Raw genomic sequence first — 72089 nt, forward strand, 5'->3', positions numbered from 1 at the left:
TAGTATGGTATATAGAGCTCGATGATGCGTCATCATGAACCAATTCATAAATTCCATTTGAAGGCAAAGCCTTGAAATAGAATACATTATCTTTAGAAACATGAATATCATCATCAATAAAATTAACAATGTAACCACATTGTTTTAAGCGAGAAATAGAAATAATGTTTCTACACAAATCCGGAGCATACAAAACATTTTCTAAAATAAGTTCCAATCCGCTTGGAAGCTTCAAAATAAAATCTTCTTAAGCTTTAACATGCACCTTTGCACCATTGCCCATATAGAGACTTGATGTTCCCGCCTTATGATCACTTCTTTTGAACCCCTGCAAAGAATTGCAAATATGAGTTCCACATCCAGTGTCTAATACCCATGTATTAGAAGAAGTAATACTACGCTCTATATATACCATATATATATTACCTGAGGTTTGCCCTGCATCCCTCTTGTCCTTCAACTCCTTAAGATAGACCGGACAGTTTCGTTTCCAATGACCCATCTCACCGCAACCGAAACATGGGTCTTCCTTGGGGTTTGTCTTCTCGGCTACCTTTTGCTTCTTAGCCTTGTTGATGGTTGGGGTAACCATCTTCCCCTTCCCTTTGCCTTGATAGGTGGGTCCTTTTCTCTTAGCCACCTTTGGCTTAGAGGTGTTACCTTTAGATCCACCTTGATCGATTGCTAACACGGGTAAAGCCCTTTTACCCATGCTAGTTTCCGCCGTTCTAAGCATACCGTGAAGCTCACCTATGCTCTTATCCATCCCATTCATATTGTAATTAATTACAAATTGATCGAACCTTTTTGATAGGGAGTTAAGGATAAGATCGGTGGCTAACTCATTTGATATGTTTAGGTTAAGGCGGTTAGCACGATCAATAAGGCTCTTCATCTTAAGCACATAAGATGAAACCGATTGGGTATCGTCCATACGACAAGCATGTAGCGCCCGAACGGTCTCGAAACGCTCGACACGCTCGACACGCGCTTGTTGAAGGAACATCTCCTTCAATTGCGTTATCATGTCGTATGCACTATGATGCTCGAAATCCTTTTGGAGTTCGGGAATCATAGTCCCAAGCATTAGGCATGAGACTTGAAGGGAGTCGTGGCAATACTTATCGTAAGAGGCCATTGCCTCCACATCATTCTCATCCGGTTGATCGGGAATGGGGTCCTCAAGTACATACACTTTATCCTCTTGTTTGAGGACAATCCGAAGATTGCGAAACCAATCCATAAAGTTTGTATGGTTGAGTTTGTCTTTCTCTAAGAGAGACCTTAATGATAGGTTGTTCATGTTAAGTGGTGCGTTTTGCATGTTGTTGTTGTTGTTATTAGCGGCCATCTACAAAATTCAACAAAGTCCTTTTAAGTATCGATTTTAAATTCAATAAACAATACCCTTTTAATTTGTTTTATTAAATATTAGAATCCAACGGTAAATCAAATTTCGGTTAGGTGACCTTTATCCCGTCATTTGATTTAGCTAGGTAGTCATAATGACAATTGCAATCCTTTTGCAACTTCTAAGTTATGGGATCATGCAATCCTTTTGCATGGCATATTAATCCCATCAACGCTTATTTGTTCCTCATGCTTCGGTGACCCTAAGTTCATGATTCCCAAATCAAGTCGTCCTACTTGTGTAGACATGTAAATTTAACAAACAAGTGGTTATGTGACCTTTATCCCACTAGTGTGCGAAATTTACCTTATTCATATTAGTCCGCTCATGACGGTTAGGTGACCTTTATCCCGTCAAGAGTTTCTTAATATGTCTAAGTGTTTTCACAAAAGGATGGCGTTTAACTTGTTTACCTTGTTTTAGTTAAAGGGATTTAAGTCTTCTACATTCTAGTTTTAGAAAACAAAATGCTATACACCAACATGCATTTGGTGTGTAGTAAATTTTGAAAAACCCATTTTCATGTCCTTTTAGTAAAACCAATTACTAGTTATGAACCAATTTAATACTTTTTAAATAAACCATTTTATTTAGGTCTAATAACCAATTATTACTGTCGTTATGTTATGTTTTATTATAACCATTTATAATGTATTAAGCAAGTTGTTAACATGTGATAATCTTGTAGCAACCAATCATACAAACATACACAAACATGCATAACAAAATATGTTCACAATCGGGAGCCATTTTGGTGGGCATTTGTTTAGCCAAAAAACAAATGTCACCGGTAAGGGTTAACAAAAGAAAGCAAGAGATTTTTAAACAAAATCTCCCACTTAATCTTGTAATCTTCAAAGCTCCATCTTGTAATCTTCATTTTCTTTTTACAAAATTATATCCTAATACAATTTTTCTAGAAAATGAAGTAACAACCTATTCTATTTTTACAAACAAATAGAATAAATTACATGAAAAATTACAAGATTACTTACAACTTATTACACACCAAAATTACAAAATTATTACAAATTAATACAAACCAAATGAATGAATATTACAACCATGAATAATAACCAAATCATTCAAACATTCAACCACACGGTCTAGGCTCGATTGTGAACAATAACATAACATCAAATCTTGGCCAAACTTGAAGTCCCAAACCCACTTTTGGGGTCCAAAAATTCGGCCAAACCAACAAACCCACCAAAACTCATGATTTTTACATTCTACTTTCATGCATGTTGGTAGATTGTAAAATAAATGAGTTTACTAGCCAAAAACAAGAAGCATATTAACAAGACTTTGGCTCTAGATACCATTGATGGAATACCACATGTAAACAAGTCACAAGACCCATTTATGTATGTATATGAATTCGTGTATATGTATATAGCAAGCGGAAGCAATTTTCATCTTAAGAACATGTGTATTTTAACCTTTTAAAATGTATTCCATTTCATAAATCTAGTCTTGTGCAATATACTAAAATGTAAATAGAAGCTAGTTAGGGTTTATACCTTCTCCAAAGGGAGGTAGAAGTAACAAGATGAAGATGATGAAGTGAAGCTAGTTTCTAACTTGAAACCTCAAGAGATAATACCCAAAAACCTTAGTATCAACACCCTTATTCTTGGTTAGGATTTAGGACACTTAGAACACTTGCAAGATCAACCAAAAACCCTTTGGAACCTCCCAAAATTTCGGCCAAGGTAGAGAGAAAAGAAGAGAGATTTTTGCAAGTTTGAAAAATGCTAGAATGAATGTGTGTATTGGGTGAACCAAATGCATGCATCAAGTAATAATAACAAGGAGTGAACCAAGGTAAAATGGCTCCTTGGATACCCCAAAAGAGGCCGCCATTTTTACCCCCTTTTTCCTTTTTTTTTTTTTTTTTATTACTTCCTTAAACATGCATATATCTTCCACCCATTTTTTTATACATGTGCATATAATTTATAAGCCCATTATAAAATAATATGTCACAAGTGTTAGTTTAATAAAATAATTAAACTTATATAAATAATTATCCATATAATTATTTCTAGCATTTCACTTTAGAAAACCAATTTCAAAGTCTAAGTATTTAGTATTAGTTTTAAAGATCCTATCGTTAAAACAAATACATAAAAGTGTTGATAGTTTGTTATTGGGTATGACCCGACTTGGATCATAACATATTGGCCACATTAATTAATTATGTCTCTTGGGCATATGAAATACCTTCAAGTCCCACTTTTAAAATCTAATATTTTTGGGATGAGAATACATGCAGGTTTTATAAATGATTTACAAAATAGACACAAGTACGTGAAACTACATTCTATGGTTGAATTATCGAAATCGAATATGCCCCTTTTTATTAAGTCTGGTAATCTAAGAATTAGGGAACAGACACCCTAATTCACGCGAATCCTAAAGATAGATCTATCGGGCCCAACAAGCCCCATCCAAAGTACCGGATGCTTTAGTACTTCGAAATTTATATCATATCCGAAGGGTGTCCCGGAATGATGGAGATATTCTTATATATGCATCTTGTTAATGTCGGTTACCAGGTGTTCACCATATGAATGATTTTTATCTCTATGTATGGGATGTGTATTGAAATATGAAATCTTGTGGTCTATTATTATGATTTGATATATATAGGTTAAACCTATAACTCACCAACATTTTTGTTGACGTTTTAAGCATGTTTATTCTCAGGTGATTATTAAGAGCTTCCGCTGTCGCATACTTAAATAAGGACGAGATTTGGAGTCCATGCTTGTATGATATTGTGTAAAAACTGCATTCAAGAAACTTATTTTGTTGTAACATATTTGTATTGTAAACCATTATGTAATGGTCGTGTGTAAACAGGATATTTTAGATTATCATTATTTGATAATCTACGTAAAGCTTTTTAAACCTTTATTGATGAAATAAAGGTTATGGTTTGTTTTAAAATGAATGCAGTCTTTGAAAAACGTCTCATATAGAGGTCAAAACCTCGCAACGAAATCAATTAATATGGAACATTTTTAATCAATAAGAACGGGACATTTCATAATACCACTTCTTGTGGTAATGACTTTAGCTGTTTCATTCCGGGGGTTAGCATTTGTATCACTAGGTAGACTTCCCGGTTTTCTTTCACCAATCAACCTTGCTAGGTTGCTCACTTCTTGTTCTAGATTTTGAATAGAAGCTTGTTGATTTCTAAATGCTTGAGCATTTTGTTCATTGGTTTGTTTCCAAGATGTGAAAAATTGAGTTTGAGATTCAACTAGCTTCGACATCATATCTTCTAAATTTGACTTTTTATCATCGGTTTGTGGTGGTTTAATTGGAAAAATAGGTCTTTTCTGATTGTAAGTATTGTTGGATACTTGTTGATTGCTAGGACCTTGTTGATTGTTATATGGAACATTTCGGTTATAATTCTGATTTTGATTGTAGTTTGGTCTTGGCGGTTGATAATTATTTCCAGGCCTTTGGTTCATGTATGAAACATTCTCTCTTTGTTCCATTGTTTGTTCAATACTGAGACAATCTTTTATCAAATGTGGTCCTCCACACTGCTCACAACTAATTCGTATTGCGTGAATATCTTTAGTCATCTTTTCCATTCGTCTCTCGACAGCATCTATCTTTGCGGAAATGGAATCAAAGTTATGGCTAGAATCGGCTCTAGCTGCTTTAGATGATCTAACGATATCTTTTTCTTAGTGACACTCATGTGAGTGGGAAGCAGTGTTATCAATAATTTTGTAAGCTTTAGTTGCGGTTTTCTTCATAATGGAACCACCAGCTGCTATATCGATGTCTTTGCGTGTAGTGATGTCGCATCCTTGGTAGAATATTTGTACTATTTGATAAGTGTCTAAACCATGTTGCGGACATCCTCTCAATAACTTTTCAAATCTTGTCCATGCCTCATATATAGTTTCATTTGGCTTTTGTGTGAACGTAACAATTTCTCCTTGAAGTCTCACGGCTTTAGATGCCGGAAAGAATTGTTTAAGAAAATTTTCAACTAAGACATCACATGTATTAATCGCCCCTTCAGGTAACGATTCTAACCAATCTTTGGATTCTCCCTTTAAAGTCCAGGGAAATAACATGAGATATATCTGTTCATCCTCCACTTCTCGGATTTTAAATAGAGTACAAATCCTATTAAAGGTACGAACATGTTCGTTTGGATCTTCCTTCGGCGCACCACTAAATTGGCATTGATTGGTTACCATGTGTAGGATTTGTCCTTTGATTTCATAATCTGGCGCATTAATGTCTGGTTGAGTAATTGCATGACCTTGGCTAGTGCGTTTAGCTCTCATTCGGTCTTCCATACTTAGAGGTTCTAGATTTTCCATGATTGAGTTTGTTGAATCTGAACCACTATATGATTCTGACTTAATGGTTTCTTCCTCGACAATCTCTGGATGAGTGATTTATGGTTCAGGATCTCTGAATTGTCCCTGAATATCCTCCGGATTCTCAATTGTGAGGTCGGGTTCAAAAAATGGATTATCGGAAATTTGAATTGGAGTACTTGGTCGACTAGATGACGATTCTAAAGAAAAATCAACGGCGACAATATTGGCTAGATGTCTTGATCGAGTTACAGGTGGTGAACGTATGAAAGGTGATGAACGTTTTGCTCGGTGCATTCACTGAATATCCTATTAGATATAAAAATAAAAATTATATAAGTTATCAAATTAATAGACTTTTCTGATTTTGCCCACGTTTCGAATAGCCAATAGATGCAGCAGGTAGCCAGGACCCTTTAAATTGGAAGCCCACAACTCGCCACTAACAAATCCAACTATTACTACGAACCAGAAAATTTTGGATGTCTATCAATTTAACCGCTTAAAATAATTTTTCGTTTTGAAATTTTAGAGAAGAAATAAAAAATTCTATGTCCTAAAAACTAGAGCGTCGAGAAATGAGAAAGAAAAAGAGTGCGTCGTAAAATGTCGAAAAATAAAAGGTCGAAAAATAAGCGTCGAAAAACAAATATCGAAAAACAAACAGTCGAAAAATAATAAAATGCAGCGTCGAAACTTAAAAGTCTAAAAACTAAAAATTAAAACTTATGTCTAAAGGTATTAAAGCTTAAAAGGAATTCTATATCCAAAACGGCGATAACTTAATAAGTACTAAAATCTTAAAACGGCGTCGTAAAATTCTAAAGCACCTAAATCTTAGTCTAAAGAAAAAGTACTTAAGGGATTTTACGGCAAAGCCTAAAAATTTAGAAATAAAAATAACTACGGCAAAATACTAAATTTAAACTAATTACGAACGAAAAAATACAAATTACGATTAAACGATTAAAAATATACAAAATATAAAAATAGGCTTAAAGTTATAAAAATACAATTTTACAAAAATATTATTTTTGTATTATAATTTTATAAAAGTATTAAGTTTAAAACTAATTAAAACTTAAAATACAAATTAATTAATAAAACTAAAACTAATTAATAAAAATTAATTAAATAATTAAACCCTAATTAGGGTTAATAAATTAATAATAATTATTATTAAAACCCTACTGCGTAATAATTACTGGGATCAGACCTGTCAGACAGACTCATGCGATCGCATGAGTTTTATATGGCTGGGACATGCGATCGCATGGTTTCGGATACCAGGCCAGGTCTTGGGCTGCTACAATACCAGGTCCGATTCTTTTATATATATATATATATATATATATATATATATATATATATATATATATATATATATATATATATATATATATATATATATATATATATATATTCTGTTTTATAAATTATTTTTCTGTTTTTAATTTATTTATATAAAATAAATAAAAACTTAATTTTTTAAAAACTAAAATAGAAATAGGAAAACTTTATAATTTTATATATTTTAAACAAACTCTTAAAAATATATATATTTTATTTTTCTTTTTATATTTTTGAATTTATAATTTTTAAAACGTATTTTTACAAAAAAATTAAAACTTAATAAAATTTTTTTTATATATATAGCGTTTCGCTTTCGGGTCCCCGGCAGCGGCGCAAAAAATACTTGATGTGCGCAGAGGTGTATACGAAATAGTTATATTTTTATGGCGAAATACTATTAAATACGATACAATTTTACACAAGTTATTTATTTATTTATTGAATGGAATATACCTAAACCTTGCTACAACACTTATAGGCAGTGTACCTAATCGTACAGTAGTGTAGTTTTTAGTAAGTCCGGTTCGTTCCACAGGGAGCTAGCCAAGTTTAACGCTATAGTTTTAAAGCTATATATATATATATATATATATATATATATATATATATATATATATATAAGTAATATTATTATTATTATTATTATAAAAAGGGGATTTTACCGTTTAATGACCGGTTTGTCGATTTTATGTCTTAAGTCGCAGTTAAAACCTAATGCAAAATATTAAAAATAAATTTAACTTTAATTTAAAGCGTAAAGTAAATGACGATAATAAAATTGCGATAATTAAAAGTGCGATAAATAAAATGACAGTAAATAAAAGTTGCGATAATTAAAAAGTACGATAATTAAAAGTGCGATAAATAAAATGACAGTAAATAAAAGTGCGATGAGATATAAAATAAAGGAATTATACTTATTTAAACTTCCATAATCATGATGTTCGACGTGTTGATTTTAGTTTATTACCATGGGTTTTGTCCTTTTTCCTGGATTACTCGATATGTCTATCTGGTTTTTGTCCATAACAATCCATCAGTCATAAATATAAAGTGCGAGTGTCCTCGTCAAATTATCCTTATATCCGAAGTCAAATATTCCAACTAATTGGGGACTTAAACTATAACAAGGTCTTAATACTTTGTTTAATAATAACACCAGGATATCGACTGCGTGTAACCCAAAGTTTTAATACTTTGTTAACAATTACGCCAAGTGTCCTTGTACATAATTCACCCCTGTTTTAATGAGTCTATTGACTATTAATCCATTCCCGTGTCCGGTTAAATGAACGATTATTAGTACTTATAAATATCCCGCCCATCGTGTCCGATCGAGTGTATGTGGTTATTTATAGGTACGTCCAATTGTAAATCTCCATATTAAATTAACGAATTATCATTCAGTTAAACAAATATAAAGCCCATTAATAGTCCATAGTCTAATTTCCACAAGTGTCGTTCTTTTGTTCAAACCCCAATTATGGTACAAAGCCCAATAACCCCGTCTTTAATATTTAGTCTAACATCACGATTACTTCGATTTAAATAAGCATAATAATAACTTAGCTACGAGACATTAATTTAAAAAGGTTGAACATAACTTACAATGAGTATTAATAGCGTAGCGTTACACGGACAGAATCTCGACTTACACACTTACAACATTCGCCACTATAACCTTATTATTATTAATTTAAAATTAAAATTAAAATTATAAATATAAATATATATATATATATTTGAGAGTAAGAGAGATTGATGAAAAGGTGTAAAAAATTCGGCCAAAACACGCGAACTTTATAGGACCTCAACTGCTACAGTGATCCATGCGACCGCATGGATTTTGTGCTTCCATGCGACCGCATGGATTTTGTGCTTCCTGGCCATGCGGTCGCATGGCCGCCTTTTCCTGGTGACATATGCTTCCAAAAACGTGGGCTGCTCGAGTTTTATAATATATATATAATATAATATATATAATTTTATATAATTAATTATATATTATATTATATTCTTGTACTCCGTTGACTTGTAATTTTAGCTCCATTGCGTCGCGCGTTGAGAGTCGACTCTGGTCCCGGTTCCGGATTTTCGAACGTCCTTGCGTACTATTTAATATCTTGTACTTTGCGTTTCGCGGCTCGTACTCTTGTAATTTTTAGACGTTTCTTATCAATAAATTGATCCACTTGGATTGTACTTTTTAGCTTTTTGGTCGTTTACGTCTTCAAATCGTCGAATCTGTCTTTTGTCTTCACGTTTTATTATTTAAACGAATATCACTTGTAAATAGAACAATTGCAACTAAAAGCTTGTTTTTCTTGAGGGATAATACTATGAAATATATGTTCGTTTTTAGCATTATCACTTATTATTTTTTATAAATGTTTGGTAAACTAGCTGGAGCTTTATTTTTCAGTTCATAAGCTCTACTTTTTTTCATAAGCTACTACAAGTAGCTTTTTTTTTCAAAGCTTATGATTTTCATAAGCTATACTTTTTTTTGTCTACCAAACGAAGCTTATGACTTGGAGCTTATTAAAATCATAAGCTCAAGCTCCCATAAGCTTCAATAAGTTACGCGCCAAACACACTCGTAGGGTGTGTTTGGTGCGTAGCTTATTGGAGATTATGAAAGCTTATAGGAGCTTGAGCTTATGATTTTAATAAGCTCCAAGTCATAAGCTTCGTTTGGCAGACAAAAAAAGTAGAGCTTATGAAAATCATAAGCTCTAAAAAAATAAGCTACTTGTAGTAGCTTATGAAAAAAAAGTAGAGCTTATGAACTGAAAAAAAGCTCCAGCTAGTTTATCAAACATTTATAAAAAGTAATAAGCTCCAGCTACCAGCTTTAAAAATAAGCTCCAGCTCCAGCTCCAGCTACTTTCGTCCAAACACACCCGATGATCTCTTTCCATTACCAATTTAAACGAAAGTTTCTTTAAAGTTACGTCTAAAAATACACTTTGTAGAACTCAAACCAACTCAAAATTTAAAAATAGAAGCAAACTCAAGCGGTCAAAGCTTGCCAGTTGTCAATTAAAATTCGCTTTTTGTCCCTCTAGCTATGGTGTCCTCACCTCAGGCGATCACCCAATCTATCCTACTCTAGAGTCGGTCCTCCGACTAAATAATTTTAAGTAAAACACTTTATGATATCTATCTATAAAAAAGTGATTAATTTATTGCATTGTCGGGTATAATGATACTGATTATGTACTTATGATTTATTGGTAATTGGTTTTTTCATTTTGAAGGTACTTTTATTGAACTTTTAAGATGATTTGTTTCTGCATTTTGAAGGTACATTTATTAAATTTTTAGGTAGATAAAAAGATCAATTGAAATAGTGACCATAGTTCTACCAAATATAGTGTGACGACCCGAAAATTTTCGATCAAATTTAAACTTTAACTTTAATATGATTTAGACACGATAAGCAAAGTCTGTAAAGTTGAGTCTCAAAATTTTGAACCGTTTTAATGTATTCGTTTAACCTTTGACTATTCCCGACGATTTACGAACATTGGTTGTAAATAAATAAATAAATAAATATATATATATATATATATATATATATATATATATGTATATATATATATATATGTATATATATATATATATATATATATATGTATATATATATGTATATATATATATATATATATATATATATATATATATATATATATATATATATATAAATATATATATATATATAAATATATGTATGGATATAATATTTTGAATTAATAAAGTATACTTTAATCATTAGAAATTAAATATGTAAAATAATAAATAGAATAAATAAATTACTATTATACATATATATTATTAGGCTATCGCAGGACGAGTAGGTACAGCCCAACTATGAAGTACATCAGCCATATATATTATTATGAGTCTATATATGAATTCTATTAATAATTATTAATATATTGTGATATATAATATTTAATAAATATTATTATATAATATAGTGTAAAGTTAATATATTATTATAAATTAAAATATAAATGATATATCAATATTATTATTACTTTCATTATTATTACTAATGTTAATATTGATATTAATATTTGTATTATTAATATTATTAACTCTAATATGAGATATAAATATATGTATAAAAACTTGATATGTATAAGTTGTTATATTTTTAATATTAATATTATTATCATTAATAATATTAATATTATTATAACTAGTAATATTATTAGTATCATTAATAATATTATTATTATCATTGAAATTATCATTATTGTTATTACTAATATCATTATATTTTTATTATATTTACTTTTATTATTATTATAAGTATTTCTATATTTATTATTATTATTAGTAATTCTATTTCTATAATTAATAATAAGTATTATAAATACAGTTTTATTAATTAGAATTGTTATTATTACTTATATATATATATATATATATATATATATTTATTATTAATATTGATTATAAACTTTATAAACACAGATATAAATATATACAGACATATTAACATATATAGAAAAATTAGATATATATAAAATACATACAGTTATATATTTATATATAATTAAGTATACAGTTAAATATATAAAAATATGGTTATATACAATAATATACACAAATAAATACGTATTCTGTTTCAAATCATTATCAATCTATAGGTGATTTTGGATTCTGTCTTTAAAATCTGTACCAGAACGATTTCGATTTCAGAAATATCCAAAATCAGTTTGCAATCACTTTCAACTTTTTTTTTATTATTATTTCTGTACTGATTGATTCCAAACCTGTCGACACAATTGGATATATAACAAACGATTACTCTGTTTTTTGGGAAAACTCATTCAACCTTCCACTACCATTATCAATTACACAATCCATTTGACAGCTTATATTTGATTTAAATTAAACAGAAGAATTGAAATACAGCACGAACCTCTGTTATGAACACTTTTTACTCAAAACATGATTTTGTATCGAAATTCAAAATCCTTAAATGCAATATTGTTAGAAATCTTTCATTCAAAGTATCTGGAAAGTTTCAATCTCCAATTTTTCATATTGATCACGAATTCGTGAGTCAAAGTTTCAAATTCAAAAAGTCAAACAATGTTCTTCGATTAAATTCAAGTTCTCTGTTGTAATTCAAGTCTAATTGATGATTTATAAAGTTTATAAGAATGATTTTGAACCTATTTCAAGTTGTAAATACATCATATAAATGTTTAGATTTTAAAAACGCGAATTTGAGTTCATGTTTGGTTCGTGAACTGTTGCAGCTGCTCAATTATTTTCCTGTTGTTTGATTGAATCAAATATTACATAAGTACGTTTCTGTTTCAGTTACAAACCTAAACCAAACAAATTATTTGATGTTACAATGGGTCTTTGGTCGATTACTATCGAGCAGAAGAATGAGAAATAGGAACAAAAGAATTACGGGTTAAGTATTTATAAACTGAATAAAATGTTAGAAAAATAGAACAGGCGGGAAGGTTGGGCATGTTGTGTGTTAATCAGGAGGTCGCGGGTTCGAGCCCGATTCGGGGCATTTTTTTTAGAAAGGCTTTTGGAGGTAGTTTTCTAAACCAAAAATTATTATTATTATTATTATTATTATTATTATTATTATTATTATTAGAATTAAAATTATTATCATTATTATTATTATGATTTTAATAATAATTATTATTAGTATTATAACTATTATAATTATTATACCATGTATTATTATTAACATAATTAAAATTTTAATTTTGATTACTATTATTATTATTATTATTGTTACCACTAAAATTATTACTATTACTAGTATTATTAGTAAATTTTTTTTATATTATCATTAGTATTATTATAAATATTACTAATATTATTATTATGAATTTTACCATTTTAGTATTATTATCATTATTACGAGTATGATTAATATTATTATTATTATGAAAATAATACAATTTTCATAAATATTAGTATTACTATTATTTTATAAGTATTAGAGTTATTATCATTAACATAAGTATTATTAATAGGATTATCATTATTGGTATTATTAATATTAAAAATTATTAACATTATAATTAAATACAACTTTTATTTACTATTATTAATATTATACATTATCATGTATATAATAATATACCTAAAAGTAATATTACATTTAAGTATGAATTAATTATATTAACAATCTTTATATAAATATTCATATATAACAAATTAGGTATTTTTAATATATATATATATATATATATATATATATATATATATATATATATATATATATATATATATAACTATATAAATAATAATCATTTTCAAATATATATAAAAATTAAATAAATAATATATATAAGGTTATAAAATATGAAATTGTTCGATTACGAGTATATGTTTTAATATATATATATATATATATATATATATATATATATATATATATATATATATATATATATATATATATATATATATATATATATATATATATATATATATATATATATATATATATATATATATATGAATAATATAGGTTCGTGAATCCGAGGCCAACCCTGCATTGTTCAGTTTCGTCATATGTATTTTTACTATAAAATATAGTATTGTGAGTTCATTTGATTCCCTTTTACTCTTTATATTTTTGAGACTGAGAATACATGCGCTGTTTTTACAACTGTTTTATTAAATGCCTTTGAAATCTATATTTTTGGACTGAGAATACATGAGATGCTTTTATAAATGTTTGACGAGATAGACACAAGCAAAACATTCCTCGAATGAATTATTATACAGACAGAAGTTCTGTTGATTATGGTTGAATTAGTTGGACGTTATAATTGCCACTAATTGATGTGAATATTTTCCCTTGATTATTATAGTTTGGTAACCTAAGAATTAGGAAAAGGGTATGGCCCCTAATTCACGCGAATCCTAATGGTAGCTACCGGGTTTAACACCCCCACCCAGAATGTTCACTAGACGGAAAAGCTAGTGAGCGTGGTGTTTAGTACTTCGAGGTTTATATATTATTACAAACTGAAAGTTCTGTTTATTTTAGGGATATTTATGATGCGCATTAAATGTTAAGGTCGGTTACCAATTCTAGCAAAGCAAAGAGAATGTTATATATCGAGAGAATGATTTTTATACACAGGTTATGTGTATGATATTTTGTACACGAGATATGTGTACGGTTATAAAGAATTGTTGAAAAGTGATTTTGTACACGAGATATGTGTACTGTATTTAAAAGAAATCGCATGTACATTACAGGTGGGTATAGAATTCGGGCTCATTTGTATCATGCAGTATTTAAATCTTGTAGTCTATCAAAATTCCAGAATTTTTATTATTTTATGATAAATTTATGAACTCACCAACCTTTTGGTTGGTACTTTTAAGCATGTTTATTCTCAGGTATTAAAGAAACCTTCCGCTGTGCATTTGCTCATTTTAGAGATATTACTTGGAGTCATTCATGACATATTTCAAAAGACATTGCATTCGAGTCATTGAGTTCAACAAGATTATTATTAAGTCATTTTTGGATATATTATGAAATGCTATGCATGCCGTCAACTTTCGATGTAATGAAAGTTTGTCTTTTAAAAACGAATGCAATGTTTGTAAAATGTATCATGTAGAGGTCAAATACCTCGCAATAGAACCATATGTTAATGTATTCGTCCTTATGGATTTGGACGGTTCGTTATACATAGTTTGTGAAGTAAGTATTTAACTCATGAAAAAATGTTTGTAATGTAATCGTTTAACTTACCATAACAAATTGACAATAAGTCTACCACACCTTACAAGTAATAGGAAACATGAAGAGGATTTCGAGGTTTTTTCAACTTAAAGATTATAATTTGTTTGATATCGGGTTGGGCTAGAAGATTAGTGGTTCTTTGTTGAGTTTTTTCGACTCTATTATGGTGCATTTCATGATCGCTCGTTTTGAAGGAAAGATCATTAAGTCTAGGTCGAAAGTCAAATCTTCTAAGTCAAAGGCCATGAAGAAAGAGAGGATTCAGGGTGCCGAATTAAAAATGTATGGTGATTTCAATGAAGGCGTCGAGAGTGAGGATGAAGATCTATTCATGTAGTTCTGGGGTATATATTTGTGTGGGTCGGCTACGAGTGATTTTGTTCAGTGTTGGAGGATATCTGTTTGTAGGCCGCATTTCACTTAAGGGTCAAGTTTGGAGATATTTCAACTTTCGGTAGCTTTGTGTCTTTAGGTAGTTTCTTTTTTTTAGATCTTTTTTTTTTTAATCTCTGCATTACTTCAGTTCGTTTACGTTTGTAAGTTGTGAGTCGTTGTAGGTCAGTTTCTTCGCTTCTTGTTTCGTCGTAGAGGTTTGTCTCATGATCGCAATTTGTACGCTTGTTTTCTTTGAGGAATTCATCATTTTGATGAATGTCCCCCCTTTTTTTTTTCTTTCTAAGTTCCACGTTTTCAAAATAATAATAAAAGACATAAAAATTTAGAACCCATTTATTATTAATTTTTTGAAATAATTCTATTGTTTTAAAAGTAATACGGAGACTTTAGTAAGTTTGTTATTTAAAATATATACTAATAATAGGTTAAAGTAAATTTAAATTTTATACTCAATAAAAGAGTGATTCAATTATTTAAATTGAAAGTAACAAATAATCATGAAAATCTAATAATTTGTAATAGTTATTTGTTTAAAGTAAAAAATAATAGTAACGTGAACAACTAAAATACTATGTACAATTTTTTTTATTTATATTTTATTTGACAATATACATACTTGATTATTATTTATTAGACCACTTATAAGAGTCCGTCAGTCTGAGGCTTTAGATGAGGTGTGACTAACATGGCAAAAGTGACGAAAACTGATGGAGTCTAACGGGGGCACGGGGCGTCAATCAAAGGCGTCAGTTGGACTTTCCGGCGAAAAAAATTGTCATTTCCTCCTTCAACCAAACACTGATTTTTATGATTTAATAAATATATATTTTTATAATTAAATTAGTTTTTCTACTCAATTTTCAATCAGATTTTACCACATCACCCTATCCAATATTTGACACAAAAAACTAACACAACGGTTAAAAATGTCGAAAACTGACATTGCTTAGTCACAGGTAGGTTGCTTTATTTGACAAACTGCCCGTAATATCACAGACACTATTAGAAATGATATTATAAAAATTAAAAGAACTTCAACCAAATAAAGAGTTGGCAAGGCTCAATTACAAGACATGGTACCCGCTAGCCCTTATAAATTTAAAGTGATAGGGCATAAAAGAATTTTTAAGTGATAGGGCATAAAAGATTTTTTTTCTCCATTCGTTCCTTGATTATACACACTATATTACACTCCCTCAGTTATATTTTGCATTTAGAAACCTTTTATTTTTTAAAAAGTGCAATCATATCTGATTGCACTGAAACGTGTATTTGTATTGAGAAAAACTTTAGAGCAGATATGATACATGATTAAAAAGGATATGATTGGGCACGTGAACATAAAGATCAATTTTTTCTAAGTTTAATTCGAAAGTTTACTAGATTTTTTTTAAAGAAGGATCTAATTTTCTTTATTTATTTGATGTATCCGATTGGGATTGAATTTGAGTTAATTTAAAGGTTTGTTCTTGTTTGTGATGCCAATGAAAATGTTGAGATGGTGATGGTTGGAATATAGATTTAATTGTTCGGGTGTTGTTCAAATCGAAAACCCACACATGCTTGGCATGTGATTTGATTTAATTGGACTTTTTATTGTCTGTTAGTATCAAGAAGTACACATGTAAAATGAGCGAACTACTGGCAGTGGCGATTTCAGGATTATAATTTAATGGGGTTCAGAAAATTTTTTCATCACTAATTATATTTGAATATTATTTTCATGGTAGTTTACTTTAAAAAAAATACAAATTCGAAAAATATATGGGGTTCGAGTAGTTAAATTTACTAGTGTCCTATACAATTTAAAAGAAAAACTATAAATTTAAAAAATATATGAGGTCCTCCAATTAAATTTAGTGGTGTCCTATACAATTTAACGGATTTTTTTACTAAAAATTTTCGAACTAGTGGTGTGCCGTGATCCCACGGGGTCACACCTAGATTCGCCCCTGACTACGGGGACTGTTTGTGTAATCTTTTTTTAATTAAAAAAACTACAGTATCATATAATTAATTTTACAGGTTTACTTGATAACCGATCACATTTTGTTTATATTAATACACATTTTTAAAGTCTACGATCTAAAATAGTATTTTTTTAAAGTATATAGCTGCGTTGGAATAAACTGAAAAAAAAATATGACGTATTTTGTAATTTGAACTCACAAAATTACTTTCAAATATTTGTAGTCTACAAACAAAAAAGATAAATTTAGATAGCTTGTAAAATCATCTTCAAATGTACATGGTCTACGAATACAAACAAACTTTAGTGACCTCAAAATTGTTCGAGTGTTTTTAATTTAGAAGTGTTTAGTGTTTGTATTTGGATCAACTAGTTCTTTCACCCACAACATTTCATAAACCAGAATGTTTTTATAAATCTCTCAATTCTTTTCAATCTTTGCTCTCTTCAACATGCGTAGGGAAATACACCTTTTCGCCGGTTTTTCAAGAAACATATTATATTCACTCTCATTCCAAATAACCCAACGATTTGCATCTTCATCTTCTACTATTTCACCAACAAATTTAGAAACTTTATGCTCCAACGGCCACCTCACCTATGCACTGGCAGATATGGCAAAAATTGGTCTTCAAATGGACTTACAAGCCTATGACACCGTATTAAACGAGTGTATAAAACAGAAATCTGTGAGAGGAGGTCAGAGGGTTCAGGCCCACATGATTAAAACTCAATATAAACAGCCATTGTATCTTGGAACAAGGTTTCTTGTACTTTATAGTAAATGTGATTGTTTACGGGAAGCACGCCAAGTGTTCGATGAAATGCCTGATAAAAATGTGGTTTCTTGGACGGCTATGATGTCAGCTTATTCGAAGAGATCGTATGGTTCTGAAGCGTTGGATCTCCTTTTGCAGATGTTAAGATCAGGTATTCATGTACATAATGCTGACACTATATGTTATGTTGTGTGTCTATTGAGCCATGTATGCTTTTTCAGGTAGCAAGCCAAACGAGTACACATTTGCAACCGTGCTCACTTGTTGCACTGGAATTTGTGGACTTGAGTATGGTAGGCAAGTTCACAGTCTTATTATCAAAAGTAATTATGAGTCTCAATTATATGTCGGGTGCTCTTTGCTTGATATGTATGCTAAATCCGGTGCAATCCATGAAGCTCGTTTTGTTTTTGAAGACCTACCGGAAAGGGATGTTGTATCTTGGACCGCCATTATCTCTGGCTATGCCCAATTAGGTCTTGATGAAGATGCATTGGAACTTTTTCGTAGGTTGTTAAGGGAAGGAATGACTCTTAATTATGTTACTTATGCTAGCGTACTAACTGCAGTATCTGGACTTGCAGCATATGAAATGGGAAAGCAAATTCATAGCCATGTGATTCGGTCTGAAGTTCCGTTTTATGTTGTACTTCAAAACTCTTTAATTGATACGTACACAAAATGTGGCCAACTAACTTATGCTCGGAAGGTGTTTGATAAAATGCCTGAGAGAACCGTTATTTCATGGAATGCAATGCTTGTGGGATATAGTAAACATGGTATGGCTAAAGAGTTGACTGAGCTTTTTGAAGTGATGAAAAAAGATAAAAAAGTCAAACCCGATAAAGTAACTTACTTGGCTATATTGTCTGGTTGCAGTCATGGTGAGATGGAAAATAAAGGATTGGAATTTTTCGATGAGATGAATGAAAAGGATGGTGTTGTACCAGATATTGAACACTATGGATGTGTAGTCGATTTGTTAGGTCGTGCAGGTCAGGTTGAAAAAGCATTTGACTTTATTAAAAAGATGCCGATTGAGCCAAATGCTGCTATTTGGGGTTCTTTATTAGGGGCTTGTTTAGTACACTCAAATGTTGAAATTGGGGAAATTGCGGGTCAAAGGATTTTAGAGATAGAACCGGAAAATCCCGGAAATTATGTTATTCTTTCTAATTTATTTGCCTCTAGAGGAAGATGGGATGATGTGAGAAATATAAGAAATTTAATGGAAGAAAAGGCTGTTGCAAAGGATCCTGGAAAAAGTTGGATTGAAATTGATCAAACGCTTCATACTTTTCACGCAGGTGATCACTTGCATCCAGATATAAATAAAGTGTATGATAAAATGAACGAACTGTTAGTAAAGCTTAAGGAATATGGATACTCTCCTGATGTGAGCCGTGTTTTGTATGATGTGGACGATGAGCAGAAGGAGAAGATATTATTAGGTCATAGTGAAAAATTGGCATTAGCGTATGGATTGATATGTAGTCCTGAAGGAAAGACTATTAGGATAATGAAAAACTTACGAGTGTGTGTTGATTGTCATAGTTTTGCTAAAGTTGTGTCTCAAGTTTGTGGAAGAGAAGTTTTTATGAGAGATAAGAACCGATTCCATCATATTGTTGATGGTATTTGTTCATGTGGAGATTATTGGTGATGCACGTTTAAGTGGGGTTATTGTAATGATTACATTGCTACAAGGTTGTAAAAGTTGCTAGTCGGGTTGCAGGGACTAATCTGCAAAGTTGGAGACTAGGCGGGGACTAGTCGGACGTTGACCAAGTCATCAGCAGCTACTATATACATTCCGTTTGAATGATAACGTTAGCCCGTTCAACAAAATCCATTTCCACATTACTAAAGATAATCTAGTCATGCTCTTTGCTGCATTTTTGTCAAACAAACAGGTAAGATTAGTGTAATCAGTAGAGTTCGATGTATATAAATTTGTGAGCTTTTATCCAGATATGTTATTCTGTTATTAAACATCTACTCCGTATTTGTTAATGGTAAACTGGCTAAATTATATTCGTAAAGTACCTGTCATAGCATTTCATGGTATTTTGAAGCTGAAAAATATAACATCTGTAATTAAAGGGTCACTTAATATAATTGACAAGTAGTGTATCCCCTTGATATTTTCCAATAATTTTAAATATACCATGACTATAAAACAATTATTTGACACAGCTAATATAATTAATCATCTCTGATTATTACAATACTTTGTCTAATTTGCATAATGATTTCTTATTTGTTTCCTTTCCGATAGTGCACCCTATGAACTTGCATATAATTTACCAATGTTTAAGTTGTGGCCTTGGGGGTGTCATTGGGAGAAACTTTCATTTGTAACTATTAATTTATAAACGTATATCTGTACTCACTAAGCAATTAACTTATGTTTTAATTGTTTACTTCTTTTGTAGGACCAGGTGGATCTCAAGGAAAAAGGTAAACTCGCTGATTGAAGAGTAGCAATTACTTGTGGAATAGTAGCTAGAAAGCTTAGAGGCTGATGTACTTATTGGTTAGATTGTCCCTTAACCGTGTTCTTGGTATTTGTCATTTTGTGTGTAAAGGTCTTGGTCGGCTAATGGTCAAAACTTGGTGTTTATAAGGTAAGTAGTTTGATTGTAGTATTTGAATGAATTGAGCATAATTTAACATGTGGTGGTTGTGTAGATAAAATTGTTAACTGGAAATTTCAAAGGTAATTTGGTCACGTTTATGATTGTGTCATTGCTGAGTCGGATTATGGTATTATGCTTGTTTTATTTTCTAATTTTTTTTGGGTATGTGTTGTTTGAGAAACTGTACATTTTGGCTTCCTTTGTCATGTTTCAAGTCAGTTTCAGTTGTGGTTTCGATTAGTATCAAAATGGGCAAAAAAAAATTGATTAATGCAGGGTTTAAGACCCACTTACTCTGTATGAAAGCGCCTCTTTCTGCTTGAAAGCTAGAGAAGGCGTTACATTTCTTAAGGAATGCGTCGTGCTTGTGAGCAGTCCAAGTTTTCTGTTTCATTTCAAATGCACCACATTTGGTCTTTCCGCCGCATTTTGGTCGAGTTCTCTTTGAATAAATAAAAATTTGCTGATTTTCATTGTTGGTTAAAGGGTGTTCACTTTTTCATATGAAGCTAAAATGTCGGATCATTTGACCCAGGTCATTTTTGACCATTCTCTCCGCAACCTAAAAAAACGAGATCAAAGCTCGTCAATAGAGTTTATAACTTTTTCCGGGCATTTGAAAATCGTTAAGTAATATATAACGGGACTGTTGAGGACTGATTTCAATAACGAAAGTCTTCCTTCAGCCGAGAGCAACTGAGCCTTCCATGTAGAAAGCTTATTCCTGAACCGAGAGATCACCGATTCCTAGGTCGCAACATTGTTCATGTTAATACCAATCAGGAGACTAAGTTACTTGAACATAAGGGGAACCTCAACACCAGTCTCACGAGCTACATCAATTATGTCTCGATCAAAAATTCCTACCAAGAAACACTCGATTTAACGATATTAATCTTCAAACAAATTCTAAGTGAAAAATCCTGAAAAACGTGGAGGATGTTGACTGTGTCAGCCTTGTCCCTGTTCGTAATTTATCACGACATTATCTGCATAAAAATGTGGAAATAATTAGATTTGAAGTTTCGACTCTAGACCCATGCAATATACGTGTTAAACGCCTTTAGAAGGGCAAGTTGGAGCCCTTCCATGACAATAATAAATAGAAAAGGGCTTAACGAGTCACTTTGCCTTAATCCGAGTTTTACAGGAAAATTTCGTAGTAGGGTTGTTGTATAATATAAATAAACACCTGTCAGAATATAAACATATCTGGATCTATTCTTGCAATTCGAACCTGAACGCAAGAGTCGAGAGCATGTGACCTAAAAATTTCTTGTCGATCGAATCAAAAGTTTTATTTTGAAATTAACTTTAAACGAAATAGGCATATGATTCGTACTTGTATCACGAGACGATTTCACTAAGAATGAGTGGGTTGTCTAAATTTTGGCGACTTGGGATAAACGACGATTGCTCGATGTTAATCATAATATTGATAACTTTTTTTATTGGTTCGCAGAGTAAACCTCTTTAGCAACAATCATATTGATCATATTGAGTCCCATGAAAGAAATAGGTTTGCAATCTTTAACGAGAGTAAAATTTTGATTGCCTTTAGAGTTACTGTTAACGTACATAAGATAAAGTGTACAATTAAATAATCATAACCACACAACTGATAACCAACCACTATATAGAATAAATTTAAATGTGTTATTGATAAAGTTTAAGTGTGTGAACTTGTCATCGTTAGTAAAATCCTTAATTCAATCTTTATACATGTTATCAAGGTTGCAAAATTCGCTATTTGGGGATTAATCGGTCGGGACTTTAGAAGGATTAATCGGAGATTAATCGGATTGTACTGTATACATTTAAATATTAAATTTTAAAAATTATATGTGTAACTAAAGAAAAAAAACCATAAATATAAAGATAATTTTTAACATAATTGTCTAAAATTGTTCATTTTGCTTCAAAACTATAAAATTCTAGTTTAAATTCATGTAAAATGTTAACTATTTTTGACTTTGATTACCAAATTCAATTTTGATCTATCAATTGACGTTAACCGTTTATTTAAACGGATTTTTAGAAATCGGAACGGATTACTTTTAAAAATGATTAATCGGAGATTAATCGGTGAGTAATCGGGTTTTTTAGCATGTTATATACAATAAATTTAATTGTGTTTTTTGATAAAGTTTAATGTGTTAACTTGTGGTCGTTAGTAAAATTCTTAATTCAACCGTTATACGTGTTAGAAGTACTAATTTATTTTTATTGAAAAAACAAAAGAAAAGAGTTCCGGTTAACTCGTTTGAAGCCCTAACTGTTCGGGTCCACATTAGTAAAGATCCAACAAGAACCCCCTCTTCCGCTCAGAATCACCAGACAAATGCCGGCAATCAAACCCTTCGCCGCCGCCGGAGACATGTTAAAATCAAGGCTAACCTCCACACTCCGCCGACGTAGCAGTGAGGGTCCTAGCCGTTGGACCACACCCGGTCACCAAGAACGACCCAACGGTTACTTCTTAAATCGAACCCCTCCACCACCTGGTCAATCAAGAAAATGGGAAGATTGGGAACTTCCATGTTACGTCACCAGTTTTCTAACTATCGTCATCCTCGGCGTTGGACTCAACGCTAAACCTGACCTAACCCTAGAGACATGGGCCCACCAAAAAGCTCTTGAACGCCTTGAATCACAGAAACAATTAGCAGCATCAGCAGCAGTAGCTGTAAATGAATCGGATTAATGATCTGCAGGTAATTTTGCTTACGTGGTTTTGGATGATGGCGAAGTTTTTATATTAATGACAATAATAAAGATGATCAAATTTTGGCTCTGAATTAGTTTCGATTTAGGGCTTTGTGTTGTGTACCCGTTATACGATAATTACGCTTTATGATATGTTGTTTGTATTAAATTGGTCAGAATTGTGTTTTTGTTAATAAATGTGCTGATTATGATGAGATGTAAATTTCTGACGTACAAGGGGATCGAACCATCACCCATTTTTGGCAACGGCTTTCAGACATGGGGCCCTAACTTCTTAGGTGACGGGTACCACTGAGCTTTTAACTCGTTGGTGCACTAGTTGAGCTTTGTAACATGTAAAATCTGGTATGTTGCTTAAGCACCTATTCTAAGATATGTGACATTTTGACCTCAAGGTAGGCTGAAAATTGATAACAGTTTTGGTTTCTACTTGGTGAATTGTGTCCAACTTTTTGGATTGTGTGATGCACTGTTCATTCTAGCTTCGTATTCAGTGGTGTAGGTTTTTTAGTATATTAAGCTGATTTTATGCCTCTGTCGTCATCATACGAGAGTAGACACTCTTTTAGATATGCTAACTCCAAGTCTTATGTGCCGACATTATTGTTGGTTACTTATTTTCAAATGTCAACATAAGAATAGTCGACTATGAAAAGTCTAATCCTTCTATTAGATGCACATTTAGTTCTTCTTCAGAAGCAGAATCTGTCATATAGTTTTAGGGCGCTTACGATCGTGTTTCCAAATGATTTTTACGAGGATACAATATAGTTACCCATTTGTTAATTGCTCTATTAGGGATTAAGGACACTTGAGTGAACGCATAAGAATTTCATTGAAATGGTTTTTAAGAATATAATAAAGTATAGTTTATTATGTTTAAGTCTCTCTAACATATAAGCATCATAATTTCTGTACTGCACTTTGTTAATATAGTTACTTTCATTTTCATTGTAATGTTGATATGATGAATATGATGAGTTGGAAAGGATTGGTAAGATAGGCTCCAAGTGGAGAAAATCGGCTGTTAACACGAGTTTAGAACTGCCAGTTGTCTGCTGTTCAACTTGTGAAATGTTTAATTTTCATTGTAATTGTAATGTTTATTATGTTTAAGTCTGTCTAACGTTTAAGCTACCTTAACCAATCGAGGGTAGTGGGAAAAAGTTTAATATGTAGGTGGATGCTTCTAGGGATTTTTAGAACACAAGTAGTAACTAGATTTGATGATTAGCAATTGAAGAATAGCTGAATAGGGAACTTGATTGTAGTTCATATGGCATTTGTATTTTAGAACCACTAGTAACTAGTAATATGTTGGGAAAATCTTCCTACTAACCCAAAATAATACAATTTTAAGCCACTAACTAGAAGTGGCAAATTGGGTGGGTCAGGTTGGATTGGGTCGTGTGCCTAAACTGATTCGGTCAAAATGCATGTTGAAATGATCAAATTAGTTATACAACAGAAATTATGTCAAAATAAAGTGATCTATTTTTTTATTTTTATTTTGTTTTCAATTGAATTCACTTATATACAAGTATAAATTTATTTATTGATTATTTAACTTTGAATAAGAAGAAACAAAATCACTACAATTATTACAAGACCCAAATTTAATAAGTTAGAAAACAAATAAATTATTTATAGATATATAATGAGTCAGTATTAGGGAGTAAAATAAATTCTATCAATACATATATCTGAAATTTTGAACTAGCCTAGAAATAGCAAAAATTTACTTCAGAAAATAGTGAATTGATTATTTAACTTTGAATAGTTCATATATTCTGAAAATAGATAGATGCATATGATCTCAGAATAGCAAACCTTTTAAAAAAAAGAAGAAAATCATCGTTTTTCTTCTAAAAGTTTTATTTACTTCCTATAAGTAGTGCATTTGATCATCCATCTCGCCGTTATTCTGGATTTCGCCCATTTTGCCGATTGTCCTGCATTTTGCCCATTTGAACCTTCAACTAGATAATGTGCTGCCCAAAATAACCCAATACATGAGAATTGAATTTGCTGCCGAACTAATGCTCAAGTGTTTTCCAAATTGAAGGTTAGTGGCATAATTATTTGGTTGATAGGGTGATTTTCCTCGGTCTTGTAAATTTTCGTTTACTTATTGGTGATCGCGACACATCAATTTTCTGGATACCATAATCAGATTTTGATCTTTTTACAAAAACATTATATGTACCTCAAATTTCACGGAACATCTTTAGTGGTAGAAGCTTTGCTAATGAAGGATTTCACTTCAAAGGAAACGCTCTTTAAAAGTATTCTTCGGTGATTTTCTGAGACATGTGTTCAACGTAATTGACTTTACCTGTGATTAACCAACCTTTTGTTTTCTTTTTTAACCTTCAGTATAAATTTAATCACACTCAGGTAGTAGCATTTGCTATAACTACCATTTGTATTTAGATTTCACACGCTTTCTAAATTCTTGTTTTGGCACTAACATCTTTGAATTGTCTATAACAGTCTATCTAGTTATCTTGATTTCACCTTTGTGTTGGACATTCATGTCATGTACCAAACAAATTAGATAGATTGATCTATTATAATTTAAATTTTTGTTTTTCGGCAAAAAAAAAAAAAAAAAGCTGTTACTCTTGATGAAAGTTTGATTTGAAAAAATGGATATTTTCTTGGTAAATCTCTATACATTGGTTTGGTACAAAACTACAAATGTTGCCAACCTGCAGTTGTAATGTGGTTAACCGATTTTGGGTGGAATCATCAAGTTGATTCTTTATTTGTTTCATTTAAGACCTAGAGTTTGGCAAAAATGGTATACAGTGTAACATCTACACAAACACATAATTGTATTCATATACTGTATTTGTTATGTTATGAAGTAGTTTTTAGTCATATAAAAATAGGATTCTTATTTTTATAATTCTTATTCTTATAATTATTAAAATCAAGTTTGTGTGTTGTTCTGCTCTAAAGTTTTTCTTAGTAGTATATACTCCGTTAACAAATATCCACAATTGTCTGCTGGTCATGAGCCTCAACCAAAAGTTAGTTGTACCAGAATTTTCATAGCATAAGACCATTTGTAACGCAGGGGTTTCAACCCCGTTGTTGCCGACGTGGATGGCTGAAAACGCCACCCATCTGCCGTATCGTGGCGTTGGGAGCCGGCGTTTGGCCGGCGTTGGTGGAGGTTCAACGGAGGCTGCAACGGACGTTGGATCGACGTGTACATATTTGATTGGTGCTGAGATTTGAGCAAAACTTCATAGTTGTAGATATATTTTGTGATTTCAGGAAATTTGGGGAATAAGAAATTTTTACAGATATGAAATTTTTAGTTGAGAATAATTTGGGTAAGAAGAAAACAATTTATCAATTTTTAAGTTAAGTCCCTCAACTAATATTTAGATTCTATTGTAACCCTTTCAAAAATAATACTATGTATTATATGTCAAAGTACTCAATCTCAAACTTGTAAATAACTAGATATTTTTTTAAATAGTTTTATCTTCTTTTGTAATAAATATAAATATATAATATAGCTGTTTATTATAATTAAATAATATTTTTAAAATATAAATATAATCATATAATAACAAAAATAAAATAAAACAAATAAATAAAACAAAAAAATACAAAATTAAATGTCACATCAGTATTTCACTAACACAACACTAATTCACAACACCACCACTACTTCACTCAACAACACAATACGTCCTAGTCATCAAAAAGGTGCAAAAAGTGCACAACACGAACTCACAACACGAGTTACCACTACAAATGGTCTAACGATGTTCTTACTTGTTTGTCATATTCTCTTATTGAAAGTCCGTACTTTTTTTTTTGGAATTACGTTTTTTTCCCTATATATAAAACAGTTTAGGTCACAGGAATCCAAAACAATGATTTTTCCCCCCTCTAATACTCCATATAAAACAGTCTAGGTTCCTGGAATCCAAAATGAAAGAACTGAACTTTTCATAAGAGAAATAGATATTGACTACTAGATATTGACTACTGAATTTGATCAACATAACCATGATTGATGGCATGATCATTACATCATCATTACATAATATGATTATAAACTGTTAATTTACGATACATTACTGCGGAAGTCACTAAAATCTTTTAGGTATTACTGAAGGGCTTATAGCTCAACGATATTCGAGTAGTCTTTCAGTGAAAGAGGTTGGGGTTCAAGTCCCATTGTGAGCATATTCACGTATAAATTTGTATTGGGTGTTTGAATTGACGTTTAAAAAAATAATCTTTTATTAGGTGTTCAATTGAACTCTCTTATTAGTTTGTTTTACTATCTAGTGGTTAGAATGTCTTTCTCCCATTGATTATATATGTTCTTGAAATCAAGTGTCTAATAGTATATACAATTAATAAGTATTGGTGTAAATTTTAATATTTAAAAAAGTTAATTTAATTATATACGTTATAACACGTGTCACATAATATTAATATAAATATATAAATACATATCAACAAAGCTATATATATTACTCCGTATCAAATAGTATTAAATATTATAATTATTTTTGGACGAGCAAAGTCGATTTCGAAAGGGGAGTAGAGAAGACACTTAGTTTTTAGTAGTTTTTTGAAATTTTTAGCTTTTAATTTTTATGAAAAAACTTCTATTTAATAAAAAACTTCGTTTGGTTAATATTACAAGGTATCAGTTAATTTTGTCAAACATAAGTAGTATGTGTTTTACGATTTGATTTATCATTTTTTGTTCAATTCATTAGCATTTTATATAATGTTTAGGTGTTTTACTTCCACTCGTGAAGCATCTTATATCTTTGATCACTACTCAGATATAATTATAAATTACCAGATATCTAATTAATCAATCATTATCTATGATTATTAATTATAATCAATCATAACTCAAAAGGGTTAGCAAAATAAGAACACAAAAATAACTTTTGCCGTTTAAAAAAAAAAACACAAAATTAACTTGCTATTTGATCGGTGGATCGAACTTCTAAATTCGTGACGGTGATCCAGATACAATTTATAAAGTACTTTCTTTGTTTCCTCTATTTATTTTAGTCTCTTCACTTTTTAAGATTATACATTTACTACCCTAAGCATTGTGTTTTCTTTCAAACGGCCCTCGTTAACTTTTATCTAGCTAGACAACTTTAACTTTCAATTCTCCTTGCTAAGTACTAATATTTTTATACTTTCTGTTGCAAGTGTTTTACCTTGTTACTCGCAGAATGATATTTCATGTAGCATCAAAGAAAATTTTTGTCAGTTATATTCTTGAGGCCATAGATATTTGAAGGGACTCACCAGATATTTCATCTATTACATTTTCATTATGTCAAACATATCCCCTGATCTTGAAATTCATCCAAAATCTTCTTTCTCACATTGTGTTGCGGGGCAGGGAAGAAGTGTTTTACCGGCCATACCATCAGATTGGTTCGGGCTTCTTTCAAGGCAGCAGTTGAGAATGGGTTACCTAACTGCAGGAGATGATCGCGTGAGTGGTAAAGTATGCTTTAATTTAGTATCAAAGGTAAATAAGAATTTATAATAGGAAGTGTTGTGGCATTTATGTGTTTTTGAAGGGGCTATTTTTAATAAAATAATATCTGAAAGTGCTTCTGCGACAGTTTGTTTGATTTTCAGTGAATAGATTAAAAAAATGAGAAAAAAAAAGGGGGGAATCAAAGGAAGGCGTAACGTAGCCGTAAACACCCACCGGGTCAATTGTCATTTGTCTACCACCGACGCGACCCAACCCAACCGGGTGACATCCCACCTCACTCACTCCTCACTCACTTACACTCACCATTACAATTACAGCTCATCTAATTTTCCACTCGTCACCTATCATCTCTTTCGTATAATATAATTAATCATATTAATAAATTAAATATTAATATTACTTACATATATCAAATATTAATATTACATATTGTATTACAATATAATACGGAGTATCACTTAAAATAAAATAAATTAACAAATGTCAATTATTTTTTGTTTGCCGTTCAAAACAAAATTATATATTAGCAATAATAATACAAGGATCATGCGGATTACGTTTGAACAAGTATTATGTAATTTTTAATAAATAACAAAAAAAATGAAGAAATATTAAACAAGTAATGAATGCAACTCTGAAAAAGAGACTTGCATATAAATGCTGGGAGGAAAGGCATATAGAACATGTAGTCCACATTCGACTCACTTTTTTGGGTACATTGAAACAGCTGCTAATCCCAAAAAATTTATACCTTCAGTTTCATTGTCCCCACAAATCACATTCTCATTGTTCAAATCAAACACCAAATATAATAATTCCGGTAAGTTCGGTACTCATTTCGCTCCCTTTTTTAGATTCTGAATGCTACAGTTTATCTGTCATTTCGTGTTTATCTGTTGAATAAACTTGATTTGTGATCAAGCTGCCTTCTATTTTCTGTTTTTTTTTTTTTTTTTTTATTTTTTTTTTTATTTTTTTTATTTTTATGATAATATATGTAATCAAATCTGGTGTGGATCACATATGTAATAGCAGCATTTGTTAATAGTGATTATAATATATCATTTAGATAATACCATAAAACTCTGATTTTATTACTCTATATATATGAACCTGAAATAAGAACTAAATCAGACATACAAATGTGATTGGTTAGAAATAGTAGTATCCCACTACTAGGAGCATGTCACATGTGACTATAAAAACTTAGCTTTGAAGGTTAGAATATATATAAATCTGAATAATGAAGGAATGTGATGTAACATATGAATGTGATAAATTTGACCCATCATAATCATAAGTAGCTGCAGCTTCATAAATCATCTAGAAGTATGGTAGATTGTTAGGTGATATCAGATGTTACATTATTAGTACATTGTTCAACCTTAAAATGATTTTATACTTCAAACACTCTTAAATATCATCACACTTGTATGATATTGTTCTTATGGTTGTAACCCTTGATCTTGACATATTCTGTTTCACTCACCAAAATTGCTGTTTTTTGATCATTTGAAGTACAGACGGTATGTCGAGTATGATGCAAGCAGATAAGAAGAGAAGACCAACAAATAATCAAACGAAACGTCCTTCTGCAAGGGTCGAAACCACAGAAACTAAGCTGCAACGTGAAAAGTCAAACACGACCCCGAGAGCAAAGGAAGGTAACAAGAAGCCTTTGTCTGCTAGAGAAAACTCTAACATTGCGGTGAATAACAGAATCAAGAATTCAAAGCCTACTAAGGTTCAAGAAAAATTAAGTAGATATAGAGACGACAAACCTTCAATACGCTTAGATCCAGAAGTAATAGAACCGAATGATGTGAGAGATGAATCCGACTCTGATACAGTCACAGATTCTGTATCAACCAGTGGCGATTCACGGGCTAATGAGGATGAAAAATTAGAAAACGCTTCGATTACGTCACTAACGTCTACGAAAAACGATTCGTCTGACCATGGCTTGAACCACATTCAGAACTCGAAAAGTTTGAAAGTTCATCCAAAACCGCCATCGATTCATTCATCTATATCCTCTGATGGGTTTGATGGACTAGATCATATAGATCATAAGGAAACGGTTTTCTTGGATGCGGCTTCAAATGGTGTACAAAGTGATGATGAAGCAGTTGATGAAAATATTCAAGATGAAGTGAAAAAGGATTTAGAATTAAAGATTGCGCAAATGCAGATGAGAATTGGCGAACTTGAAGACGAGCTAAGAGACGTTGCTGCTCTTGAGATTTCTCTTTACTCTGCGGTACAAGAACATGGATCGGTAGATATGATGCACAAATCTGCTAATCGTCTTTCGAAACTTTATTTCCATGCGAGTAAGCATTTGTCTGTAACGAAGCGTGCTACTGTTGCTGGAAACGTTGTATCGGGGCTCGTTATGATTTCCAAATCTTGTGGGAATGATGTTTCAAGGTACTTCACTCTCTCCTGTTTTGAGAAGTCTTTAATTTTTTTATAAATCTAATTAAGATTTTGCTAAAACATATGCCCCATAGCATACGTTTAACTAACCTGTAATTTCCTTAAATATCAGAAATTAAACTAATATACATTTTAAAATGGTAAATATTCCGTATTAGATTGAGTTAATGAGTATTAAATACAGCTTAATGCGTGTCGTAGGAGCACACATTGGTAAAACCGATCTAAATATATGAAACTGAAAATTCAGCCCCCTACTTTTAATTTGCAGGTTGACTTTCTGGTTGTCAAACGTTATTGTATTGCGAGAAATAATTACGCAAACATCTGGTTATAAACAATATGATGAACTTAAATCTACCGCGTATGTTGATGACCATCAAGAAACAAGAATTTTCACTTCTGAGCTACAGAAAATAGAGTCAGAGATCTTTTCACAAATCGTTGAGTCTATATGGCGCCAGGTACAACCTTTCATTACTTGTACCCACATTATATTTATATTAAGTGATCTTATGGATATTAAATCCCCAATTTTTATAGATGAGGTCAAGAGGTTATCAAAAGTCAAAGTTTGATTGTAATTTATCTTTAGTCTCATTATAGTCTTATGGTCTCATGTATGCAGAACTTGATGCCAAATATGCTTAAAAATGAGAAAACCTTCAAGCTACTTGGACCAATTTCGAGTGACCGGCGACAATGTGACTTTTCTATAAATCTATGGCTAAATGCCATCCAGGATGCTTTTAACAGACTTTGTCCTGCTCGTGCTGCAGGGCATGAATGCGGTTGCATTCCAGTGATGTCAAAAATGGTAATCAGCTTTAGAAGATAAAACAATTTCTGATGCTACTAACTGAACTAAACTTCAATAAATTCCATAAACCTATGGCTAAAATTACAATTTTGTATGTTCAGGTAATGGAGCAGTGTGCTGCGAGGCTTGATGTAGCCATGTTCAATTGCATACTTCGCAAGTCTGCCCATGAAACTCGAACCGATTCTGCATCAGATCCTATCACCGAATCCAGAGTTCTGCCTATTCCAGCTGACGATCTAAGCTTTGGTTCTGGGGCGCAACTCAAAAAGGCGGTACGCACTCTAACTTAATAATTTAGTAAAAACACAAAAGATGAAGCATATCATTGCATTATTTCAGAAATAAATAAATTCTTACTTTAGTGGACTAATTATATGGCAGGTTGGCAACTTGTCTAAATTTCTTACTGATAAGTTTTCAGTGAACAACAATGGCGACCCCGCTAACGAACAAAAATGGTTCAGTCATCTTAATTCGTTAAGTCATTTATTAATGGTCCCTAAGGACATGCTTATGGACAGATCAATCCGAGCTGAGGTTTAACATTTATCTTAATCATAACAAATTACATGTGTCATCATCATATCTTTCTTAATACAAATCTCTCATTATGTTATTAGATATGTCCATCAATAAGTCTTTCTCTGCTTAATCAAATACTCGATAACTTCACTCCTGACGAATTCTGTCCGGATCCAGTTCCCGACACTGTCCTGGAGGCAATCAACGCAGAGGTATCATCGTAATTTCGTTAAAATATTAAACGCGTACTAAACACTTTTTGGATTTATGTGAGCCATAAGTGTCACTTGTTGACTTTTTTTTTGATGATTTGGTGCAGTTTTTAAATGAGAGTAGATTATCAAAAGAAAGTTCTAGCACATTTCCGTACGCAGCTGCAGGGATCATTTATAAACCTCCATCTTCTATCGACATTTCCGATAAGGTTTCTGAGGCACATAAAAACTTTGGATCAAATAGAACATCGCACATTGAAGAGATCAGTTCATTTCGCACATTTTTGAGCAAGAAACTCGCGGTAGTAAATGGAAATACTGCAAGAAATGCAAGGTACGAACTTCTTGGTGAGGTTTGGTCATCGTGAATAACTTCCGGTACTTTGAAATGTAATGATGATTCGAGTCAATTTTACTTATCAAACTTCATCATAGTGAATTACATATCTTGATAGTTAGAATTAAATACTTATACTTTCATATATAAATGTAAAAACAATATATGTGTCTGAAATGAACTCAAGTTATTGTATGTTTTTTGTAATGATGATGCATACTTTGGTGGAATTACTATTTGTTTGTCAATTATCATACATGTGATATGTGATATATTTACATGTACACATTCACCAATGTTGATGCAAATTCCCCACAACTTAATGTACTTTTTATTGTATTGGATACGTACATCATTCAGATACCACGTACATTAATTAGTTGTTCAATTTTTGTGTTGGTTTACCAGAGAAAGGTTCGTATATATATGTGGAATCTACATGTAGATGAAAATCTTTAATATATATTACATCCGGAGAAATAGTATGATTATAAATTTGTAAGTTGTAAAGATATCATTAACCATTTTTTTTTTTTTTTTGACTTAAATAACGATTACAATTAAAATTAAAAAATACTTCATCAATAAATGAAGGATCCTAAGAACCGATACAAACTAACGACTCCCATTAAAGGCTCGAAATGAATAAACAAAGTAGAAGCCTAAAAACACGCTAACTCAATTCGAGCCAAAATGAGAACGTCCATGAACCATAAACGCATCCAAACACACGAGCAAACCAAACAATATCACATCACAACATAAAATTATCTAAAGATCCAAATGACAAACATAGGATAACTAAATAAATGAAAACCAACTAGGAAGCACCCATACCATTCCTATTATCCGGTCGAGATGTCATCCCATTGACTTTGTCAATATGGACCCCTTTGTCAATACGAGAAGAAAATTTGTAAGTTAAAACATTCGCCGAACTACTACTAATGCGTGTGCCCGAACAAGGTGGAATCACCCCCTCATCTACCAAGTCTTGGAAAAAACCCTTTTTAATATTTTCCGACGTGCCCGCCTCGTCTTCGTCTCTTAAACCCAACATCACCTTTTTCTTTTCACCAACTTCTTCATCTCCTAAACCCCATCAATATATCAGTTGAAACCAACTTCACCTTAATCTTTTTAGCCTTTTGTTTCTTCTTTTTGGCTATGGAACACTTAGGACTAGAAACAGAATCTACAACAATTGAAGTACAATCGAAACCAGGAGGTGGATCAATGTCGGATTGATTATCCGGTTCCTAACCTACCATGCTAGCATGATCTAAACCTTGAGCGACACCAGGAATAGAAGCAGTATCACTAACGAACCTGATAGGATTCGAAACATTCGGTTTATCCAAAACCGAAGCATGGTCAGTCTCTAAAACATCATGATCAGTCACCAAATTTTCAGGATCGGACAACTTAATAGGAACCGAAGAAAATGAGGTAGCAAAAATCCGAAGCAGGAACCAAACCCGAAACATTAACCTTCTCTAATCTCTTGAATTGCAGCTCATCTTCATACCCATCATCAGCCTTTCCGTTGTTGACAATAACAGCCTCAACCTCAGATTGCACATTATTCGCAACCAAGTCATTATTCCCGAGATTACCACTAACGTGCAACACCTCATTAACCATGTCAACTTGTTGCCCATATATTGGGTGACCCGTAAACACAATATGATTTGATATAGCAAGAAGATCAGAAGGGAATTCTTCAAGCAAAACTCCATTAAAATCCGTTGACGTATTAAGCTCATTCACCCAAACGTTTCCAACAGGAAAAAACATCATGTTCAAGGTCAATCTTAACCGAATCATGAACATGCTTCGGGTTCTATGTTTTGATGAATGTAAATAAAGTGTTGGTTTATTTTTCATTGAAAAATTGTATGGTTACTTGTCCCACATTGATGGATGGAAGAAATTAGGGATGTAGTCTTTGGCTATAAAGATGTCTGTCCCACATTGGTAGATGAAAGAAAGTGTGGGTGACTCCCTTGGTTATTAAAGGAGGTTATGAGCATACTTCCAATTTGCACCAATCAATACACTTTAAGTATTAGATTATTTATTTCTTTCTTACCCTTGTTTGAAAGTTATATTAGTTAAATACTTTGGAGAGTGTAGTTGGCTTAAGAGAGTTGTCTATGTCATTGTAACAATTTATGATATAGTGTATTTCTCTCTTTGGAGGCCTGTGGTTTTTCTCTTGTTTTAGAGTTTTCACGTTAAATTCTTGTGTTGTGGATTGTTCTTTTTTCTTTACTGTCTTTTATTGAGCGTGTGTTGGGAATTAGTGAGGCCGTAATTTCCCAACAACTGGTATAAGAGCGTCAGGTTTGAGGGGGGGGTCTTGGTTATAGGAGTCGGAGTATGCTCTGTGGTTGCCACGGGAGTGGATCGTTTACATCAGAAATGAGTTCTATTGATCGTATAGGGTATCTGGTTAGACAATATTTTTCTGATTCGGAGTAAGTGGTGTCAAGAATTCGTAGTGGACCGGGTGTTGGATTTTTCAATTTAACGGATCCTGTGCGCCACTCCACTTCATCTGTCGGCCAGTTGAAACGTGGGCAAAATCAGAGAAAGTGTTGTTCATAAGATACGGATACGATGTTGAAGTTCAGTCCAATGAGGTTTTATTTAACGACCCGTCAAAGTACACTTGACGACCATCGTTATCTTGGTCCCACAGCTTGATCATAACTCTATATGAATTTAATAAATAACCTTGCATTCTTTATTTAAAAATGATTTCCTATAAAGGAAACCTATCAAAATATGTAAGTTTAGAAAAACCATACATTATTACTTAACCAAAAGTTGACCAAAACAAAGTCAACAGCATCCCCTATTAAATGTATCAAAATAGAATGCACGTTATTGTTTAACAAAAGCTGCCATTATAAATATGCAGACTCTCTAAGCACAGCGGAAGCAATCAATCATGAACCTGAGAATAAAACATGCGAGTAACTGTCAACAAAAATGTTGAGTGAATTATAGGTTTAATATTGCAAACAATATTTAATTTAAACCGTAAAAATTTATGTTTGAAAACATAAAAACTCCTTTTTGGACCACAAAATTATATGCTAGAAAACATATAAAAACATTATTCCATTTACCGTGAGCCACCTGGTAACCACTTAACCATTTATTTACCCTTGCCAAACACAATAAATAATATACACCGAACAAGTGTATCTACAACAAATTACGAAGTACTAAACATTCCGATTATAAATTGCTAGCGCGACTAGCTCGAAATGGGGTTGTCAAACCCGATAGATCTATCCGTAGGATTCGTGTTCACTAGTAGAAACCAGTGATTACAGTTACCAGACTAGGGAATATTTTTGTTCAACTCACAATGAATAATTTAAACCAACTTCCACTTGTGTCCAAAATATAAAATAAATTGCATGTATTCTCATCCCAAAAGATTTAAAATAGAAAATGGGACTATAACTCACCTTAATAGCAACGAAGTAACCACACAAATATGCGAACATCAAATGAAGTAAAGTGATCAGGAATGATCACAACGCCGACCTATAAATAAAGAAGGTCGATATAAATAACTAACTTAGGTCAAGTCTTAGTATGATAGCTATTGTACATGTTGCAAGTAGTCATAGAACAATACTCAACATGCATCGGTTTGATCGGAACAGCGTACGGACACACACTTTCTATTTTTAGAAAGTTTCTATTTTTAGCAGGTTTCCATTTTTGAAAAGTTTCTATTTTAGAAAAGTTTCTATTTTAGGAAAGTTTCTATTTTAGGAAAGTTTATATTTTTGGAAAGTTTCCAAATTTAGAAAGTTTCCATATTTAGAAAGTTGCTATTTTTAGAAAGTTTTTAAGTTAGGAAAGTTTCCTTATTTAGAAAGTCAACAAAAGTCAACTAAAAGTCAAAGTCAACCGAAAGTCAACTCAAAAGTCAACCTTGGTCAAACATAGTCAACGTTAAATTTAAAAGTGTAAGTTGTAATAATAATGTAAGTTATAATGTTTATTAAAGTTAAATATGTCTAATTATGTCATAACATAAGTTTAATTAAATTAAAATGAATTATCAAAGTTAATATAAGTTTAAATGATATAATTAATATAACATAAGTATTTAATTAATTAATTAAATATTAGTCATAATATAAGTATTATTAATTAATAATAAATTTTAAATCATATCATAAGTATTATTAATTAATAATGAATTATTAATCATATCATAAGTTTCTAATTATAATTATTAAATCATAAGTATTTAATAATTAAATAATTAATTAATCTTTATTATAAGTCTTATAATAATAATCTTATAATATAAGTTTAATACTTATCATAAGTATTTTCCATTAATAATAAAAGTATTATTAATCATAAGTTTAATTAAAATGTTAATTAAATCATAAGTAATAATTAAATGATATAATAAATATATATCATAAGTCTTAAATTATAATAATTACTTTTTATATCATAAGTAATTAAATGATAATGAAATTCATTATTTATATCATAAGTTTAATAATTAATCACAAGTTTTAAATCAAAAGTTCATCGGGTCGTATCTTGAGCCATGGGTGTCGGTTTTCGGCGAGCCTTACATATATCTCCGCCTAATCAAATCACCCAACACTTCGGTACACTCAAGAACACACCAAGAACAGCCCACAAGTCATGGTGATCAGCCAAGACATCACTTGAAACTTTAATTTAATCAAAATCGTGTTTTAGACTCAACGGGTGATTCGTGGCTCGGATTCAGATGACCCGAACATGAAAGTTCGTCCCATCATTGATCCTAACACACTAACACACCCTAAAGTCACCAAATATGGTCACAAAGTCAGACCAAACCTGGTTCATACCAATATCATATTTCAATCTTAACAAAATACCACTTTGATCATATCTAGGGCTCCGGGAATCGAAACGACATGAATCCAAAGTTTAAAATTAATTTCTTGATGAGAGGAACTCATATAGATACTTTATTTTAAGTCTTATAACAGTCACAATATCATAAATACACGAAATAGCTGCTGTCCCAATTTTATCAAACCGAAAACATGTGTTTATGAGTAATTCTATGCATACAAACACCATTACAACAAGAAGTAATCATCATACTATTAAAATATAATCAAAATACAGAAAAATAAAGAAAAATTAAAAATCTAGGGTTAGGGTTTATACCCTAATCAAGAATCAAATGATGTAGTCGCGTAGAGTACGAAGAGATGAATCCGATTATACTAAAAGCCCTTGAGAGATGATGAAGAATCCATGCTATGATGATGTTGACTGATTATGATGATGAAGATGGAGGTTTGGGTCGTTCATGGAGAGGAGAGAAAGAAAAAAATAAGGTGCTAGGTTAAAATGAGAAGTATTGTTCCTTTTTGTTCAACAAAACCCAAGTTTCCAAGATTGACACATCACCCCCCTCCCCTTCAAAATTTCGGCTGAATATTGACTAGGGTGGGCCCCTTGTGTCCCAAATTTGATAAATTTTCAATAGCTTGTGGCCCGAATGTCCGAACGAAGCCCGAAACGCGAAAACACCGCTACGCGATTGATTTTTCGGAGAGATAACAAATACGCGACGAATAAAATATATAAATACTATATATAATCATATGACATTAAAATATCATATTTAAAATAATTTGGATTTAAAAATCTCAAAAGCTCGACCGTTGGTTTGAAAACCGAAAAGATTCGCCGGATAGAAATCTGCGACACGTAGAAACGTATAACTTAAAACATGAATACAAATATTCATTTAACACATAATAATTAATATATATATTATTACAAAAATAATAATATAGGTCATAGAAATGACGTGGCACGAACAATAGTTAACGATCGTTAAATAATTATCGGTAAAAGATAACGGAAAAAGTAGGGTCGTTACAGTACCTTCCCATTACGGAAATTTCGTCCCGAAATTTAAGCAGGTGCAGGGGTTGACTCAGCATCTGGGAACAAATGCGGGTACTTCTGCTTCATCTGATCTTCACGCGTCCAAGTGAACTCGGGACCGCGTCTGGCATTCCATCTAACCCGGACAATAGGAATTCTACTCTGCTTAAGAGTCTTTACCTCTCGGTCCATAATTTCAACAGGTTCCTCAATAAAATGAAGTTGCTTATCAAAATGAAGCTCCTCAAGAGGAACGGTCTCATCGGCCTCGGCTGAACACTTCTTCAAATTTGACACGTGAAAAACGTCATGAACAACACTGAGTTCTTGGGGCAATCTCAAACGATAAGCCACGGGTCCAACTCTCTCAATAATCTCGAACGGTCCAACAAAACGAGGATTCAACTTTCCCCTTTTACCAAAATGTACCACACCTTTCCAAGGCGATACCTTTAACATAACACGGTCACCGACCTAAAATTCAATATCTTTCCTTCTCTTATTGGCATAGCTCTTCTGCCGACTTCTGGTGGTTCTCAATCTTTCCTTAATCTGTACGATCTTCTCGATAGTCTCATGAATAATTTTTGGACCTGTGAGTTGAGCATTCCCAACCTCATTCCAACAGACAGGAGACTTACACTTTCTACCATACAGAGCTTCAAACGGTGAGGCTTTAATACTTGCATGATAGCTGTTATTATAAGAAAATTCAGCTAGTGGCAAATACCTATCCCACCTTTTACCAAAATCAATAACACATGCTCGTAACATGTCTTCTAATGTTTGAATGATCCTTTCACTCTGACCATCCACCTGCGGATGATAAGCGGTGCTCATATCTAACTTGAAATGTCCCGTTCTTATTGATTAAAAATGTTCCATATTAATTGATTTCGTTGCGAGGTTTTGACCTCTGTATGAGACGTTTTTCAAAGACTGCATTCATTTTTAAAACAAACCATAACCTTTATTTCATAAATAAAGGTTTAAAAAGCTTTACGTAGATTATCAAATAATGATAATCTAAAATATCCTGTTTACACACGACCATTACATAATGGTTTACAATACAAATATGTTACATCGAAATCAGTTTCTTGAATGCAGTTTTTACACAATATCATACAAACATGGACTCCAAATCTTGTCCTTATTTTAGTATGTAACAGCGGAAGCTCTTAGTATTCACCTGAGAATAAACATGCTTTAAACGTCAACAAAAATGTTGGTGAGTTATAGGTTTATCCTATATATATCAAATCATAACAATAGACCACAAGATTTCATATTTTAATACACATCCCATACATAGAGATAAAAATCATTCACATGGTGAACACCTGGTAACCGACATTAATAAGATGCATAAATATAAGAATATCCCCATCATTCCGGGACACCCTTCGGATATGATATAAATTTCGAAGTACTAAAGCATCCAGTACTTTGGATGGGGTTTGTTAGGTCCAATAGATCTATCTTTAGGATTCGCGTCAATTAGGGTGTCTGTTCCCTATTTCTTAGATTACCAGACTTAATAAAAAGGGGCATATTCGATTTCGATAATTCAACCATAGAATGTAGTTTCACGTACTTGTGTCTATTTTATAAATCATTTATAAAACCTGCATGTATTCTCATCCCAAAAATATTAGATTTTAAAAGTGGGACTATAACTCACTTTCACAGATTTTTACTTCGTCGGGAAGTAAGACTTGGCCACTGGTTGATTCACAAACCTATAACAATATATACATATATATCAAAGTATGTTTAAAATATATTTACAACACTTTTAATATATTTTGATGTTTTAAGTTTATTAAGTCAGCTGTCCTCGTTAGTAACCTACAACTAGTTGTCCACAGTTAGATGTACAGAAATAAATCGATAAATATTATCTTGAATCAATCCACGACCCAGTGTATACGTATCTCAGTATTGATCACAACTCAAACTATATATATTTTGGAATCAACCTCAACCCTGTATAGCTAACTCCAACATTCACATATAGAGTGTCTATGGTTGTTCCGAAATATATATAGATGTGTCGACATGATAGGTCGAAACATTGTATACGTGTCTATGGTATCTCAAGATTACATAATATACAATACAAGTTGATTAAGTTATGGTTGGAATAGATTTGTTACCAATTTTCACGTAGCTAAAATGAGAAAAATTATCCAATCTTGTTTTACCCATAACTTCTTCATTTTAAATCCGTTTTGAGTGAATCAAATTGCTAGGGTTTCATATTGAACTCTATTTTATGAATATAAATAGAAAAGTATAGGTTTATAGTCGAAAAAATAAGTTACAAGTCATTTTTGTAAAGGTAGTCATTTCAGTCGAAAGAACGACGTCTAGATGACCATTTTAGAAAACATACTTCCACTTTGAGTTTAACCATAATTTTTGGATATAGTTTCATGTTCATAATAAAAATCATTTTCTCAGAATAACAACTTTTAAATCAAAGTTTATCATAGTTTTTAATTAACTAACCCAAAACAGCCCGCGGTGTTACTACGACGGCGTAAATCCGGTTTTACGGTGTTTTTCGTGTTTCCAGGTTTTAAATCATTAAGTTAGCATATCAAATAGATATAGAACATGTGTGTAGTTAATTTTAAAATTCAAGTTAGAAGGATTAACTTTTGTTTGCGAACAAGTTTAGAATTAACAAAACTATGTTCTAGTGATTACGAGTTTAAACCTTCGAATAAGATAGTTTTATATATATGAATCGAATGATGTTATGAACATAATTACTACCTCAAGTTTAGTAGGTAAACCTACTGGAAGTGACAAGAAATGATCTAGCTTCAAAGGATCTTGGATGGCTTGAAAGTTCTTGAAGTAGGATCATGACACAAAAACAAGTTCAAGTAAGATTTTTACTCGAATTAAGATAGTTTATAGTTATAGAAATTGAATCAAAGTTTGAATATGAATATTACCTTGAATAATAAAGATAACCTACTATATATAACAAAGGTTTCTTGATCTTAGATGATTACTTGGAATGGATTAGAAAGCTTGGAAGTAAATTAGTAAACTTGAAGGGATTTTTGAAGTGTTCTTGAAGTGTTCTTCCTATGATGATTATAGCTTGATTCTTGAAGTGATTTTTGATGAAGATGATGATTAACTACTGGAAAAATACGTTCATAATAGTGTGTGTGTGTGTGTTGAGAGAGAATTAGATAGAGAATTGGAAGTGAAATGGAGTGAATGATGAGTGGTAATTGGTGAGTGGTGAGTGGGGTTAAAAGGAGTTCTAGTTAGTTGACTAGCTCATGGTAGAAGTTAAAATTGATTAGTCATACATGACATAATCAAGAGTGGAATCCCATGCTAGTTCCTATTGGTATATACTCATAGTAAGTACGTTTTGAAGCTGTGTATAATACGGGTAAGAATACGACTAGAATTCTTGATGAAAGAAAAGAATGGAAAAGTAACTGTAACCATTTTCGTTAAGTATGAGTGTTTTGATATATGTCTTGAAGTCTTCCAAAAGTATTTTAATACATCTAAATACACTACATGTATATACATTTTAACTGAGTCGTTAAGTCATCGTTAGTCGTTACATGTAAGTGTTGTTTTGAAACCTTTAAGTTAACGATCTCAATTAATGTTGTTAACCCATTGTTTATTATATCTAATGAGATGTTAAATTATTATATTATCATGATATTATGATATATTAATATATCTTAATATGATATATATACATTTAAATGTCGTTACAACGATAATCGTTACATATATGTCTCGTTTCGAAATCCTTAAGTTAGTAGTCTTGTTTATATGTATATAACTCATTGTTAATATACTTATGGAGATACTTACTTATCATAATCTCATGTTAACCATATGTATATCCACATATATATCGTCATGTCGTTTTTACAAGTTTTAACGTTCGTGAATCGCCGGTCAACTTGGGTGGTCAATTGTCTATATGAAACATATTTCAATTAATCAAGTCTTAACAAGTTTGATTGCTTAACATGTTGGAAACATTTAATCATGTAAATATCAATCTCAATTAATATATATAAACATGGAAAAGTTCGGGTCACTACAGTACCTACCCGTTAAATAAATTTCGTCCTGAAATTTTAAGCTGTTGAAGGTGTTGACGAATCTTCTGGAAATAGATGCGGGTATTTCTTCTTCATCTGATCTTCACGCTCCCAGGTGAACTCGGGTCCTCTACGAGCATTCCATCGAACCTTAACAATTGGTATCTTGTTTTGCTTAAGTCTTTTAACCTCACAATCCATTATTTCGACGGGTTCTTCGATGAATTGGAGTTTTTCGTTGATTTGGATTTCATCTAACGGAATAGTGAGATCTTCTTTAGCAAAACATTTCTTCAAATTCGAGACGTGGAAAGTGTTATGTACAGCCGCGAGTTGTTGAGGTAACTCAAGTCGGTAAGCTACTGGTCCGACACGATCAATAATCTTGAATGGTCCAATATACCTTGGATTTAATTTCCCTCGTTTACCAAATCGAACAACGCCTTTCCAAGGTGCAACTTTAAGCATGACCATCTCTCCAATTTCAAATTCTATATCTTTTCTTTTAATGTCAGCGTAGCTCTTTTGTCGACTTTGGGCGGTTTTCAACCGTTGTTGAATTTGGATGATCTTCTCGGTAGTTTTTTGTATAATCTCCAGACCCGTAATCTGTCTATCCCCCACTTCACTCCAACAAATTGGAGACCTGCACTTTCTACCATAAAGTGCTTCAAACGGCGCCATCTCAATGCTTGAATGGTAGCTGTTGTTGTAGGAAAATTCTGCTAATGGTAGATGTCGATCCCAACTGTTTCCGAAATCAATAACACATGCTCGTAGCATGTCTTCAAGCGTTTGTATTGTCCTTTCGCTCTGCCCATCAGTTTGTGGATGATAGGAAGTACTCATGTCTAGACGAGTTCCTAATGCTTGCTGTAATGTCTGCCAAAATCTTGAAATAAATCTGCCATCCCTATCAGAGATAATAGAGATTGGCATTCCATGTCTGGAGACAACTTCCTTCAAATACAGTCGTGCTAACTTCTCCATCTTGTCACCTTCTCTTATTGGCAGGAAATGTGCTGATTTGGTGAGACGATCAACTATTACCCAAATAGTATCAAAACCACTTGCAGTCCTTGGCAATTTAGTGATGAAATCCATGGTAATGTTTTCCCATTTCCATTCTGGGATTTCGGGTTGTTAAAGTAGACCTGATGGTTTCTGATGCTCAGCTTTGACCTTAGAACACGTCAAACATTCTCCTACGTATTTAGCAACATCGGCTTTCATACCCTGCCACCAAAAATATTTCCTGAGATCCTTGTACATCTTCCCCGTTCCAGGATGTATTGAGTATCTGGTTTTATGAGCTTCTCTAAGTACCATTTCTCTCATATCTCCAAATTTTGGTACCCAAATCCTTTCAGCCCTATACCGGGTTCCGTCTTCCCGAATATTAAGATGCTTCTCCGATCCTTTGGGTATTTCATCCTTTAAATTTCCCTCTTTTAAAACTCCTTGTTGCGCCTCCTTTATTTGAGTAGTAAGGTTATTATGAATCATTATATTCATAGATTTTACTCGAATGGGTTCTCTGTCCTTCCTGCTCAAGGCATCGGCTACCACATTTGCCTTCCCCGGGTGGTAACGAATCTCAAAGTCGTAATCATTCAATAATTCAATCCACCTACGCTGCCTCATATTCAGTTGTTTCTGATTAAATATGTGTTGAAGACTTTTGTGGTCGGTATATATAATACTTTTGACCCCATATAAGTAGTGCCTCCAAGTCTTTAATGCAAAAACAACCGCGCCTAATTCCAAATCATGCGTCGTATAATTTTGTTCGTGAATCTTCAATTGTATAGACGCATAAGCAATCACCTTCGTTCGTTGCATTAATACATAACCGAGACCTTGCTTTGATGCATCACAATAAATCACAAAATCATCATTCCCTTCAGGCAATGACAATATAGGTGCCGTAGTTAGCTTTTTCTTCAATAACTGAAATGCTTTCTCTTGTTCATCATTCCATTCAAATTTCTTCCCTTTATGCGTTAATGCAGTCAAGGGTTTTGCTATTCTGGAAAAGTCTTGGATGAACCTTCTGTAGTAACCAGCTAGTCCTAAAAACTGGCGTATGTGTTTCGGAGTTTTCGGGGTTTCCCACTTTTCAACAGTTTCTATCTTTGGCGGATCCACCTTAATACCTTCTTTGTTCACTATGTGACCGAGAAATTGAACTTCTTCAAACCAAAATGCACACTTTGAAAACTTAGCGTACAATTCTTCCTTCCTCAATACTTCTAACACCTTTCTCAAATGTTCTGTTGGTGATTTTAGTGTTATCAACAATCATTTTAGTTAATTGGGATTTACTAGAAAGCAAATGCTTATCGCATTAAGCTCAATGACGAGTTTGGAGAGTGCGGAGTGCACGCTTGTTCGGGTTAATTCGATAAGGTCTTGGAAATTACATCATTTGATGAAAAGGTAACCATGAATGGTTACATCATTTCATGAAAAGTGATGTTATTTTCTAAAAGGTGTCAATGAAGAGTTGCACACTTTCATTGAAAGGTTGTGTCCTTTCATTGCACCTTTCCATTTTCTATATATATGGAATTTTGCTTTCATTATAAAAACAAGAAAAATTACATTCTCACTAATACTATAATTTGATCTCTTCTTGCCTAAGACAAATTGCATTCTTGTCTTATCCCAATTAAGATTTCGTGTAACCCGAGGCAAGAAGGGTCGAAAAACTTAATTAGGAAAGTGTTTCACGATTCAAGAATCAATCCAAGATTATCAATTTACAATCCTATTTTCTAACAAACTAATTAAGTATTTTCAAGATAATCATGGATGACGAATCGGTGAAGAACGTGACATGAAAGCAATAGAGTGTTTCAAGATGATAAAGTTTTGATTTTACGTGATCTTACAAAGAGGAAAAGATACCGTACGTTGGTGTCTTTGTGTACAGCGAGTAAAAGGAATAAATAATTATTGGGATAAGTTTGTGGATATCTTAAAACTTGATGAAGATTTAAATGGTGTAACAACCAATGAGTACGCAATTTCTTTCACTCTTTTTTTAATTTATATGCCATGCATGATTAACATATATTGGATTGCTTCATGCATGAAACTTGTGTGATATAGATGTTATGAATTTGTGATAATTAAGTTACTTGCGTGATGATGATATGGAAACTTAAGATTCAACCATTCCACGGGCATAATGCAAGTAACCGTCTAACTGGTAGTATTATTTTGTATGACGAATTATTTTGTATCATTATAATGGATACAAGGATCCACTGAATAATGGGTCATACATACGTGGTGAATTATGTGTTGAAGTAATGAATACAAGGATCCATTGATGAATACATGTTTTGGTATGAACCATTCATTCAATTAATTTGTGATCAATCAGTGGATCCTTACACGTATTCATTGGGTATCATCATTTAGTTGTAAATTACACGTGTTTATCATTAATTTTGTAAATTACAAAATCAATCTACAAGCATATGATCCTTACACGTGTTTAGATATTTGAAAATATATTTTATGGACAAATCATCTCGGAAACACGTTTTATGGAAATATAATCGTCGAGTTCACGTGTTTGATTTTACTTCAAGTAACCGACATCCAATGTGAGTAACAATTTCTTTAGTCATGATTTGTTAATCAAAAATCTATATTATTATATAGGTTGGTTTCATAGGCATGATTGTTATATTTTGTTCACCGTTAAATTAAATTCAAATACAAGAACTCACAAGATGGCAGTTATCTTATGGTTAGCGATTTCTTGTTGTTTGTTATTATGAGTTATGGGTTAATTGTTAAACGTTGTGACTGTTAGTAAGTCGTACAATGGCATAGTCGTTAACAATCGGTAGACTTTTTGATGGTTAGTAATAAAAGGTAATAAATGTCTTAACCATTGAAAAAGATACAATGGTAGACTTGTATTATGTAATATGTATACGTATGCATATATGTATATACGTTTGTATGATTGTAAAGTGGCTATATGTTTGTATGATTGTAAAGTGGCTGTTTCGGGTGGTCATGTGGAGATATTGACACGACGCCATAGGAATTTGAAGAGGCCATCGTTTACATGGTACACCCATGTATGATTAGTATGGAATTACGTTTCCATGTTGTTTAATTGTCTACCAATATATGTAAGCTATTGAACCAAAATTATATTTTGGTAATTGGTAAGATATGTCCACAAATCATTTAATGATATATCAAAATGGTGCAAGTTAGTGAAACGAATATATTTTGATATGGAACAAGGATTAGATATTGCTTAATTGTTTCTAATTACCGGGTTGCTTTGGAGAGTGGTGGTATGATGTATGTGATGACATCAATTGACCAATAAAGCATATGTGTTGGAGAGAATAAGCAAAGTCTATTGTGATGTGACTTAAGTATTTTAATACTTGTAGAAGTCAACCATGGGTTATGATTTAGTTCATAATGGTGATCCTAGGGCATATTAAAATGTGTTAAGTTTACTATTGATCACTAAGATGATACATCTACAAGTTGTTGTATTTTAAACTTGGTATAGATGTGGTGTCTTGGATCAAAAGATGGATGTTGAGACTATTGACGTTATAAACTACTTGTCATTACTTCTTGGTTCTAGAAATGGACTGACTAAGGTATGTTTATAATTATAATCTCATCATCTAATGTAATGGTAATAATTGTGTGCATAAGGATAATGGGGATACATTATCAAGGGTGTACAAATTATGGGTTTACATTGGTGAGTTATGGAAAGTGGGCATGTGAATGACTGATCAATCAGTTAACTTCGAGTACACGCGTGTTTCTTATGGTAAAATAAGAATTTGATAATTCCTTGGATAAAAGGGTTGGAAAGTGAAATTGATTGAAGTCATAATGAATAAGATTAAAAGTTCATGGAGATCCGTGGTTATGGAATGTTCTATGACTAAGGCATATAGTTAAATGTACTAGGAAAAGTCTAGACACTTATGCGCGACATGTTATGTGCCCGACATGTTGTGTTTCGTGAGTTGATCACGAATGAAGTGATATCTATAGATTTTGTTGAGTTCAAACAAAATTTGAATGGATCACTTGACGAAAGGAATTAGCCCGAGACTTAAGTGCACACAAGTCGGCTAATGATGTGGGATTGAAGTCCAACCAGATCTTCCAAAGTGAGACACCCAATTCCCTTCTAGTAAAATGCTAGAAGCTGAATTTCAATGTGGAAAGCTTACTTTCTGAAGATTGAAACACATAATAATTCTGATCCCAAAGTATGTGTTTAGACCCGTAAGTTGAGGTAGGTTGAAGTTTATCTTCTTAATAGTTCTTTTGAAAAATTGCATATGCGGGTGCAAGATGTAAAAGAACTACCTATGTGAGCATGAAGTTTTGCCGCTTCAAAGGAGCTTTGGACTTAGCTGCCGATATGTTCACCGAAGGATTGGGACACATGGCTTATAATAGTGTCAAGTTAGTATTAGACGAATGTAAGAAACTGATGTGTGTATTACTCTCTCGTTTTCATATGGGTTGAAGGGTTTAATTTCTGAAACACCCCGATTCTCGAATTCTGGATGATGTAATATACTAAGATGAAAATTTAATTTCTGAAACATTTTAATTTATGCATTGGTTTATTTTGTTTGTTCAAGTTTTAGTAAATTAAGGATTACACTAAAATGGGGGGGAATTGTTGGTGATTTTAGTGTTATCAACAATCATTTTAGTTAATTGGGATTTACTAGAAAGCAAATGCTTATCGCATTAAGCTCAATGACGAGTTTGGAGAGTGCGGAGTGCACGCTTGTTCGGGTTAATTCGATAAGGTCTTGGAAATTACATCATTTGATGAAAAGGTAACCATGAATGGTTACATCATTTCATGAAAAGTGATGTTATTTTCTAAAAGGTGTCAATGAAGAGTTGCACACTTTCATTGAAAGGTTGTGTCCTTTCATTGCACCTTTCCATTTTCTATATATATGGAATTTTGCTTTCATTATAAAAACAAGAAAAATCACATTCTCACTAATACTATAATTTGATCTCTTCTTGCCTAAGACAAATTGCATTCTTGTCTTATCCCAATTAAGATTTCGTGTAACCCGAGGCAAGAAGGGTCGAAAAACTTAATTAGGAAAGTGTTTCACGATTCAAGAATCAATCCAAGATTATCAATTTACAATCCTATTTTCTAACATGTTCACCGTGTTCTTGGTCATTCTTTGAGTAAATAAGTATGTCATTAATGAAAACAATGACAAACTTGTCAAGGTATGGTCCACACACTCGGTTCATAAGGTCCATGAACACAGCTGGTGCATTAGTTAAACCAAACGGCATGACCATAAACTCGTAATGACCGTAACGTGTTCTGAAAGCAGTCTTTGGAATATCATCTTCTTTCACCCGCATTGATGATACCCGGAACGTAAGTCAATCTTTGAATAAACAGACGAGCCTTGTAGTTGATCAAATAAGTCGTCGATTCTCGAAAGTGGGTAGCGGTTCTTGATGGTAAGTTTATTCAACTCTCGGTAGTCAATACATAACCTGAATGTACCATCTTTCTTCTTGACAAACAAAACAGGAGCTCCCCATGGTGATGTGCTTGGTCGAATGAAACCACGCTCTAAAAGTTCTTATAATTGGCTTTGCAGTTCTTTCATCTCGCTGGGTGCGAGTCTGTAAGGAGCACGACCTATTGGTGCAGCTCCTGGTACAAGATCTATTTGAAATTCAACGGATCGCTGTGGGGGTAATCCCGGTAATTCTTTCGGAAATACATCGGGAAATTCTTTTGCAATGGGAACATCATTGATGCTCTTTTCTTCAGTTTGTACTTTCTCGACGTGTGCTAGAACAGCATAGCAACCTTTTCTTATTAGTTTTTGTGCCTTCAAATTACTAATAATATGTAGCTTCGTGTTGCCCTTTTCTCCGTACACCATTAAGGGTTTTCCTTTTTCTCGTATAATGCGAATTGCATTTTTGTAACAAACGATCTCGGCTTTCACTTCTTTCAACCAGTCCATACCGATTATCACATCAAAACTCCCTAACTCTACTGGTATCAAATCAATCTTAAATGTTTCGCTAACCAGTTTAATTTCTCGATTTCGACATATATTATCTGCTGAAATTAATTTACCATTTGCTAATTCGAGTAAAAATTTACTATCCAAAGGCGTCAATGGACAACTTAATTTAGCACAAAAATCTCTACTCATATAGCTTCTATCCGCACCCGAATCAAATAAAACGTAAGAAGATTTATTGTCAATAAGAAACGTACCTGTAACAAGCTCCGGGTCTTCCTGTGCCTCTGTCGCATTAATATTGAAAACTCTTCCGCGGCCTTGTCCATTCGTGTTCTCCTGGTTCGGGCAATTTCTAATAATGTGGCCCGGTTTTCCACATTTATAACAAACTACATTGGCATAACTTGCTCCGACACTACTTGCTCCGCCATTACTCGTTCCGACACCATTTGTTCCTTTCGTTCTATTAACCCCTGGTCTGTAGACCTCACACTTCGCCGCGCTATGACCATTTCTTTTACACTTGTTGCAAAATTTGGTGCAGAACCCCGAGTGATACTTTTCACACCTTTAGCATAGCTGCTTCTAATTGTTGTTGTTGTTGCGGTTATTATTGTTGTTGGGATGATTGTTGTAGTTGCTGTTTTTGTTGTTGTTATTGTTGTTGTTGTTGTTGGGCCATTTGTTGTAGTTGCGATTGATGTTGCGATTGTTGGGATAATTGTTGCGATTATTGTTGTAATTGCTGTTGTTGTTGTATTGGTGATTCTTATCACCGTTTTCCTCCCACTTTCTTTTGACTTGCTTCACATTGGCCTCTTCAGCAGTCTGTTCTTTAATTCTTTCTTCAATCTGGTTCACTTGTTTGTGAGCCATTCTACATGCCTGTTGTATGGAGGCGGGCTTGTGTGAACTTATATCTTCTTGGATTCTTTCCGGTAATCCTTTCACAAACGCGTCGATCTTCTCTTCCTCATCTTCGAATGCTCCCGGACACAATAGGCACAATTCTGTGAATCGTCTTTCGTACGTGGTAATATCAAATCCTTGGGTTCGTAACCCTCTAAGTTCTGTCTTGAGCTTATTGACCTCGGTTCTGGGACGGTACTTCTCGTTCATCAAGTGCTTGAATGCTGACCACGGTAGTGCATACGCATCATCTTGTCCCACTTGCTCTAGATAGGTATTCCACCATGTTAACGCAGAACCTGTGAAGGTATGCGTAGCGTACTTCACTTTGTCCTCTTCAGTACACTTACTTATGGCAAACACCGATTCGACCTTCTCAGTCCACCGTTTCAATCCGATAGGTCCTTTGGTTCCATCAAATTCCAAAGGTTTGCAGGCAGTGAATTCTTTGTAGGTGCATCCTACACGATTTCCTGTACTGCCAGATCCAAGGTTATTGTTGGTATGTAGCGCAGCCTGTACTGCGGCTATGTTTGAAGCTAGAAAAGTATGGAATTCCTCTTCATTCATATTCACGGTGTGTCGAGTAGTCGGTGCCATTTCCTTCTAAATAGTCAAATGGAACAAGTTAATCATACAGAATATTAAGAGTAGTTAATAGTATTTCGTAGCATAATATGAACTCATTTATAAAAGCTATTTCTTCATATTAGCGTTTTATAAGTTTAAATTCGGGTAGTACCTACCCGTTAAGTTCATACTTAGTAGCTAATATACAATTCAACTACTACAATTCTATATAAAAAACTGATTGTAATAATATTTCGCGTTCAAACTTTTATACAATATTTTACAAACTTACAATACCGCTTATTTTACATAAAGCATGAAATATAGCACACAATAACTTTGATACAAGATAGTTGTGAAGATAATTCTAGCTAGTACACAAGTCGTTCAGCAAAGGCAATAAAGACACGTAATTCATACGTCTAGAAACAAGTCATGCATTCTGGTTTTACTAGGACTACTTCCCATCCTTGGTCTTGTGGAACATAACCGTTATGGCCGTTGATAAGACAGCGTGTTGTAACGTCGTCAAAGGGACGAGGGTTACGTAATGACCAACAGTCTCGTAATAACCAAAAAACCTCATTTCTTACCCCAATTACCGACTCCGTCACTTGTGGGAACGTTTTGTTTAATAGTTGTAGCCCGATGTTCTTGTTCTCACTTTGGTGAGAAGCGAACATTACTAACCCATAAGCATAACATGCTTCTTTATGTTGCATGTTAGCCGCTTTTTCTAAATCACGAAGTCCTATATTCGGATATACTGAGTCAAAATAATTTCTTAACCCGTTGCGTAAAATAGCATTTGGGTTCCCTGCAATATATGCGTCAAAGTAAACACATCGTAACTTATGGATTTCCCAATGTGATATCCCCCATCTTTCGAATGAAAGCCTTTTATAAACCAAGGCATTCTTGGAACGTTCTTCGAATGTCTTACAAACTGATCTCGCCTTAAATAGTTGTGCCGAGGAATTCTGACCGACTCTAGACAAGATTTCATCAATCATGTCTCCGGGTAGGTCTCTTAAAATATTGGGTTGTCTATCCATTTTGTGTTTTTATACTGTAAAATAGACAAGAGTTAGATTCATAAAAAAAATACTTATTAATACAAGCAATTTTTACATATATCATAAAGCATAAGCACACTATATTACATATATTACACCACACGAATACAACTATCTTATTCTGACTCGCTCGTTTCTTCTTGTTCGGTTTTGGTTCGTTTTGCCAAGTTTCTAGGGATATATGATGTTCCCCTAATACCAGCCGTCGTTGTCCACATTGGTTTAGAAAAACCTGGTGGTTTAGAGGTTCCCGGGTCATTGTTACAACTTAAGGACTTCGGGGGTTGACGATACATATAAAGTTCATCGGGGTTGGAATTAGATTTCTCTATTTTTATGCCCTTTCCCTTATTATTTTCTTTTGCCTTTTTAAATTCAGTTGGGGTAATTTCTATAACATCATCGGAATTCTCGTCGAAATCCGATTCATCGGAGAATTGGTAATCCTCCCAATATTTTGCTTCCTTGGCGGAAACACCATTGACCATAATTAACCTTGGTCGGTTGGTTGAGGATTCTCTTTTACTTAACCGTTTTATTATTTCCCCCACCGGTTCTATTTCTTCTTCCGGTTCCGATTCTTCTTCCGGTTCCGATTCTTCTTCCGGTTCTGACTCTTCTTCCGGTTCCTCTTCGGAAACTTGTGAATCAGTCCACGAATCATTCCAATTTACATTTGACTCTTCATTATTATTAGGTGAGTCAATGGGACTTGTTCTAGAGGTAGACATCTATCACATAATATCAAACACGTTAAGAGATTAATATATCACATAATATTCATATGTTAAAAATATATAGTTTCCAACAAAAATGTTAAGCAATCATTTTTAAAGAAAACGCGGTCGAAGTCCAGACTCACTAATGCATCCTAATAAACTCGATAAGACACACTAATGCAAATTTTCTGGTTCTCTAAGACCAACGCTCGGATACCAACTGAAATGTCCCGTTCTTATTGATTAAAAACGTTCCATATTAATTGATTTCGTTGCGAGGTTTTGACCTCTATATGAGATGTTTTTCAAAGACTGCATTCATTTTTAAAACAAACCATAACCTTTATTTCATAAATAAAGGTTTAAAAAGCTTTACGTAGATTATCAAATAATGATAATCTAAAATATCCTGTTTACACACGACCATTACATAATGGTTTACAATACAAATATGTTACATCGAAATCAGTTTCTTGAATGCAGTTTTTACACAATATCATACAAACATTGACTCCAAATCTTGTCCTTATTTTAATATGCAACAGCGGAAGCTCTTAGTATTCACCTGAGAATAAACATGCTTTAAACGTCAACAAAAATGTTGGTGAGTTATAGGTTTATCCTATATATATCAAATCGTAACAATAGACCACAAGATTTCATATTTCAATACACATCCCATACATAGAGATAAAAATCATTCACATGGTGAACACCTGGTAACCGACATTAACAAGATGCATATATATAAGAATATCCCCATCATTCCGGGACACCCTTCGGATATGATATAAATTTCGAAGTACTAAAGCATCCGGTACTTTGGATGGGGTTTGTTAGGCCCAATAGATCTATCTTTAGGATTCGCGTCAATTAGGGTGTCTGTTCCCTAATTCTTAGATTACCAGACTTAATAAAAAGGGGCATATTCGATTTCGATAATTCAACCATAGAATGTAGTTTCACGTACTTGTGTCTATTTTGTAAATCATTTATAAAACCTGCATGTATTCTCATCCCAAAAATATTAGATTTTAAAAGTGAGACTATAACTCACTTTCACAGATTTTTACTTCATCGGGAAGTAAGACTTGTCCACTGGTTGATTCACGAATCTATAACAATATATACATATATATCAAAGTATGTTTAAAATATATTTACAACACTTTTAATATATTTTGATGTTTTAAGTTTATTAAGTCAGCCGTCCTCGTTAGTAACCTACAACTAGTTGTCCACAGTTAGATGTACATATATAAATCGATAAATATTATCTTGAATCAATCCATGACCCAGTGTATACGTATCTCAGTATTGATCACAACTCAAACTATATATATTTTGGAATCAACCTCAACCCCGTATAGCTAACTCCAACATTCACATATAGAGTGTCTATGGTTGTTCCGAAATATATATAGATGTGTCGACATGATAGGTCGAAAAATTGTATACGTGTCTATGGTATCTCAAGATTACATAATATACAATACAAGTTGATTAAGTTATGGTTGGAATAGATTTGTTACCAATTTTCACGTACCTAAAATGAGAAAAATTATCCAATCTTGTTTTACCCATAACTTCTTCATTTTAAATCCGTTTTGAGTGAATCAAATTGCTATGGTTTCATATTGAACTCTATTTTATGAATATAAACAGAAAAGTATAGGTTTATAGTCGGAAAAATAAGTTACAAGTCATTTTTGTAAAGGTAGTCATTTCAGTCGAAAGAACGACGTCTAGATGACCATTTTAGAAAACATACTTCCACTTTGAGTTTAACCATAATTTTTGGATATAGTTTCATGTTCATAATAAAAATCATTTTCTCAGAATAACAACTTTTAAATCAAAGTTTATCATAGTTTTTAATTAACTAACCCAAAACAGCCCGCGGTGTTACTACGACGGCGTAAATCCGGTTTTACGGTGTTTTTCATGTTTCCAGGTTTTAAATCATTAAGTTAGCATATCATATAGATATAGAACATGTGTGTAGTTAATTTTAAAAGTCAAGTTAGGAGGATTAACTTTTGTTTGCGAACAAGTTTAGAATTAACTAAACTATGTTCTAGTGATTACGAGTTTAAACCTTCGAATAAGATAGTTTTATATATATGAATCGAATGATGTTATGAACATCATTACTACCTCAAGTTTAGTAGGTAAACCTACTGGAAGTGACAAGAAATTATTTAGCTTCAAAGGATCTTGGATGGCTTGAAAGTTCTTTAAGTAGGATCATGACACAAAAACAAGTTCAAGTAAGATTTTTACTCGAATTAAGATAGTTTATAGTTATAGAAATTGAATCAAAGTTTGAATATGAATATTACCTTGAATAAGAAAGATAACCTAATGTATATAACAAAGGTTTCTTGATCTTAGATGATTACTTGGAATGGATTAGAAAGCTTGGAAGTAAATTAGTAAACTTGAAGGGATTTTTGAAGTGTTCTTGAAGTGTTCTTCCTATGATGATTATAGCTTGATTCTTGAAGTGATTTTTGATGAAGATGATGATTAACTACTGGAAAAATACGTTCATAATAGTGTGTGTGTGTTGAGAGAGAATTAGAAAGAGAATTGGAAGTGAAATGGAGTGAATGATGAGTGATAATTGGTGAGTGGTGAGTGGGGTTAAAAGGAGTTCTAGTTAGTTGACTAGCTTATGGTAGAAGTTAAAATTGATTATTAATACATGACATAATCAATAGTGGAATCCCATGCTAGTTCCTATTGGTATATACTCATAGTAAGTACGTTTTGAAGCTGTGTATAATACGGGTAAGAATACGACTAGAATTCTTGATGAAAGAAAAGAATGGAAAAGTAACTGTAACCATTTTCGTTAAGTATGAGTGTTTTGATATATGTCTTGAAGTCTTCCAAAAGTATTTTAATACATCTAAATACACTACATGTGTATATATTTTAACTGAGTCGTTAAGTCATCGTTAGTCGTTACATGTAAGTGTTGTTTTGAAACCTTTAAGTTAACGATCTCAATTAATGTTGTTAACCCATTGTTTATTATATCTAATGAGATGTTAAATTATTATATTATCATGATATTATGATATATTAATATATCTTAATATGATATATATACATTTAAATGTCGTTACAACAATAATCGTTACATATATGTCTCGTTTCGAAATCCTTAAGTTAGTAGTCTTGTTTATATGTATATAACTCATTGTTAATATACTTATGGAGATACTTACTTATCATAATCTCATGTTAACCATATGTATATCCATATATATATCGTCATGTCGTTTTTACAAGTTTTAACGTTCGTGAATCGCCGGTCAACTTGGGTGGTCAATTGTCTATATGAAACATATTTCAATTAATCAAGTCTTAACAAGTTTGATTGCTTAACATGTTGAAAACATTTAATCATGTAAATATCAATCTCAATTAATATATATAAACATGGAAAAGTTCGGGTCACTACATAACTTAGTTCCCAAGGCTTCCTGTTGTGATGACCCGGGAATTTCTGACCAAATTTAAACTTAATATTTATATGATTCAGACACGATAAGAAAAATCTGTAATGTTGAGTCTCGAAAGTTTTGAAATCTATATTCATGTAATCAACTACCCTTTGACTATGCTCGATGATTCACGAACAATTATTTGTTAATAGATATGTGTGTATATATATAAATAGTAATTGGAAGTATAATTTGAAATATTGAATGTTGTTGTTATGAAATATGATATTATAATAATTACTATCTAAAACATATCTATATATACATAAATGTATATTAAAAATAAATATTAAATGATTGTAATACTCGTTTAATGTTTCGATTGATACTAAGTCAGTTAAATTCAAATTTATATGATTTTAAAATAAACGGTGATTCGAAAATGAGTTAGATTAATTTTAGGCTTATTAAAAATATAATTAGGAGCTAATTTCAACATATTTTTATATTTTAACCAGGATGAGGAGTGGATAGTAAGTTAATTTTTGTTTAAATAGTTAATGATCGAATTTTACACAATAAGTAAATATATTTAATCTAAAAATTTGGAATTCTTCAGAAAGACTTTTTGTCCACCACTAATTAACAACGGAGTACGAAATTCAGCCGCGAGTGGCGACGACTAATTTATTAGCACGTTTATATTCTTATTATTATTATAATTATTATTATACTATTATTATTAATTAATTCATTCACTTTACAGATGTATATCACATATATGTTAGATAATTGGAACACTTGCACAACTCTTTATCTTTTCTATTTTGTTTAAGACAAACTATCTTATTATTTATACATAATACATCTTACATATTCATAACCAAAACAAGAGACTCATTACTTTTCTATCTCCTATCATGAACCCACAAACCAACGTAAACCAACAAAATAGCCTACTAGTGCTCGATATATATATATATATTTTTTGTTTGTTGCTGTTTGCTCGTGTTTCAAAGCAGCTAAAGCTGCTAGTTTGTTGCTGTAATTGCAATCTAGACGACCACCACAATAATCACCAAAAACCGCCACCATATCCCTTCACTCTCTCCTCCTTCTCTTCTTGTTATCTCCTTCGTACACTCACAAAAACCATCGACCCTTTCATCATTCTTAGTCGATCACTAACTTGTGCTAACTACCTTGACAACCCATTTGAGAACCACCATTGTTATCGAATGCCACCACTCACCATTTAACTACTCGAATTCTTTTTGATCATCACAAACCCACCTTCTATCTTTGTTTTCCTATTCCTATTGTAAACAAATAACCTCCACCCTTCTATCTCTATACTCACCACTAAAACCACCATGAACCGACACCCCAACACACACCATAGACCACCATCGTCACTACACTTATCTCCTACAACCTCCTTTGTCGCTATAATATGACTCAAGAACCACCCTCATAAATCAAATCCTTCTGCTGCGAATTTTTTTTCGAATGACTGCTGCAACAGATGAAGCTCCTGCTTCCTGTTACTTTTCGAATAGCAGGAGATGTGTACCTATTTCTGCTTCTAATCGTGACCATAAATTAACAATAATGATTATAGAGATAGAGATGATGATTAGGATAATTAAAGATGATGTTTAGATTATATTTGTATATGATTAAGATGATCATGATGTAGTGACCTGAACTTTTCCATGTTTATATATATTAATTGAGATTGATATTTACATGATTAAATGTTTCCAACATGTTAAGCAATCAAACTTGTTAAGACTTGATTAATTGAAATATGTTTCATATAGACAATTGACCACCCAAGTTGACCGGTGATTCACGAACGTTAAAACTTGTAAAAACTATATGATGACATATATATGGATATATATATATATATAGTTAACATGATACTATGATAAGTAAACATATCATTAAGTATATTAACAATGAACTACATATGTAAAAACAAGACTACTAACTTAATGATTTTTAAACGAGACATATATGTAACGATTATCGTTGTAAAGACATTTAATGTATATATATCATATTAAGAGATATTCATACATGATAATATCATGATAATATAATAATTTAAAATCTCATTTGATATTATAAACATTGGGTTAACAACATTTAACAAGATCGTTAACCTAAAGGTTTCAAAATAACACTTACATGTAACGACTAACGATGACTTAACGACTCAGTTAAAATGTATATACATGTAGTGTTTTAATATGTATTTATACACTTTTGAAAGACTTCAATATACTTATCAAAATACTTCTACTTAACAAAAATGCTTATAATTACATCCTCGTTCAGTTTCATCAACAATTCTACTCGTATGCACCCGTATTCGTACTCGTACAATACACAGCTTTTAGATGTATGTACTATTGGTATATACACTCCAATGATCAGCTCTTAGCAGCTCACGTGAGTCACCTAACACATGTGGGAACCATCATTTGGCAACTAGCATGAAATATCTCATAAAATTACAAAAATATGAGTAATCATTCATGACTTATTTACATGAAAACAAAATTACATATCCTTTATATCTAATCCATACACCAACGACCAAAAACACCTACAAACACTTTCATTCTTCAATTTTCTTCATCTAATTGATCTCTCTCAAGTTCTATCTTCAAGTTCTAAGTGTTCTTCATATATTCTACAAGTTCTAGTTACATAAAATCAAGAATACTTTCAAGTTTGCTAGCTCACTTCCAATCTTGTAAGGTGATCATCCAACCTCAAGAAATCTTTGTTTCTTACAGTAGGTTATCATTCTAATACAAGGTAATAATCATATTCAAACTTTGGTTCAATTTCTATAACTATAACAATCTTATTTCAAGTGATGATCTTACTTGAACTTGTTTTCGTGTCATGATTCTGCTTCAAGAACTTCGAGCCATCCAAGGATCCGTTGAAGCTAGATCCATTTTTCTCTTTTCCAGTAGGTTTATCCAAGGAACTTAAGGTAGTAATGATGTTCATAACATCATTCGATTCATACATATAAAGCTATCTTATTCGAAGGTTTAAACTTGTAATCACTAGAATATAGTTTAGTTAATTCTAAACTTGTTCGCAAACAAAAGTTAATCCTTCTAACTTGACTTTTAAAATAAACTAAACACATGTTCTATATCTATATGATATGCTAACTTAATGATTTAAAACCTGGAAACACGAAAAACACCGTAAAACCGGATTTACGCCGTCGTAGTAACACCGCGGGCTGTTTTGGGTTAGTTAATTAAAAACTATGATAAACTTTGATTTAAAAGTTGTTATTCTGAGAAAATGATTTTTATTATGAACATGAAACCATATCCAAAAATTATGGTTAAACTCAAAGTGGAAGTATGTTTTCTAAAATGGTCATCTAGACGTCGTTCTTTCGACTGAAATGACTACCTTTACAAAAACGACTTGTAACTTATTTTTCCGACTATAAACCTATACTTTTTCTGTTTAGATTCATAAAATAGAGTTCAATATGAAACCATAGCAATTTGATTCACTCAAAACGGATTTAAAATGAAGAAGTTATGGGTAAAACAAGATTGGATAATTTTTCTCATTTTAGCTACGTGAAAATTGGTAACAAATCTATTCCAACCATAACTTAATCAACTTGTATTGTATATTATGTAATATTGAGATACCATAGACACGTATACAATGTTTCGACCTATCATGTCGACACATCTATATATATTTCGGAACAACCATAGACACTCTATATGTGAATGTTGGAGTTAGCTATACAGGGTTGAGGTTGATTCCAAAATATATATAGTTTGAGTTGTGATCAATACTGAGATACGTATACACTGGGTCGTGGATTGATTCAAGATAATATTTATCGATTTATTTCTGTACATCTAACTGTGGACAACTAGTTGTAGGTTACTAACGAGGACAGCTGACTTAATAAACTTAAAACATCAAAATATATTAAAAGTGTTGTAAATATATTTTGAACATACTTTGATATATATGTATATATTGTTATAGGTTCGTGAATCAACCAGTGGCCAAGTCTTACTTCCCGACGAAGTAAAAATCTGTGAAAGTGAGTTATAGTCCCACTTTTAAAATCTAATATTTTTGGGATGAGAATACATGCAGGTTTTATAAATGATTTACAAAATAGACACAAGTACGTGAAACTACATTCTATGGTTGAATTATCGAAATCGAATATGCCCCTTTTTATTAAGTCTGGTAATCTAAGAATTAGGGAACAGACACCCTAATTGACGCGAATCCTAAAGATAGATCTATTGGGCCTAACAAACCCCATCCAAAGTACCAGATGCTTTAGTACTTTGAAATTTATATCATATCCGAAGGGTGTCCCGGATTGATGGGAATATTCTTATATATGCATCTTGTTAATGTCAGTTACCAGGTGTTCACCATATGAATGATTTTTATCTCTATGTATGGGATGTGTATTGAAATATGAAATCTTGTGGTCTATTATTATGATTTGATATATATAGGTTAAACCTATAACTCACCAACATTTTTGTTGACGTTTTAAGCATGTTTATTCTCAAGTGATTATTAAGAGCTTTCGCTATCGCATACTTAAATAAGGACGAGATTTGGAGTCCATGCTTGTATGATATTGTGTAAAAACTGCATTCAAGAAACTTATTTTGTTGTAACATATTTGTATTGTAAACCATTATGTAATGGTCGTGTGTAAACATGATATTTTAGATTATCATTATTTGATAATCTACGTAAAGCTTTTTAAACCTTTATTGATGAAATAAAGGTTATGGTTTGTTTTAAAATGAATGCAGTCTTTGAAAAACGTCTCATATAGAGGTCAAAACCTCGCAACGAAATCAATTAATATGGAACGTTTTTAATCAATAAGAACGGGACATTTCAGTTGGTATCAGAGCGTTGGTCTTAGAGAACCAGAATTTTGCATTAGTGTGTCTTATCGAGTTTGTTAGGATGCATTAGTAAGTCTGGACTTCGACCGTGTTTACTTGAAAAATGATTGCTTAACAAATTTTGTTGGAAACTATATATTTTTAACATGTGAATATTATGTGATATATTAATCTCTTAACGCGTTTGATATTATGTGATAGATGTCTACCTCTAGAACAAGTCCCATTGACTCACCTAATAATAATGAAGAGTCAAATGTAAATTGGAATGATTCGTGGACTGATTCACAAGTTCCCGAAGAGGAACCGAAAGAAGAGTCAGAACCGGAAGAAGAATCGGAACCGGAAGAAGAATCGGAACCAGATGAAGAAATAGAACCGGTGGGGGAAATAATAAAACGGTTAAGTAAAAGAAAATCCTCAACCAACCGACCAAGGTTAATTATGGTCAATGGTGTTTCCGCCAAGGAAGCAAAATATTGGGAGGATTACCAATTCTCCGATGAATCGGATTCCGACCAGAATTCCGATGATGTTATAGAAATTACCCCAACTGAATTTAAAAAGGTAAAAGAAAATAATAAGGGAAAGGGCATAAAAATAGAGAAATCTAATTCCAACCCCGATGAACTTTATATGCATCGTCAACCCCCGAAGTCCTTAAGTTGTAACAATGACCCGGGAACCTCTAAACCACCAGGTTTTTCTAAACCAATGTGGAAAACGACGGCTCGTATTAGGGGAACATCATATATCCCTAGAAACTTGGCAAAACAAATCAAAACCGAAGAAGAAGAAACAAGCGAGTCGGAATAAGATAGTTGTATTCGTGTGGTGTAATATATGTAATATAGTGTGCTTATGCTTTATGATATATGTAAAAATTGCTTGTATTAATAAGTATTTTTTTTATGAATCTAACTCTTGTCTATTTTACAGTATAAAAACACAAAATGGATAGACAACCCAATATTTTAAGAGACCTACCCGGAGACATGATTGATGAAATCTTGTCTAGAGTCGGTCAGAATTCTTCGGCACAACTATTTAAGGCGAGATCAGTTTGTAAGACATTCGAAGAACGTTCCAAGAATGCCTTGGTTTATAAAAGGCTTTCGTTCGAAAGATGGGGGATATCACATTGGGAAATCCATAAGTTACGATGTGTTTACTTTGACGCATATATAGCGGGGAACCCAAATGCTATTTTACGCAATGGGTTAAGAAATTATTTTGACTCAATATATCCGAATATTGGACTTCGTGATTTAGAAAAAGCGGCTAACATGCAACATAAAGAAGCATGTTATGCTTACGGATTAGTAATGTTCGCTTCTCACCAAAGTGAGAACAAGAACATCGGGCTACAACTATTAAACAAAACGTTCCCACAAGTGACGGAGTCGGTAATTGGGGTAAGAAATGAGGTTTTTAGATTGTTACGGGACTGTTGGACATTACATAACCCTCGTCCCTTTGACGACGTTACAACACGCTGTCTTATCAACGGCCATAACGGTTATGTTCCACAAGACCAAGGATGGGAAGTAATCCTAGTAAAACCAGAATGCATGACTTATTTCTGGACGTATGAATTACGTGTCTTTATTGCCTTTGCTGAGCAACTTGTGTACTAGCTAGAATTATCTTCACAACCATCTTGTATCAAATTTATTGTGTGCTATATTTCATGCTATATGTAAAATAAGCGGTATTGTAAGTTTGTAAAATATTGTGTAAAAGTTTGAACGCGAAATATTATTATAATCAGTTTTTCATATAGAATTGTAGTAGTTGAATTGTATATTAGCTACTAAGTATGAACTTAACGGGTAGGTACTACCCGAATTTAAACTTATAAAACGCTAATATGAAGAAAAAGCTTTTATAAATGAGTTCATATTATGCTACGAAATACTATTAACTACTCTTAATATTCTGTATGATTAACTTGTTCCATTTGACTATTTTGAAGGAAATGGCACCGACTACTCGACACACCGTGAATATGAATGAAGAGGAATTCCGTACTTTTCTAGCTTCAAACATAGCCATAGTACAGGCTGCGCTACACACCAACAATAACCTTGGATCTAGCAGTACAGAAAATCGTGTAGGATGCACCTACAAAGAATTCACTGCCTGCAAACCTTTGAAATTTGATGGAACCGAAGGACAGATCGGATTGAAACGGTGGACCGAGAAGGTCGAATCGGTGTTTGCCATAAGTAAGTGTACTGAAGAGGACAAAGTGAAGTACGCTACGCATACCTTCACAGGTTCTGCATTAACATGGTGGAATACCTATCTAGAGCAAGTGGGACAAGACGATGCGTACGCACTACCGTGGTCAGCATTCAAGCACTTGATGAACGAGGTCAATAAGCTCAAGACAGAACTTAGAGGGTTACGAACCCAAGGATTTGATATTATCACGTACGAAAGACGATTCACAGAATTGTGCCTATTGTTTCCGGGAGCATTCGAAGATGAGGAAGAGAAGATCGACGCGTTTGTGAAAGGATTATCGGAAAGAATCCAAGAAGATATAAGTTCACACGAGCCCGCCTCCATACAACAGGCATGTAGAATGGCTCACAAACTAGTGAACCAGATTGAAGAAAGAATTAAAGAACAGACTGCTGAAGAGGCCAATGTGAAGCAAGTCAAAAGAAAGTGGGAGGAAAACGGTGATAAGAATCACCAATACAACAACAACAGCAATTACAACAATAATCGCAACAATTATCCCAACAATCGCAACATCAATCGCAACTACAAAAAATGGCCCAACAACAACAACAACAACAACAACAGCAACAACAACAACAGCAACTACAACAATCATCCCAACAACAATAATAACCGCAACAACAACAACAATCAGAAGCAGCAATGCCAAAGGTGTGAAAAGTATCATTCGGGGTTCTGCACCAAATTTTGCAACAAGTGTAAAAGAAATGGTCATAGCGCTGCGAAGTGTGAGGTCTACGGACCAGGGGTTAATAGAACGAAAGGAACAAATGGTGTCGGAACGAGTAATGGCGGAGCAAGTAGTGTCGGAGCAAGTTATGCCAATGTAGTTTGTTATAAATATGGAAAACCGGGCCACATTATTAGAAATTGCCCGAACCAGGAGAACACGAATGGACAACTGCGGAAGAGTTTTCAATATTAATGCGGCAGAGGCACAGGAAGACCCGGAGCTTGTTACGGGTACGTTTCTTATTGACAATAAATCTGCTTACGTTTTATTTGATTCGGGAGCGGATAGAAGCTATATGAGTAGAGATTTTTGTGCTAAATTAAGTTGTCCATTGACGCCTTTGGATAGTAAATTTTTACTCGAATTAGCAAATGGTAAATTAATTTCAGCAGATAATATATGTCAGAATCGAGAAATTAAACTAGTTAGCGAAACATTTAAGATTGATTTGATACCAGTAGAGTTAGGGAGTTTTGATGTGATAATCGGTATGGACTGGTTGAAAGAAGTGAAAGCAGAGATCGTTTGTTACAAAAATGCAATTTGCATTATACGAGAAAAAGGAAAACCCTTAATGGTGTACGGAGAAAAGGGCAACATGAAGCTACATCTTATTAGTAATTTGAAGGCACAAAAACTAATAAGAAAAGGTTGCTATGCTGTTCTAGCACACGTGGAGAAAGTACAAACTGAAGAAAAGAGCATCAATGATGTTCCCATTGCAAAAGAATTTCCCGATGTATTTCCGAAAGAATTACCGGGATTACCCCCACATCGATCCGTTGAATTTCAAATAGATCTTGTACCAGGAGCTGCACCAATAGCTCGTGCTCCTTACAGACTCGCACCCAGCGAGATGAAAGAACTGCAAATCCAATTACAAGAACTTTTAGAGCGTGGTTTCATTCGACCAAGCACATCACCGTGGGGAGCTCCTGTTTTGTTTGTCAAGAAGAAAGATGGTACATTCAGGTTGTGTATCGACTACCGAGAGTTGAACAAACTTACCATCAAGAACCGCTAACCACTACCGAGAATCGATGACTTGTTTGATCAACTACAAGGCTCGTCTGTTTATTCAAAGATTGACTTACGTTCCGGGTATCATCAAATGCGGGTGAAAGAAGATGATATTCCAAAGACTGCTTTCAGAACACATTACGGTCATTACGAGTTTATGGTCATGCCGTTTGGTTTAACTAATGCACCAGCTGTGTTCATGGACCTTATGAACCGAGTGTGTGGACCATACCTTGACAAGTTTGTCATTGTTTTCATTGATGACATACTTATTTACTCAAAGAATGACCAAGAACACGGTGAACATTTGAGAAAGGTGTTAGAAGTATTGAGGAAGGAAGAATTGTACGCTAAGTTTTCAAAGTGTGCATTTTGGTTGGAAGAAGTTCAATTCCTCGGTCACATAGTGAACAAAGAAGGTATTAAGGTGGATCCGGCAAAGATAGAAACTGTTGAAAAGTGGGAAACCCCGAAAACTCCGAAACACATACGCCAGTTTTTAGGACTAGCTGGTTACTACAGAAGGTTCATCCAAGACTTTTCGAGAATAGCAAAACCCTTGACTGCATTAACGCATAAAGGAAAGAAATTTGAATGGAATGATGAACAAGAGAAAGCGTTTCAGTTATTGAAGAAAAAGCTAACTACGGCACCTATATTGTCATTGCCTGAAGGGAATGATGATTTTGTGATTTATTGTGACGCATCAAAGCAAGGTCTCAGTTGTGTATTAATGCAACGAACGAAGGTGATTGCTTATGCGTCTAGACAATTGAAGATTCACGAACAAAATTATACGACGCATGATTTGGAATTAGGCGCGGTTGTTTTTGCATTAAAGACTTGGAGGCACTACTTATATGGGGTCAAAAGTATTATATATACCGACCACAAAAGTCTTCAACACATATTTAATCAGAAACAACTGAATATGAGGCAGCGTAGGTGGATTGAATTATTGAATGATTACGACTTTGAGATTCGTTACCACCCGGGGAAGGCAAACGTGGTAGCCGATGCCTTGAGCAGGAAAGACAGAGAACCCATTTGAGTAAAATCTATGAATATAATGATTCATAATAACATTACTACTCAAATAAAGGAGGCGCAACAAGGAGTTTTAAAAGAGGAAAATTTAAAGGATGAAATACCCAAAGGATCGGAGAAGCATCTTAATATTCGAGAAGACGGAACCCGGTATAGGGCTGAAAGGATTTGGGTACCAAAATTTGGAGATATGAGAGAAATGGTACTTAGAGAAGCTCATAAAACCAGATACTCAATACATCATGGAATGGGGAAGATGTACAAGGATCTCAAGAAACATTTTTGGTGGCCGGGTATGAAAGCCGATGTAGCTAAATATGTAGGAGAATGTTTGACGTGTTCTAAGGTCAAAGCTGAGCATCAGAAACCATCAGGTCTACTTCAACAACCCGAAATCCCGGAATGGAAATGGGAAAACATTACCATGGATTTCATCACTAAATTGCCAAGGACTGTAAGTGGTTTTGATACTATTTGGGTAATAGTTGATCGTCTCACCAAATCAGCACACTTCTTGTCAATAAGAGAAGATGACAAGATGGAGAAGTTAGCACGACTGTATTTGAAGGAAGTCGTCTCTAGACATGGAATACCAATCTCTATTATCTCTGATAGGGATGGCAGATTTATTTCAAGATTCTAGCAGACATTACAGCAAGCATTAGGAACTCGTCTAGACATGAGTACTGCCTATCATCCACAAACTGATGGGAAGAGCGAAAGGACGATACAAACGCTTGAAGACATGCTACGAGCATGTGTTATTGATTTCGGAAACAGTTGGGATCGACATCTACCGTTAGCAGAATTTTCCTACAACAACAGCTACCATTCAAGCATTGAGATGGCGCCGTTTGAAGCACTTTATGGTAGAAAGTGTAGGTCTCCGATTTGTTGGAGTGAAGTGGGGGATAGACAGATTACGGGTCCGGAGATTATACAATTAACTACCGAGAAGATCATCCAAATTCAACAACGGTTGAAAACCGCCCAAAGTCGACAAAAGAGCTACGCTGACATTAAATGAAAAGATATAGAATTTGAAATTGGAGAGATGGTCATGCTTAAAGTTGCACCTTGGAAAGGCGTTGTTCGATTTGGTAAACGAGGGAAATTAAATCCAAGGTATATTGGACTATTCAAGATTATTGATCGTGTCAGACCAGTAGCTTACCGACTTGAGTTACCTCAACAACTCGCAGCTGTACATAACACTTTTCACGTCTCAAATTTGAAGAAATTTTTTGCTAAAGAAGATCTCACTATTCCGTTAGATGAAATCCAAATCAACGAAAAACTTCAATTCATCGAAGAACCCGTCGAAATAATGGATCGTGAGGTTAAAAGACTTAAGCAAAACAAGATACCAATTGTTAAGGTTTGATGGAATGCTTGTAGAGGACCCGAGTTCACCTGGGAGCGTGAAGATCAGATGAAGAAGAAATACCCGCATCTATTTCCAGAAGATTCGTCAACACCTTCAACAGCTTAAAATTTCGGGACGAAATTTATTTAACGGGTAGGTACTGTAGTGACCTGAACTTTTCCATGTTTATATATATTAATTGAGATTGATATTTACATGATTAAATGTTTCCAACATGTTAAGCAATCAAACTTGTTAAGACTTGATTAATTGAAATATGTTTCATATAGACAATTGACCACCCAAGTTGACCGGTGATTCACGAACGTTAAAACTTGTAAAAACTATATGATGACATATATATGGATATATATATATATAGTTAAAATGATACAATGATAAGTAAACATATTATTAAGTATATTAACAATGAACTACATATGTAAAAACAAGACTACTAACTTAATGATTTTTAAACGAGACATATATGTAACGATTATCGTTGTAAAGACATTTAATGTATATATATATCATATTAAGAGATATTTACACATGATAATATCATGATAATATAATAATTTAAAATCTCATTTGATATTATAAACATTGGGTTAACAACATTTAACAAGATCGTTAACCTAAAGGTTTCAAAACAACACTTACATGTAACGACTAACGATGACTTAACGACTCAGTTAAAATGTATATACATGTAGTGTTTTAATATGTATTTATACACTTTTGAAAGACTTCAATACACTTATCAAAATACTTCTACTTAACAAAAATGCTTACAATTACATCCTCGTTCAGTTTCATCAACAATTCTACTCGTATGCACCCGTATTAGTACTCGTACAATACACAGCTTTTAGATGTATGTACTATTGATATATACACTCCAATGATCAGCTCTTAGCAGCCCATATGAGTCACCTAACACATGTGGGAACCATCATTTGGCAACTAGCATGAAATATCTCATAAAATTACAAAAATATGAGTAATCATTCATGACTTATTTACATGAAAACAAAATTACATATCCTTTATATCTAATCCATACACCAACGACCAAAAACACCTACAAACACTTTCATTCTTCAATTTTCTTCATCTAATTGATTTCTCTCAAGTTCTATCTTCAAGTTCTAAGTGTTCTTCATATATTCTACAAGTTCTAGTTACATAAAATCAAGAATACTTTCAAGTTTGCTAGCTCACTTCCAATCTTGTAAGGTGATCATCCAACCTCAAGAAATCTTTGTTTCTTACAGTAGGTTATCATTCTAATACAAGGTAATAATCATATTCAAACTTTGGTTAAATTTCTATAACTATAACAATCTTATTTCAAGTGATGATCTTACTTGAACTTGTTTTCGTGTCATGATTCTGCTTCAAGAACTTCGAGCCATCCAAGGATCCGTTGAAGCTAGATCCATTTTTCTATTTTCCAGTAGGTTTATCCAAGGAACTTAAGGTAGTAATGATGTTCATAACATCATTCGATTCATACATATAAAGCTATCTTATTCGAAGGTTTAAACTTGTAATCACTAGAATATAGTTTAGTTAATTCTAAACTTGTTCGCAAACAAAAGTTAATTCTTATAACTTGACTTTTAAAATTAACTAAACACATGTTCTATATCTATATGATATGCTAACTTAATGATTTAAAACCTAGAAACACGAAAAACACCGTAAAACCGGATTTACGCCGTCGTAGTAACACCGCGGGCTGTTTTGGGTTAGTTAATTAAAAACTATGATAAACTTTGATTTAAAAGTTGTTATTCTGAGAAAATTATTTTTATTATGAGCATGAAGCTATATCCAAAAATTATGGTTAAACTCAAAGTGGAAGTATGTTTTCTAAAATGGTCATCTAGACGTCGTTCTTTCGACTGAAATGACTACCTTTACAAAAACAACTTGTAACTTATTTTTTTGACTATAAACCTATACTTTTTCTGTTTAGATTCATAAAATAGAGTTCAATATGAAACCATAGCAATTTGATTCACTCAAAACGGATTTAAAATGAAGAAGTTATGGGTAAAACAAGATTGGATAATTTTTCTCATTTTAGCTACGTGAAAATTGGTAACAAATCTATTCCAACCATAACTTAATCAACTTGTATTGTATATTATGTAATCTTGAGATACCATAGACACGTATACAATGTTTCGACCTATCATGTCGACACATCTATATATATTTCGGAACAACCATAGACACTCTATATGTGAATGTTAGAGTTAGCTATACAGGGTTGAGGTTGATTCCAAAATATATATAGTTTGAGTTGTGATCAATACTGAGATACGTATACACTGGGTCGTGGATTGATTCAAGATAATATTTATCGATTTATTTCTGTACATCTAACTGTGGACAACTAGTTGTAGGTTACTAACGAGGACAGCTGACTTAATAAACTTAAAACATCAAAATATATTAAAAGTGTTGTAAATATATTTTGAACATACTTTGATATATATGTATATATTGTTATAGGTTCGTGAATCAACCAGTGGCCAAGTCTTACTTCCCAACGAAGTAAAAATCTGTGAAAGTGAGTTATAGTCCCACTTTTAAAATCTAATATTTTTGGGATGAGAATACATGCAGGTTTTATAAATGATTTACAAAATAGACACAAGTACGTGAAACTACATTCTATGGTTGAATTATCGAAATCGAATATGCCCCTTTTTATTAAGTCTGGTAATCTAAGAATTAGGGAACAGACACCCTAATTGACGCGAATCCTAAAGATAGATCTATTGGGCCTAACAAACCCCATCCAAAGTACCAGATGCTTTAGTACTTCGAAATTTATATCATATCCGAAGGGTGTCCCGGAATGATGGGGATATTCTTATATATGCATCTTGTTAATGTCGGTTACCAGGTGTTCACCATATGAATGATTTTTATCTCTATGTATGGGATGTGTATTGAAATATGAAATCTTGTGGTCTATTATTATGATTTGATATATATAGGTTAAACCTATAACTCACCAACATTTTTGTTGACATTTTAAGCATGTTTATTCTCAGGTGATTATTAAGAGCTTCCGCTGTCGCATACTTAAATAAGGACGAGATTTGGAGTCCATGCTTGTATGATATTGTGTAAAAACTGCATTCAAGAAACTTATTTTGTTGTAACATATTTGTATTGTAAACCATTATGTAATGGTCGTGTGTAAACAGGATATTTTAGATTATCATTATTTGATAATCTACGTAAAGCTTTTTAAACCTTTATTGATGAAATAAAAGTTATGGTTTGTTTTAAAATGAATGCAGTCTTTGAAAAACGTCTCATATAGAGGTCAAAACCTCGCAACGAAATCAATTAATATGGAACGTTTTTAATCAATAAGAACGGGACATTTCACATGATAGGTTTATGATGATAGATTAATGATGATGATACCGTGATGATAAGCGATAGATTATGAAGATGGACTTTAGGGTTTGGTTATGATATGGTGTATGATTAAAATAACTAATTGATGAAGACGATTGATGAGTAGTTGATGATAACGAGGATCCTGTACATCGATGATGATGAAGAAACAGGCTGTAAAGATAGAATGATGAAAGGGTTA

General features: G+C 32.8%; 3 protein-coding genes and 1 non-coding gene across 4 annotated transcripts; all 4 read left to right on the top strand.

The window, feature by feature from the left end:
- Nucleotides 1-5284: 5284 nt before the first annotated feature.
- On the top strand, nt 5285-5391 carry LOC139886990 (small nucleolar RNA R71). The gene has a single exon (XR_011772845.1). It is a non-coding gene; the product is annotated as a small nucleolar RNA R71 (small nucleolar RNA).
- A 12225-nt stretch (nt 5392-17616) lies between these two features.
- On the top strand, nt 17617-20677 carry LOC139876762 (putative pentatricopeptide repeat-containing protein At3g13770, mitochondrial). Its single transcript, XM_071864139.1, has 3 exons — nt 17617-18188; nt 18259-19950; nt 20473-20677. Exons 1-2 carry the CDS (start codon nt 17711-17713, stop codon nt 19698-19700), a joined length of 1920 nt encoding a protein of 639 aa, XP_071720240.1. The 5' UTR covers nt 17617-17710; the 3' UTR covers nt 19701-19950; nt 20473-20677.
- Nucleotides 20678-22936: 2259 nt separating this feature from the next.
- On the top strand, nt 22937-23740 carry LOC139876773 (uncharacterized). Its single transcript, XM_071864147.1, has one exon. The coding sequence runs from the start codon at nt 23018-23020 to the stop codon at nt 23378-23380; it is 363 nt and encodes a 120-aa protein (XP_071720248.1). The 5' UTR covers nt 22937-23017; the 3' UTR covers nt 23381-23740.
- A 6703-nt stretch (nt 23741-30443) lies between these two features.
- Nucleotides 30444-33433, top strand: LOC139841704 (uncharacterized). The gene is made up of 7 exons (XM_071831909.1): nt 30444-31345; nt 31626-31818; nt 31983-32171; nt 32276-32449; nt 32559-32714; nt 32798-32911; nt 33019-33433. Exons 1-7 carry the CDS (start codon nt 30444-30446, stop codon nt 33280-33282), a joined length of 1992 nt encoding a protein of 663 aa, XP_071688010.1. The 3' UTR covers nt 33283-33433.
- Nucleotides 33434-72089: the final 38656 nt, after the last annotated feature.

The sequence above is a fragment of the Rutidosis leptorrhynchoides genome, chromosome 1 (assembly GCF_046630445.1).
Source record: "Rutidosis leptorrhynchoides isolate AG116_Rl617_1_P2 chromosome 1, CSIRO_AGI_Rlap_v1, whole genome shotgun sequence".
NCBI classification, from domain to species: domain Eukaryota; kingdom Viridiplantae; phylum Streptophyta; class Magnoliopsida; order Asterales; family Asteraceae; genus Rutidosis; species Rutidosis leptorrhynchoides.

Coding starts and splice junctions, on each gene's coding strand:
- LOC139876762 (XM_071864139.1), top strand. CDS start 17,711: ATGCGTAGGGAAATACACCTTTTCGCCGGTTTTTCAAGAAACATATTA. Junction 18,189..18,258: donor TTTGCAGATGTTAAGATCAG/GTATTCATGTAC, acceptor ATGCTTTTTCAG/GTAGCAAGCCAAACGAGTAC.
- LOC139876773 (XM_071864147.1), top strand. CDS start 23,018: ATGCCGGCAATCAAACCCTTCGCCGCCGCCGGAGACATGTTAAAATCA.
- LOC139841704 (XM_071831909.1), top strand. CDS start 30,444: ATGTCGAGTATGATGCAAGCAGATAAGAAGAGAAGACCAACAAATAAT. Junction 31,346..31,625: donor TGTGGGAATGATGTTTCAAG/GTACTTCACTCT, acceptor TTTAATTTGCAG/GTTGACTTTCTGGTTGTCAA. Junction 31,819..31,982: donor TTGAGTCTATATGGCGCCAG/GTACAACCTTTC, acceptor TCATGTATGCAG/AACTTGATGCCAAATATGCT.